The following is a 72089-nucleotide window of genomic DNA, read 5'->3' as shown; positions in this document are numbered from 1 at the left end:
GAGAGTTATAACAACGGAGTTAAGTGTGCTAGTTCATAAGTGTAGAGAGAGTTATAACAACGGAGTTAGACAAAGGAGTGGACAACAGAAATAAGTACTATCAAATTCCAACAATTAAATGCAAACATGCTACACTTTCTAATGTCTGCATTAACCTTTTCCACCCTTCTACTTAAAGTCACAGCTCTTCCTTACACAAACAGCACTCAGAAAATTCATATTTCTCCTTCCCTTCTACCTTCCCCCCTCTACAACACACATGAACTTTATTCCTATCTCACATCCCTCAGCCAGCCATGCTTTACTGATGCTAAACTTAAACACTCACATAAGACACATTCTCTTCTCCTTTCACTCACCATCTTTCTTCTTCTTGCAGTTGGGGATGTCTCGCCTAACCCAGGTCCACCCCAAATGACACCTCATACACCTTGCACACGAAACCCTCTAAACCTCATTAACTGCACCTCTATTACTACACCCCAATTCTCGTGTGCCCTTTGTAATGCACGCTCGGTATGCAATAAGCTTACATCTATTCACAACCTATTTATTTCACGTTCACTTAACCTGTTAGCCCTCACTGAAACTTGGCTCTCCTCCTCTAACACAACTGCTGTAGCCTCTCTGTCCTATGGCGGCCTGCACTTCAGTCACACTCCCAGGCCTGGAGACAAACAAGGAGGAGGAGTAGGAATTCTCCTGTCTCCTCACAGTACCTTTCACTGCATTCCTTCACCCCCCTCTCTTTCCTTCTCATCTTTTGAAGATCACGCTATCCGCCTCTTCTCCTCTATAGCTCTTCGTGTTGCAGTTATCTATCGGCCCCCCGGCCCAGCATCACAATTTCTGGACCACTTTGAAGCCTGGCTTCCACATTTTCTCTCTTCTAATGTCCCTTCTCTCATCTTAGGGGACTTCAACATACCCCTTGATAAGCCTAACACGCCTGCTGCCTCTAAACTTCTATCCCTTACCACCTCTTTAGGCCTGTCCCAGTGGACAACATCTCCAACACACTGTGAAGGCAACTCCATAGACCTGGTCTTCACAAATCTCTGTGCTGTTTCCAACTCTCTTAACTTCCCCTTTCCTCTCTCTGACCACCATCTATTAACATTCTCTCTCACTCTACCTGCTACATCTTTGCAAGCCCCCAAAAAACTGCTACCTCACAGGAATTTAAATGACTTGGATCTCACAGACTTTTCCACTCAACAGAGTCTTCTGCTCTCTGACATTTCATCCCTCTCTTGCCCAACCCTCGTGAGTCTACAGTATAATTCGGCACTAAAATCAACACTTGACAAAACTGCACCCTCCACTCTTCGACGTACATCAATCACTCGACGGCAACCGTGGCACACTAAACAGACCAGATATCTTCAGCGATGCTCACGGGCCACTGAACGGCAGTGGAGGAAATCACGCACCTTTGCTGATTTCCAACATTATAAATTCACCCTTAAGTCCTACAACTCTGCACTCAGCCTGGCAAAACAAGTCTATTTCTCCTCCCTCGTGTCATCTCACGCATCCAACCCCAGAAAACTGTTCTCAACCTTTAACTCCGTTCTATGTCCGCCTGCCCCCCAGCCCACTACCAACCTCACTGCTCAAATTATTGCTGATCACTTCAAAAACCCCGCAAACCCAGCGATCCTACCCACCCCTTCTATTAACAAAAATCTATGCTATTTCCCTCCTGTAACAGAGGAAGAAGTCTCTGCACTCCTATCCTCGGCTCATCTCACAACCTGCCCACTTGACCCTATTCCTTCACGACTTATTCCCCTTCTCTCTGCTTCACTAACCCCTACCCTAACTCATCTCTTTAACCAATCCCTCACTGCTGGCACATTTCCTGACACATTCAAGCATGCGTCAATCATACCAATCCTAAAAAAGCCTTGCTTGACCCCTCCACGCCTTCTAACTATTACTTCCCTTTGCTTCAAAATTATTGGAACGACTAGTCTATAATCGGCTAACTCAATTTCTCACAACTAACTCCTTACTTGATCCACTACAATCTGGTTTCGGCCCTAAACACTCAACAGAAACCTCTCTTGCTAAAGTAACAAATGACCTGTTATCAGCCAAAGCAAAAGGCCATTACTCATTACTAATTCTTCTTGACCTGTCCGCAGCTTTTGACACAGTTGACCATCCTCTCCTCCTAAAAATACTACATTCATTTGGCATCCGAGACACAGCCCTCTCCTGGTTTGCATCATATCTTTCAAACCGCTCGTTTTCAGTTTCCTTTAACAACATATCTTGTGATCCTATGCCTCTCTCAGTTGGAGTACCGCAAGGCTCTGTCTTGGGTCCCTTGCTTTTCTCTCTTTATACATCCTGCCTTGGAAAACTTATAGCCTCCTTTGGATTCCAGTACCACCTATATGCTGATGATACCCAAATCTATCTTTCCTCTCCTGATATCTCTCCCTCTTTACTCAACCAGATTTCTGACTGCCTCTCTGCAATTTTCTCTTGGATGTCTTCACACTACCTCCAACTCAATCTGTCCAAAACTGAGCTGCTTCTTATTCCTCCCTCTTTGAGACATCCGACACCTGACATTTCTCTGATGGTTGGAGACTCTATTCTCAACACTTCACCCCAGGTCCGCTGCCTTGGGGTCACACTAGACTCAGAACTCACATTCAACCCACATATACAAACGCTTACCAAATCCTGCCGGTCACTCCTACGCAACATTTCCAGAATTCATCCCTTCCTTACTCAAAATACTACAAAAATACTTATTCATTCCCTCATCCTGTCACACATTGATTATTGCAATCTACTCTTAAATGGCCTTCCAAAACACCGCCTCTCCTCCCTCCAATCTATTATGAATGCTTCTGCTAGACTCATCCACCTAAGTCGACGATCTACATCAGCTGCTCCGCTCTGCCAGTCTCTACACTGGCTCCCAATACACTCCAGAATACAATTTAAAGTATTAGCCCTAACCTACAAAGCACTCGACAGTCTAACTCCCAACTATATCTCCTCTCTCATTGTGAAATACTCCCCATCCCGTCCTCTTTGATCAAACTCTGACCTACGTCTCTACACTCCTGTTATCTCTACATCCCACTCCCACCTTCAAGACTTCGCACGTGCTGCTCCTGTCCTCTGGAACTCTCTACCCCGCTCCATCAGACTATCTCCAACCTTGTATAGCTTCAGAAGATCCTTGAAAAGCCACCTATTCAGAGAGGCTTACCATCTCTCCTCCATCCCGCATCCGAACCAAGCTAATACATGTACATGAACTGCCTTACTCACTGCTGCAATTACAACCGATGTAACAAGCTACCCCAACCTTATGTCTCTGCACCCTAAACCTATAGACTGTGAGCTCTCCGGAGCAGGGCCCTCTTCATCCTGTGCTAGATTTGTTTAGTCTTGTTATGTTTTGTATTGTATCACAGATCTTTGTCATTGTATACCCCCATCGTTGTACCCAGCGCTACGGAATTTGGCGGCGCTATACAAATAAATGATAATAATAATAATAATAATAATAATAAAGTTATTAACCCCTAAACCGCCGCTCCCGGACCCCGCTGTCACCTACATTAACTACCCCCTAATGTGAGCCCCTTACACCGCCGCCACCTACATTACCTACCCCCTAATGTGAGCCCCTTACACTGCCGCCAGGTATATTAAATTATTAACCCCTAATCTAATCCCCCTACCCCGCCGCCAGCTATGTTAAATTATTAACCTATAATCTAATCCCCCTACCCCGCCGCCATCTATATTAAATTATTAACCCCTAATCTAATCCCCCTACCCTGCCGCCAGCTATATTAAATTATTAACCCCCTAATCTAATCCCCCTACTCCGCCGCCAGCTATATTAAATTATTAACCCCTAATCTAATCCCCCTACCCCGCAGCCAGCTATATTAAATTAATTAACCCCTAAAATACTAAACTATCCCTACCACTAAACCTAAGTCTAACCCTACAAATAGCCCTGAAAAGGGCTTTTTGCGTGGCATTACCCCAAAGTAAACAGCTCTATTGCCAGCCCTTAAAAGGGCTTTTTACGGGGCTTTGACCCAATGTAATCAGCTCTTTTACCAGCCCTTAAAAGCGCTTTTGGTGGGGCATTGTCACAAAGTAATCAGCTCTTTTGCCTATAATTTAAATCCTCTACACCGCCGCCACCTATAATAAATGTATTACCCCCTAATCTAATCCCCCTATACCGCCGCAACCTATAATAAATGTATTACCCACTAATCTAATCCCCCTACACCGCCGCCACCTATATTAACTATATTAACCCTAATTATATTAGGGTTAATATAGTTAATATAGTTATTATATTATATATATATTAACTATATTAACCCCTAATTATATTAGGGTTAATATAGTTATTATATTATATATATATATATATATATATATATATATATATATATATATATATATATATATATTAAGTAATATATATATATATATATATATATATATATATATATATTAAGTATAATAACCCTATCTAACTCTAACACCCCTAACTAAATTCTTATTAAAATAAATCTAATTAATATTAATATTATTAATTAAAATATTCCTATTTAAATCTAAATACTTATCTATAAAATAAACCCTAAGATAGCTACAATATAATTAATAATTGCATTGTAGCTATTTTAGGGTGTATATTTATTTTACAGGTAACTTGGTATTTATTTTAACTAGGTACAATAGCTATTAAATAGTTAATAACTATTTAATAGCTACCTTGTTAAAATAATTACCAATTTACCTGTAAAATAAATCCTAATCTAAGTTACAAATACACCTACACTATAAATAAATTAAATAAACTACAAATATCTCAACTAAAATATAATTAAATACACTAAACTAAATTACAAAAAAAAACCCACTAAATTACAAAAAATAAAAAAAGATTACAAGAATTTTAAGCTAATTACACCTATTCTAAACCCCCTAATAAAATAATAAAGCCCCCCCCAAAATAAAAAAAGATGCCCCTACCCTATTCTAAATTAAAAATTAACCAGCGCTAGTTTACCAGCGCTTAAAAGGGCTTTTTGCGGGGCATGCCCCCAAAGTAAACAGCTCTTTTGCCTGTAAAAAAAAACACCACCCAATACCAACCCCAACATTAAAACCCACCACCCACATACCCCTGCTCTAAACCCACCCAAACCCCACTTAAAAAAACCTAACACTAAGCCCCAGAAGATCTTCCTACCTTGAGTCGTCTTCACCCAGCCGGGCTGAACTCTTCATCCAATCCGGGCGATGTCTTCATCCAGCGGCAAAGAAGAAGTCTTCCATCGGCGATGTCTTCATCCAAGCGGCAAAGAAGAAGTCTTCCATCCGGCGATGTCTTCATCCAAGCGGCAAAAAAAGAAGTCCTCCATCGGGGCAAAGTTTTCCTCCAAGCGGTATCTTCAATCTTCTTTCTTCGGACCTCCGATGCGGAAAATCCAACTGGCCCGACGACTGAAAGACGAATGAAGTTTCCTTTAAATGACGTCATCCAAGATGGCGTCCATCGAATTCCGATTGGCTGATAGGATTCTATCAGCCAATCGGAATTAAGGTAAGAAAATCTGATTGGCTGATTCAAACAGCCAATCAGATTCAAGTTCAATCCGATTGGCTGATCCAATCAGCCAATCAGATTGAGCTTGCATTCTATTGGCTGATCAGATTTTTCCTACCTTAATTCCAATTGGCTGATAGAATCCTATCAGCCAATCGGAATTTGAGGGATGCCATCTTGAATGACATCACTTAAAGGAATATCCATTCGTCGGGTAGGCATCGTTGGAAGAGGATGGCTCAACGTCGGCTCGTTTGAAGAAGGCTCCGCTCCGCTCTGGATGGATGAAGATTGAAGACGCCGGATGGATGAAGACTTCTATCGGATGGAAGACCTCTTGAGCGCCCCTTGGATAATGACTTCGGCCACTGAGGAAGTCCTCTTCTGTTCCATCGGTGGTCGGCTGTCTGAAGACGATTCAAGGTAGGGAGATCTTCAGGGGGTTAGTGTTAGGTTTTTTTAAGGGGGGTTTGGGTGGGTTAGAGTAGGGGTATGTGGGTGGTGGCTTTTAATGTTGGGGGGGTTGTATTTTTTTTTACATGCAAAAGAGCTGATTACTTTGGGGCATGCCCCGCAAAAGGCCCTTTTAAGGGCTGTAATAGAGCTGTTAACTTTTGTAATTTAGAATAGGGTAGTGCATTTTTTTATTTTGGGGGGCTTTGTTATTTTATTAGGGGGCTTAGATTAGGTGTAATTAGCTTAAAAATCTTGTAATATTTCTTTATATTTTGTAACCTAGTTTTTCTTAATTTTTGTAACTTAGTTTTTTTAATTTTTTGTACTTTAGTTAGTTTATTTAATTGTATTTAATTGTAGTTATTTGTAGTTAATTAATTTAATTTATTTAATGATAGTGTAGTGTTAGGTTTAATTGTAACTTAGACAGTGGCGTGAATTGCTTCGTGGTCCTGGATGTCCGACCGCTAACGGCTTCTATATAGCATATGAGGAATATAATGCACTCTCACCTGCTCTTCTTCTGACCGATATAGACACACTACGTTCTGGTCTCACCGTCTCGTAAAACCTCCGGGATCACTGATATTCCACTCTCTCGTGGTTTAGAGATTTCCCTTCGGCGTCTGACGTCACGACACACGTGCTTAGTTTCGGCCAATCAGTGAATGAGTTATCCGAGCTGGCAGCGTTGCTCCTCTCCTATATGTTAAGCCGGTCTTGGCGTGTATTCTGTGCTGACTTACCCGGAGCCCCCTCGGGTGGGCTGGATTGCCCTTTTACAGTACACACCGGCCCTCTTCCAGGTCGGGTATATATGAATTCCAAAACAATGGTACTGTTTACGATAAAAGTTCTCTTTATTAGGACAAGTTAAAACAAAGTTGCTCACGTGCAGTAATATAAAAAATCAAAAAACACTACTTAAAGGCCAGTCTGACATGTTTCGGCTGTCCGCCTTATTCATAGACTCACTAACTATTGGTCGCCTGTGGAGCTTTATACGCTCCCTCGCAGCCTCATTGGTTGCTAATAAGTGTGCTTGTTAACCCTTTCTATACTGGACGGTTAGAGGTAATATTGTTTGTAATGAAGGTTGCGTTTTCTCTCAAATATATGTATAATAACCTCACACATACATTTCTGCTTGGATTAGTACTATATTTTTTAGGGTCCACTTCCAATCTATGTATTAGTTCATCAACAAGTGTCATCTACTCATAGGATTAATAAAGTTTATCCATTTGCGTGCAATTGTCATTATTTACAATGCGTTTATGACACTTATATATGAACTATTTGGAAGTGTTACATTTACCCAATAATAGTTACCATCTCACAACCAAAATGTAACAATTGGGATACTTACAATAATAACACTAATTCTATTCGAAAATTCAACCATACTTTATCAATGGCTAGAATCGTATTTGTCCCTTAGTGGTTACAATTGGTGCAATGTCATTATTTAATACTGTCATATAATTACAACACTCTATCTATAGCTATATCATTGTATCCAAAGTGTTACACTAAAGTATCCTCGGCTCATGATTGATTTATAATATCAATATATTGTTATTTTATATATCTTGATTTAAAGTGTACAGTGGGATAACAACCATATCCCACTGTACACTTTAAATCAAGATATATAAAATAACAATACATTGATATTATAAATCAATCATGAGCCGAGGATACTTTAGTGTAACACTTTGGATACAATGATATAGCTATAGATAGAGTGTTGTAATTATATGACAGTATTAAATAATGACATTGCACCAATTGTAACCACTAAGGGACAAATACGATTCTAGCCATTGATAAAGTATGGTTGAATTTTCGAATAGAATTAGTGTTATTATTGTAAGTATCCCAATTGTTACATTTTGGTTGTGAGATGGTAACTATTATTGGGTAAATGTAACACTTCCAAATAGTTCATATATAAGTGTCATAAACGCATTGTAAATAATGACAATTGCACGCAAATGGATAAACTTTATTAATCCTATGAGTAGATGACACTTGTTGATGAACTAATACATAGATTGGAAGTGGACCCCTAAAAATATAGTACTAATCCAAGCAGAAATGTATGTGTGAGGTTATTATACATATATTTGAGAGAAAACGCAACCTTCATTACAAACAATATTACTCTAACCGTCCAGTATAGAAAGGGTTAACAAGCACACTTATTAGCAACCCAATGAGGCTGCGAGGGAGCGTATAAAGCTCCACAGGCGACCAATAGTTAGTGAGTCTATGAATAAGGCGGACAGCCGAAACATGTCAGACTGGCCTTTAAGTAGTGTTTTTTGATTTTTTATATTACTGCACGTGAGCAACTTTGTTTTAACTTGTCCTAATAAAGAGAACTTTTATCGTAAACAGTACCATTGTTTTGGAATTCATATATACCCGACCTGGAAGAGGGCCGGTGTGTACTGTAAAAGGGCAATCCAGCCCACCCGAGGGGGCTCCGGGTAAGTCAGCACAGAATACACGCCAAGACCGGCTTAACATATAGGAGAGGAGCAACGCTGCCAGCTCGGATAACTCATTCACTGATTGGCCGAAACTAAGCACGTGTGTCGTGACGTCAGACGCCGAAGGGAAATCTCTAAACCACGAGAGAGTGGAATATCAGTGATCCCGGAGGTTTTACGAGACGGTGAGACCAGAACGTAGTGTGTCTATATCGGTCAGAAGAAGAGCAGGTGAGAGTGCATTATATTCCTCATATGCTATATAGAAGCCGTTAGCGGTCGGACATCCAGGACCACGAAGCAATTCACGCCACTGTCTATGAAATTAATCTTCAATCGTTCGTGGCAGGATAACCGGCAAGACCCAGGTAAAAATTATATCAAGTTTATCTTATTGAATATATACTGGGGATTTATATGTGCTGACAATAATAGAGCCTGTAGTGTTGGACTTTGATAGTATAAATTACACAAAGTACGCCTAAGTGAAGCGAAACACAACACCATATTAACGGACAGACATATTTGGAAGCACCAAGGAAAAGTTGTGATTTACACAAATATGGATGACAGACTAACCACGTGCAGTAATTATTATTCCCTAACTAGTCTAGAGGACATAGAGAGGAATAGACCTTCATTGAAGGATACGTTTAATCCTGAGGCTCAGACGAAAGATATATCTGATGTATTTTTAATGATGGAAAGAGCATTGTCTAAAGAATACCAGACATGGTGGGATAAAAGGTCCCTAGAGAAATATATCGATGTAAATATAATACCTAGAGGACTAAGAATCAGAAAATATCCCTCTTTCCAAGTAAGTGAGGATTGGTTCATTAATGAGTGGAATGACATATTAACGGAGTGTTCATTGAGACTAATGAAAGTAATTATAAAATATAAAAATCAGAAATTGGAGGAAACAAGGAAAGTCATAAAAGACATACAAAGAGATTTAAATACTTTTGTTGATCATGAACACTACATACAACTGGACAGTATATTGAAGGCGACAATAGACAACCTCAGAAAGGAGGTAGATAAGTTAAAATATCGTAAGTTCACTAGGGATTCAGAGGACTATGCAAATAATAAAGTTTACCAGTGGAATACATACTTGCCAAGGAGAAATAGGAAACCAAGGAGAAACAACAGAAAAGGCAATACATTGGGAGCGAATAAACAGAACACTGAGCAAGGAAAGAAACAAGTGACATTCTCTGAAACAGACTCTAGTGATGACAATGGTATAAGGGACTTTCTGGACTATGCAACTAGTGGGGGATCATCGGAAGATGAGGGCCCTACCAACACAATTAATGAGAGTACCACGATAGTTCCATTCAGAACTGATGTAGTCCCCCAACACCCACCTACTGTGAATAATATCCAGAACAAAACAATAGGCATATTGAAAAATGGGGGTAGAGGAAAAGGGAACAGATATACACAAGCATCATGCCCACAACCAACTCCCAATATAGCCATTGCTGAAACACAGGTTTTTCGGGAGGAAGAGGCCAGAGGTCAGGGTGGAGGGGCAGTAGGAGGAAGAGGACGAGGAAAGGAACCCACTATCAAACGAGATCAGTACCCTCTCAGGAGAGGGAAACAGAACAAATACAGAGTATGAGGGTTATCAATCTTTCAAAAATCAATTTGAGTACAGAAGAGTTAAGAGTTTTAGAATTAGGACTCAATTTTGTGCCTTCAGCTGACTTTGACGTTTTTGAAACTCTAATGGATGTGAACAGATTTGTACGTGATCTTACCATCAAGAAATTTTATTTTGATGAACACACTGGAGAGAGTTCTCAAACTACAAAGTCAATGAAGAGGGAACCACGTAATGATATTTTTCTAATTAGTGATGCAGTCGACTTTTTAACACTCAGTGAATTGGAAAGGGAGAGTGAGACCGATATGACGAGTAAAACAATGCACACAGGATTTAGCAAACCATCTACTTTTTACCCTACACATTTTAGGGGAGAGATATTGGAGAGTTTCCATAGGAGAGTAGAAGAAGACTTAGTTAAATTAAAAACTAAAAATGACAGACACAGGCAGAACCTTACATACAAGGAAAGACAGGGCCTTAAGAGACTAAAGGAACGTAAAGGTTTGGTCATTAAGAATGCGGACAAGGGAGGCACAATAGTTGTCATGGATGAGTCTGCTTATATAGAGGAGGCCAATAGACAACTAGAAGACAGGGAAGTGTATCAGAGTCTGAAATCTGACCCCACAGTAACATTCCAAAACAGACTCAAAGACCTGTTGGATGATGGACTGGAGGCAGGGGTGATGGACTTGGGCACCTTTGAGTACCTCTTTGTGAAGGAACCAGTGGTACCCATATTTCACCATCTACCCAAGGTGCACAAGTCCATCATCAATGTCAAAGGGAGACCGATAGTCTCAGGAATAGGTTCTGTTTTTGAAAACTTATCAAATTGGATAGAAACACTGCTCCAACCTTTGGTGTGGAAACTACCATCGTTTCTCAAGGACACCAAGCACTTACTTAATATTGCGGAAGAAGTTACCTGGTTGCCAGAATACAACTGGCTAACAGTGGATGTGGTAGGATTATACTCTGCCATTCCACATAGTGAAGGCTTGGTGGCAGTGAGATATATGCTGGATGTGCTGAGTGATTACACCGCGGTGCTTAAAGATTACATTGTACAATCCATAGAGTTTTTACTGAGTCACAATTATTTTGAATTTGGGGGTAAGTACTATCTGCAGAGACGTGGGACGGCCATGGGAGCCAAGTTTGCACCAGCCTATGCAAATCTTTTCATGGGCTGGTGGGAGCTATCCCACGTCTTTGCAGATACGAACCCATATAGAGGACAGATTATAGGATACAAACGTTACATAGACGATTTGCTATTCATATGGTCAGGTAATATGACAGAAAGTGACAAATTTGTTGCATACCTTAATGACAACAAGGTTGGCTTGGAGTTTACATCTGTGTTTAACTCCTCCAAAATTGATTATCTAGATGTTACACTAATGGGTGACCGTGAGAAAAAGAAGGTCACAACTAAACTGTATACTAAGCCAATATCAGCAAATTCGCTGATACATGCAAAGAGTTGTCACCCTCGCCACATGCATTACGGCGTGGCAAAAGGACAATTTATTAGGGCGAAACGTAACTGCTCTAGTGAATCAGATTACCAGGTGGAAAGTGCAGCATTGTTGGAGAAATTGAGAGCAAGGGGTTATCCGGAAGGACCCATAAATAAAGCGTATAAAGAAGTAGGGTACATATCAAGAGAAACATTGTTACAACCAAAGAGAGCTAACACTGATACCAAGGGAGAAGTCACATTTGTAACAACCTACACTAGTCAATACAAAGAGATTTGTAACATAATAAAGAAGAATCTCCCTATTTTACGAGGAGATGATGTATTGAATAAAGTAATAGACAAGGGCTGTAGATTCACGTCTAGAAGAAATGTAACTATTGGGAATATTATCTCGCCTAGTGCTCTTAGAAGACCAGCCAAGCAAAGTAGTTGGCTAAATTGTAAAGGTCACTACAGATGTGGCACAAGAAGCTGCACGGCGTGCAGTTTCACTATGTGCAGAAAGGTGTTTCAGTCAGCACATACGACAAAGGTCTATGATTGTAAACAATGTACAAACTGTAGAACAGAATTTGTCATATATATGGTAGAGTGTTCGATTTGCAGGGTCCAGTACGTGGGTTGTACCTCACGGGAGGCTAGGAGCAGAATCCGTGAGCACTTGAATGATATTGATAAGGAGAAGTCCACCACTGGTGTGGCTAAACATTTCCTATTTGAACATCAAGGTAAAGTTGAATCATTCAGATGGATGATTATAGATGTTATAAATAAGAAACCAAGAGGAGGTGATAGAGTCAAGGAGCTGTTCCATAGAGAGGCTTATTGGATCTTTACTCTTAACACACGAAGACCAATAGGAATGAATATAGAGAACGATATCATTAATTTTTGGGAGAGAAACAAACACTAAGATAACCTGGACACACAAACATAACAACCATATCCCACTGTACACTTTAAATCAAGATATATAAAATAACAATATATTGATATTATAAATCAATCATGAGCCGAGGATACTTTAGTGTAACACTTTGGATACAATGATATAGCTATAGATAGAGTGTTGTAATTATATGACAGTATTAAATAATGACATTGCACCAATTGTAACCACTAAGGGACAAATACGATTCTAGCCATTGATAAAGTATGGTTGAATTTTCGAATAGAATTAGTGTTATTATTGTAAGTATCCCAATTGTTACATTTTGGTTGTGAGATGGTAACTATTATTGGGTAAATGTAACACTTCCAAATAGTTCATATATAAGTGTCATAAACGCATTGTAAATAATGACAATTGCACGCAAATGGATAAACTTTATTAATCCTATGAGTAGATGACACTTGTTGATGAACTAATACATAGATTGGAAGTGGACCCTAAAAAATATAGTACTAATCCAAGCAGAAATGTATGTGTGAGGTTATTATACATATATTTGAGAGAAAACGCAACCTTCATTACAAACAATATTACCTCTAACCGTCCAGTATAGAAAGGGTTAACAAGCACACTTATTAGCAACCAATGAGGCTGCGAGGGAGCGTATAAAGCTCCACAGGCGACCAATAGTTAGTGAGTCTATGAATAAGGCGGACAGCCGAAACATGTCAGACTGGCCTTTAAGTAGTGTTTTTTGATTTTTTATATTACTGCACGTGAGCAACTTTGTTTTAACTTGTCCTAATAAAGAGAACTTTTATCGTAAACAGTACCATTGTTTTGGAATTAATTGTAACTTAGGTTAGGATTTATTTTACAGGTAATTTTTGTATTTCTTTTAGCTAGGTAGTAATTAAATAGTTAACTATATAATAACTATTCTACCTAGTTAAATTAAATACAAAGTTACCTGTAAAATAAATATAAATCCTAAAATAGCTACAATGTAATATTAATTACATTGTAGCTATATTAGGGTTTATTTTACAGGTAAGTATTTAGTTTTAAATAGGAATAATTTAGTTAATGATAGTGTAGTGTTAGGTTCAATTGTAACTTAGGTTAGTTTTTATTTTAAAGGTAAATTTGTCTTTATTTTAACTAGGTAGCTATTAAATAGTTAAAAATAACTATTTAATAACTATTGTACCTAGTTAAAATAAATTGAAATTTGCCTGTAAAATAAAAATAAATCCTAAAATAGCTACAATATAATTATTAGTTAGATTGTAGCTATATTAGGGTTTATTTTAAAGGTAAGTATTTCAGTTTTAACTAGGAATAATTTAGTTATTAATAGTAATTTTATTTAGATTTATTTAATTAATATTTAAGTTAGGGGGGTGTTAGGGTTAGGGTTAGACTTAGGTTTAGGGGTTAATAATTTTATTATAGGTTGCGGCGATATAGGGGGGTAGGATATGGGTTAATTAATTTAATATAGGTTGCGGCGGGTCTGGAAGCGGCGGTTTAGGGGTTAAACAATTTATTTAGTTGCGGCAAGGTCTGGGATCCACAGGATAGGGGTAAATAACTTTATTATGGGTGGCGGCGGTATAGGGGGGGCAGGATAGGGGTTAATTAATTTAATATAGGTTGCAGCGGGGTCTGGAAGCGGCGGTTTAGGAGTTAAACAATTTATTTAGTTGCGGCAAGGTCTGGGATCCACGGGATAGGGTTTAATAACTTTATTATGGGTGGCGGCGGTATAGGGGGGGCAGGATAGGGGTTAATAGGTATAATGTAGGTGGCGGCGGGGTCCAGGAGCGGCAGTTTAGGGGTTAATATATTTATTATAGTTGCGGCGGGGACTAGGAGCGGCGGTTTAGGGGTTAATAACTGTATTTAGTTGTGGGGGGATCCGGGGGTGCCGGTATAGTGGGTAGAATAGTATAGTATAGTGTGAGTGCTTAGTGACAGGGGTATTAATAAAGCTTTCAGAAATTTGTTTCTAATGTGTTCTCAAAGATGTACAATTTCATGTGATAAACATCTTTTGTTGGGCATCTTGTGTAGGGCAAGTAACTATTAATGCTAATGACAGGAACACTAACTAATTCATCTTACGAAAATGTATGAATAGCGATGAATAGTGATGTCGCGAATAGTTCACCGCCGAATAGTTCCCGGCGAACATAGCTTGTATGCGTTTGCCGCGGCGGGCGAACATATGCGATGTTCGATCCGCCTCCTATTCGTCATCATTGAGTAAACTTTGATCCTGTACCTCACAGTCAGCAGACACATTCCAGCCAATCAGCGGCAGACCCTCCCTCCCAGACCCTCCCACCTCCTGGACAGCATCCATTTTAGATTCATTTGGAAGCTGCATTCTTAGTGAGGGGAGGGACAGTGTAGCTGCTGCAGATTTAAAAGGGAAATCGATAGCTAGGCTAGTGTATTCAGTGTCCACTACAGTCCTGAAGGATTTATCTGATCCTTCAGGACAGCACCCCAAAAAGCCCTTTTTAGGGCTAGAACATCAGTCTGCTTTTTTTTTTTCCTGTGTAATCTAATTGCAGTTGCCTGCCTGCCAGCGTGTGTGTCAGGCTCACAGCGTATACTGTGCCCACTTGCCCAGTGCCACCACTCATATCTGGTGTAACAGTAGTGTAGATTTAAAAAAACAACACTTTTTTGACTGTGAAATAATAGCAGTTAGTTTCCTTCACACGTGTGCGTTTCAGTGCCTGCCTGCCAGGGCACAGTGTCACCCCAGTGCAACTCATATCTGGTGTAACAGTAGTGTAGATTTAAAAAAAACAACACTTTTTTGACTGTGAAATAATAGCAGTCAGTTTCCTTCACACGTGTGCGTTTCAGTGCCTGCCTGCCAGGGCACAGTGTCACCCCAGTGCAACTCATATCTGGTGTAACAGTAGTGTAGATTTAAAAAAAAAAAAACACTTTTTTGACTGTGAAATAATAGCAGTCAGTTTCCTTCACACTTGTGCGTTTCAGTGCCTGCCAGGGCACAGTATCACCCCAGTGCAACTCTTATCTGGTGTAACAGTAGTGTAGATTTAAAAAAAACAACACTTTTTTTGACTGTGTTAAATAATAGCAGTCAGTTTCCTTCACACGTGTGCGTTTCAGTGCCTGCCAGGGCACAGTGTCACCCCAGTGCAACTCATATCTGGTGTAACAGTAGTGTACATTTAAAAAAAAAAAACACTTTTTTGACTGTGAAATAATAGCAGTCAGTTTCCTTCACACATGTGCGTTTCAGTGCCTGCCAGGGCACAGTGTCACCCTAGTGCAACTCATATCTGGTGTAACAGTAGTGTACATTACACTTTTTTGACTGTGAAATAATAGCAGTCAGTTTCCTTCACACGTGTGTGTTTCAGTGCCTGCCTGCCTGCCAGGGCACAATGTCACTCCAGTGCAACTCATATCTGGTGTAACAGTAGTGTATGTAAGATTTTAATGTGTATAAATGTAGTATTACTGTAGTTATAGAAAGATGGTATTATTACAGTTATAAAGAGGTTAATATGTTCTGTTTACTATTTTAAAACATCAGGCATGGAGCAATGCTGAGGTAGCCAGTTTATGTATACCAAGAGTTAAGATCATGTATGGGTAGAGAAGATTGCTGTGGGTAGCAAGAGCTTACAATAATGTAGAGCACCGTATTTGGAATAGAGCCAAAAGTCTATGGTCAGCATTCTTAAAGGGTATAAAAGTTAGGAGAAAGGAGAATGAGCTAGAGTTCATCTTTGGAAGGGAAACACCAATGATATAAGCTTTAACCAGGATTCCCACAAGAAACAAACGGGGTAATATTCATTTATGTATTATTTCTCTGTTAAATTGTTTTTATGTGTTTAACCTTGTAAACAATAACATGTAATCTTGTTGTTTATCTGTTCTTTAATAAATGTGTGATGGTTTAAATAGTTGAAGGTAGTATAGTTGTCTGTTTCTGGAAGGTTTAATAGATATACAGTACGGTATATGAAATTCGTTTGCACACGGTCCATTATCCCCTTAAGGACCAGCGACGTACCCTGTATGTCGCTGGCCTTTTTTTGGGACTTGATTGTTTTATAGTGCGGTCTTGCCACCAGCGTTGAGACTGCTCTATTCCACAAAGCCTGCTGGAGGGAGGGAATTAATAGCGTGTTCTTGCTAGACTTGTGCTATTATGTCCTGAAAAAACCCTTAACGACCAGTGACATATAGGGTACATTGTGGTCATTAAGGGGTTATTGATATATGTATATATTAATTTTGCGATTTGAACAGCTTTTAACATAAGATCCATTGGTTATTTAAGAGTAATTTCTTACATTTTGGCGAGCCAGGTAGGAGAATTGTTAAGATTCGTGTTCACAACAGATAGCTTTATTTTTAGGTTTTGTTAAAGAGAGATAGATTACTTGTGCTGAAGAATTAGCTAGCATTCTTTAGATGAGTAGTTGTAACATTCACAAGGTTAAAAGGTTATGGAGCTGTTTTTGGGAAAAATCGCTTCAGTTAAAAAACAGAATGAAATTTTAAACTATAGTGAAGGGGTTTTTAATCCATGGTCTAATGTTCAAGAGTATGTTAATAAATCTATTGACAATAAGATATTTTCCAAGTCTGAGGGAAAGAAAGCATTAATGTTTGGTGCATACAAAATAGCAGAGAATGATTCTAAAGTAATTGGAGAATTGCAGGATTTACAAAGACAGTTAACTGAGGTGAAATGTTGGAATGAATCTTTAACTCTAGCAAATACTTCAGCTGTTTCTTTTAGTCAAGAAACTAGAGAAGCTTTGTTGACAAATAGAGAATTGAGTGCAGAGGATGTGTCTTTACAACAAATGTTACTTGATGCTCAGGGAGCAATACAAGTTTTAAAACAGTCAGGGCAAGTGTGTGTACCTGAGGATCATTCTAAATGTCATGAAATTTTTAATGATTTACAAATAAAACTGGGTCAAAGAAATGCATTAATCGCTGCATGCAAAATACCAGTTAATTTTGTAGAGTCAGAGTGTGTTGAAGATGTGAGTGACAAAAAGAATGTGGAGAATGTAAAGATGGCACCAATTCTATTTAAGGAACAGTTAGATGAAGAGGGAGATATAATTTCACCTACTAAAATTAACCAGCCTTTGACTAGCACAGAAATTGCTACATTAAGTAAAGAACTAGGACAGTTTAAATTAGGCGATGATCCCTTAGATGTTATGATTAGGTTATCACAATTTGAAAGAATACACAAAGAATTGCAAACAAATTATATATTTGATATAATTGTAACAAGTATGGATGATGCATTAAAAGCAAGCATGCCTTTAGATGTTTTTCTTAGACCAAGAGTTAAATAACAGTAAGTACATGTAAGGATTCCAGTCCTGCTTTTACTTTTTGCCTCAACTCACCTTCCTCACCTGTACTTAAGGCATCACCCCGCCCCAAACAAGTGCTTAGTTGTTGAGTATTGTTTGCTGAAACTAGTGCTCTGTTTCTTATAAGCTATATACTTATCAAAAGAAGATTTACTTCTACTACTTTAACATTTGGAATTACAAATACCAGCTGCAGTTTGGTCTCACAAAGGGACTAATAACAACTAGTCTCATTCATCCTGAAGATTGCTATTCCAAGAAGTATTAAGTTATTTCAACTCCACATCTCTGCAGGAACTGCTATCTAATTTCCAACAGGAGGAATCTACCAACTACCACTACGGTATTTGTATCAAATCTAATTTACCTTGGATGCCTTAAGTAACGGCTAATTACAAATTTCATGTTTCCTTTTGAACTTATGTAAATTGACTTTGTCTCTCAGAAATTACTTTGATTGCAACGTATGTTTTATTTAATTCTATGAACTTCCTTTGATACATTCTCATACCGGACAGTAACGGACTTTATGTGACGTCACACAGCTTCATACATCTCAGCGTGCCATACAGCTCCTTACAACTCAGCGTGTCTCACAGCACCAATTGCAATCACTAGTCTGTGTTCAGATATCCACGCTGCAAGCATTACTCTGTGTGCTGTGTCTCGCAGCAGGTCACGCCCCTGTCAGCAGCTGCAGTCTGTGTGTCTCACATCTCTCATGCCCCAGAGCTTATTACAATGAACACTATCTCTCACATTTGGGTTTGAGCACAATTAATGTCAAAAGTTGTTATTAATAATAATACTTATTTTCTGCCTCTAAATATTTATATGGTATAACGATATTATATAACCATATAAAGACTTACTGCCATTACTTATAAAAATCACTCTGAATAAAACAGTCTATGCTGATACAATAGCCTGTACTTCAGTTGTGAAACAAATATATTTTATTTAGACTCTGCAGTTGTGATTCAAATAACCAAGGAACCTGATATAACAACTAAGCCATAAAATATGGATCCAGCAGAGCTTCCTCAAATTGTTTATAATTTAACACAAAGAGTTGACCAACTTAGTCAAGCCTTTAGAGAGTTACAATTAGAAAATGAAACTTTAAGAAAAGTAATAAAAGACACTGTCTCTATTAAACAGAGCCTTCCTGACAATCTGTCAGAACCATTTATTGCACCTCCAGATTTTTTCAATGGAGATAGGAATTTATACCGTCAATTCAAAAATGCTTGTCTGCTTAATTTCACCCTTAAACCTAAAACATACCCAAATGATAGGGTTAAAGTCCTTACAATGATAAGCTATTTAAGAGGTGAACCTCGCATTTGGGCAGACACTCTCTTTGAGACAAATAATGCTGTTCTTTCATCTTTTTCATCTTTCCTGGATATCATGGATGAATTATACTATGATTCTAACCTACAGTATACTGCTGAGAAAAAGATGAGGAACTTAAAACAAGGTACCAAACCTGTTGAATGTTACATAACAGAATTCAAGCAATATTCTATTGACTCTCAGTGGAACGCCATTGCTTTAAAAAACCAGTTCAGGCTTGGACTCTCTGACGCAGTAAAAGATGAATTAGCCCGAACTGAGTTACCTGAAACATTGGAAGGCCTTATGAAGCTCAGCAGGCAAATTGATAGGAGATTACGTGAAAGAAGATTTGAACGTCAATACCCTGAAATTGTTTATAAGAAGGATAAGGTTCTAAACCATCCCACTTCTAACAGTCCTCATACTGGTTCAACTGGTGCTGAAGCAATGGATATAAGTTTTTTTAGAGGACCTCTAACTCCTGAAGAACGTATCAGAAGGAAGACTAGAGGCCTCTGCATGTATTGCGCATCCTCATCTCATACTTTAAAGGATTGCCCATCTTTGCCACAGAACAAGAAGAGTAAGTACCATACCAATCTTTCTCTCCAGTCAAAGCATAACAACCCTCTTCATTGTTCTTTACTTCTTTCTCTACAGTGGGCAAATAAGCAACTGACCATTCCAGCCATCTTGGATACAGGAGCACAAGGAAACTACATTGACAGTTCTCTGGTTTCTAAAAATAAAATACCATTGATAAAAAAGTTATCTCCTATTTTCCTTCGTGTGGTTGATGGCTCTGAGATCTCATCAGGGCCAATTACACATCACACCATTCCGCTCTCTGTCACTACATTAAAAACACATCATGAACATCTCACTTTTGATGTAATCACTTCTTCATTATTCCCAATAGTACTTGGCCTAGCTTGGTTACAGCTACACGAACCTGATATTAATTGGAAATCCTTAAATGTTCAATTAAATTCTGATTTCTGTCAACAGACTTGCCATAGAACCTTTCTTCACAGTTTATCCTCCACATCAGAAACTCTGATACCAGAAATGTACAAGCAGTTCTCTGAAGTCTTCAGTAAGAAGGAAGCAGATACCCTTCCCCCACACAGAATCTACGACTGCCCTATTGAACTGAAACCTGGAACCACGCCACCTATTGGACATTTATACCCACTTTGTCAACCAGAACTGGATCATCTAAAAACTTACCTAGATGAAAATCTAAAGAAAGGGTTTATCCGTCCTTCGGTTTCTCCTGCTGGTGCAGGAATGTTCTTTGTGCGGAACAAAGACCAATCTCTTCGACCTATTATTGACTTCAGACAATTGAACAAAATAACCATAAAAAAACGATACCCTCTCCCCCTCATTCCTGAACTCATAGAAAGACTCAGGCATGCTCAGATTTTTACTAAATTAGATTTGAGAGGGGCGTACAATTTAGTGCGTATCCGTGAGGGGGATGAGTGGCTTACTGCTTTTAGAACTAGGTATGGGTTGTTTGAATATCTAGTTATGCCTTTCGGCTTAACTAACGCACCCGCAACTTTCCAGTTCTTTATTAATGACATTTTCCATGATCTCCTTGACACATGTGTTGTTGTCTACCTAGATGACATTTTAATCTATTCCACAAATCTAGAAGAACATATCAAACATGTTAGTTGGGTTTTAGCAAGACTCCAAGTCCATCGGCTATACGCCAAATTGGAAAAATGTATTTTCCACACCAACAAAATAGAGTTCCTGGGTTACTCCATCAGCCCAAATGGGATTCAAATGCAAGATAACAAAGTGGAAGCAGTAAAATCATGGCCCACACCTTCAACACGGAAAGAACTACAAAAGTTTCTTGGTTTCAGTAACTATTACAGAAAGTTCATTCGCAATTTTTCTAAAATTGCAAAACCTCTGACTAAATTAACTAGTGCTAATTGCTCTTTCCAGTGGACTAAAGAACAGGATGATGCGTTCAGCTTCCTAAAGAATTCCTTTTCATCTGCCCCCATTCTGAAATATCCTGATCCAAACCTTCAATATACCCTAGAGGTGGATTCTTCAGATTATGCTCTTGGCGCTGTCCTCTCCCAAAGACAGTCTCCTACAGAACCACTACACCCAGTTGGGTTCTATTCAAAAATTATGACTCCAGCAGAGATCAATTATTCCATTGGGGACAAGGAACTTCTAGCCATTAAAAGAGCCTTTGAATTCTGGAGACATCTCCTTGAAGGTACCTCCCTACCTATAGTGATTTATACGGATCACCGGAATTTGGAATATCTACAAAATAATAAAACTTTATCTGGACGTCAAGTGAGATGGAGTCTCTACTTTAGTCGTTTCAATTTCCAAATCATGTACAGGCCGGGTTCAAAAAATGGGAAGGCAGATGCACTCTCTCGACGAGATCCAAGACCTATACAAGAAGACTCTCCTACTAGCATTCTTCCCCCTACTCGATTCCTTGCTATCCTATCTCAACAGGATAAGGAATACCAATCTGATCTTTCTTCAGAAGACCAAACCCTACTAGATAGCCTAACCCTTCAGGATGGGTTTTACTTCCATGGTTCTAAACTCTATATTCCAGAACATTTCAGACAGAAAATAATCAAAGATCATCATGACCCTCCACTAATTGGTCATCCAGGAATCAAACGTACACATGAGCTCATCTCCAGAAGTTACTGGTGGCCATCGATGAAAACCAGTATAAAGGAATATATACAACATTGTACAACCTGTACAGTATCAAAACCAGAAAGGAGACCTCCCTATGGCTATTTAATTCCCTTGGAAGTACCGGAATCTCCTTGGTATCATTTGGGAATGGATTTTATAGTTGATTTACCACCTAGTTCTGGACAAACCACCATTTTAGTTGTTACCGATCATTTTACTAAAATGGCACATTTTATTCCTTTTCACAAGTTACCCACTTCCATTGAAACAGCATATTTATTTCTAAACCACATTGTACGATACCACGGGTTACCATCCATTTTAACTACTGATAGAGGAACCCAATTCACCTCACGCTTCTGGAAAGCACTCACTAAAGCACTCCAAATCGATCAAAGGTTAAGCACAGCCTTCCACCCTCAGACTAATGGCCAAACTGAGAGACTCAATCAGTGGCTTGAGCAATATCTACGTTGCTATTGCTCATATCATCAAAATAAATGGACTTCCTTTCTCTCCATGGCTGAATTTGCCTATAACAATACCATTAACAGCACTACAAATTACTCTCCCTTTTTCGCCAATTATGGTTTTAATCCAAGATTCACTATCCAAACGACTTCTACACATGACTCACCATCTGTTGATGTGCTAACACAAAACATAGCTGAAAATTTTCTACATTTACGAGATAACATCAAACAAGCTCAGGCTTCTCAGAAGAAATTTTATGATTTACGTCGTAGAGCTTCTCCGAAATATTCTATAGGGGACTATGTTTGGTTATCTTCCAAAAACATTAAAATGCACTTACCAAGTAAAAAATTGGCTGGGTTGTTCCTTGGCCCATTCAGAATTCTACACATCATCAATGAAAATGCCGTCAGGCTTGATCTACCTGATTCTTTACCCATCCACCCAACTTTCCATGTATCATTATTGAAACCCTACTTGGGAGATAAGCCTGATGTACCTCTTCTACCCCCTTCTCCTATTCAATTGGGCACTGATGTCTATGAAGTTTATGATCTTTTGGACTCAAGATTTTATAATGGGGAATTACAGTATCTGGTCCGATGGAAAGGGTTCGCCCCAGAGGATGATACTTGGGAACCTCATGCACACATTAATGCTCCAAAACTTATTGCTCGTTTCCATAGACGATATCCAAACAGACCTAAATTCCAACCCATGGTCGGCTTGCTTGAGGGGGGGGATCTGTAAGGATTCCAGTCCTGCTTTTACTTTTTGCCTCAACTCACCTTCCTCACCTGTACTTAAGGCATCACCCCACCCCAAACAAGTGCTTAGTTGTTGAGTATTGTTTGCTGAAACTAGTGCTCTGTTTCTTATAAGCTATATACTTATCAAAAGAAGATTTACTTCTACTACTTTAACATTTGGAATTACAAATACCAGCTGCAGTTTGGTCTCACAAAGGGACTAATAACAACTAGTCTCATTCATCCTGAAGATTGCTATTCCAAGAAGTATTAAGTTATTTCAACTCCACATCTCTGCAGGAACTGCTATCTAATTTCCAACAGGAGGATTCTACCAACTACCACTACGGTATTTGTATCAAATCTAATTTACCTTGGATGCCTTAAGTAACGGCTAATTACAAATTTCATGTTTCCTTTTGAACTTATGTAAATTGACTTTGTCTCTCAGAAATTACTTTGATTGCAACGTATGTTTTATTTAATTCTATGAACTTCCTTTGATACATTCTCATACCGGACAGTAACGGACTTTATGTGACGTCACACAGCTTCATACATCTCAGCGTGCCATACAGCTCCTTACAACTCAGCGTGTCTCACAGCACCAATTGCAAACACTAGTCTGTGTTCAGATATCCACGCTGCAAGCATTACTCTGTGTGCTGTGTCTCGCAGCAGGTCACGCCCCTGTCAGCAGCTGCAGTCTGTGTGTCTCACATCTCTCATGCCCCAGAGCTTATTACAATGAACACTATCTCTCACATTTGGGTTTGAGCACAATTAATGTCAAAAGTTGTTATTAATAATAATACTTATTTTCTGCCTCTAAATATTTATATGGTATAACGATATTATATAACCATATAAAGACTTACTGCCATTACTTATAAAAATCACTCTGAATAAAACAGTCTATGCTGATACAATAGCCTGTACTTCAGTTGTGAAACAAATATATTTTATTTAGACTCTGCAGTTGTGATTCAAATAACCAAGGAACCTGATAGTACATGAGTTACTAAAAACATTAGGAATTGATGAAATGGATGCTCATTCATCATATGGAAATTGCAAGCAGAGAAAGAATGAATCAGTGCAAGGATTTGCTGATAGACTGTTTGAAATTTATAAACTAACTTTGCCTTAAAATACTGAGGCAGATTATAACAATGAAATGTATAAATGTGGGTTACTAAACCGCATTAATCCAAAAATTAGAAAATTGGTTGGTTTGACTGTGTTTTCAAGTAACACTTTTACCAAAATAATTGAATGTCTAAAAAGAGCAGAGTTGTGTAATGAAACTAACAAGAGAATAAAACAGAGAATGTCTGCAGTTGGAAAGCCATTCCCAGATAACAGAGAATGTACTAAAATCATTTCTAACAAGAAAATATTGGTAAAATTGAAGTATTATCTTTGTAAAAAAATGGAGACATATTAATGCCCAATTTGTACAAAGACATAATACTGTTGTAGCAACATCTGCTGAACAATTTGAAACTAGATATAAATTGGAAAATCTAAAAAAGGAACTGGAAAGAGTTAAATTGATTCAAATTACAAATAAAATTACCAGTTCTGAAAATGGGTAAAAAGGGATAATTGCCTCCAAATCATGTCTGGAGTGAGGTTCAGACGTTATGTACTGTATAGAGTTGCCCAGTTTTTAAAGGAGTCGTGAATGGGGGCTCATGATGGAATTTATTTTTAATAAATACTGGTGTACCTATATTCATTATTTATACCTCACAAAACCTCAATCTAATCCATTGTTTGTAGGGGGAAAAACAAATTGTGTTGCAAGTTTTTCAAGGTTCATATAAATATGTTATAAAGCTAAAAATGATATGAATTTAATTGATAATGGTATTTTGAATTAGAAGAATATTTAGTGAATTTGTCTGATGAAATGTCAATTTTGGGTTATAAATTTCTCACAAAATATAATGTTTTACTTTATTATGCTAATGGTAAAATATAGTTGAATACAGATGATAAACATTATGTTATTTCTGTTTCACATTATGTTTATAGTCTAAAGAAACATGACAAGTTAAGTTTACTTGTACATACAAATGCTAAGGTTACAAATATTTTGCAGCAGTTTGCACATGCATTTGCTGAATATAAATATGATTTGGGAAATTGCAAGAGGAGGAGTTTATCACAGGAAATGTACATTTAGCTATAAAAGCAATATCCTTATTATTATTATTATTATTATTATTATTATTATTATTATATTATTAAGGAAAGTGAGCCATATGTACAGCAAATTATGTATTATTTTACATGAACAAGGAGTATTGAGAAAATGTAAATCTGTTACTAATTTTACTGTTTAGTTTGTACAGAAACCTGATGGAAATGGGCGTTTAACAATTGATTAAGGTAAATTACATCCAGTGACATCTGCCTAGGCATCAAAATGTCAGAGAGGTTCCTACTTTTTCCTTTATCCCTACAAATACAAAGTTTTATTTAAGCCTTGATATAGCAAACAGTTATTGGTTTGTATCTCTGCACCTAAAGTCACAATACAAGTTTGTCTTCAAGTGGAAAGAAGATCACATTATGTTTATGTCTTCCTGTGGTCCTGAACAATTCAGCAACAATTTTCCATAAAAAGATGGCTGCTATTCTATCAAGATTGTCAAGACTATTAGCACTTATGCAATATGTTGATGATTTGGTATGTACTACAGAAACAGAAAAAGAACATTTTAAATTATTTACAAAATTGTTGAAATTATTGGCAAATGCTGGACTAAAAGTGAATATAAAGAAATGCCAATTTTTACAGGCAACAGTGAACTTTACAGGAGTGACAATTTCATCTAAAAGAAAAGACTCTAGATCAACAAAAGTGGATGTCATAAAAAGACTAAACATACCTGTGTCAAAGACTGTTTTAAGATCATTTTGGGATTGTTCCAATACCAAAGAGACTTTATTCCAAAGTTTAAAGATTTGGCTGGACCCTTGTATGACTTGCTAAAGAAAAAAAACGTTTGAGAACTTAAAAAAGGATGTAATCAATACGATGGCGTTGCTTCCACAGACCCCAGAAAAATGTTTAACTTGGAAGTTGCTACTTTAAAAAAAAAAAAAAAAAGACTTTATCTGCAGTGCTATGTAAAGAGAAGTTTGGAAAACTGAGACCAGTGACCTATGCATCACAACCTTTAGAAATATCTGAAGAAAAGTATTCCTGTGTGAGGAACAGTTGTTGTCAGTATTCTGGACATAAGAACATTTTAAATAACATGATTTCAAAAAGTGTTATTGCAAAGTTCACATTTTCCTTTGAACTTATTGGTGAAACTAAGAAACAGTATAATTTCATCTGCAAGATTTTAAAAGTGGGTGCTGATGCTAATGAAAAGAAATATAGACATTATATTAAAGGAAACAACTTTGTTGCCAGCATGTTTGCTATATGAAGGTCAACCACATAGTCACTTTTTTGTGTTCTCCTTTTCCTCTCAATCCAAGTTTATATATTTTGGTGCAAAGTACAGATGTTTACTGTGATGGTTCTATTTATAATAAGGATGGTAAAAGATATACAGGTTTTTCAATAATTTTACCTGATAAAATAGATATGCATTTATGTGAGATACATTATTCTCAATATGCTAAATTGGCTAATGTTTGTTGTACATTGGAACACTAAGCAGATATGGCTATTGTCATTTATAATAATAGTGCATATGTGGTTAATACACTGACAATGCTTCCTTTGTATGTATATAATGGTTTTAAGTCATGTGATGAAAAACCATTGGTACATATAAATCTGTTGAAGTGTATTTCATATTTGCTAAATAAATGTAAATTGCCATATACAGTAATTAAAGTAAAAAGCTCACACTAAAAGTGATGAACATAATGAACAAAATAACTTAGCTGATGCTTGTGCTAAAAAGGCTGCAAAACAAGTAAAATTATGGGAGTTCCATGAGGAACCTGAGATTTCTGCAATTGCATTAGAAAAATAAAATTAAAAAGATAAAATAAAAATAAAGCAAATTTGGTGTCATTGCAGAATTCTTATATTTCTTATGTAATGTTAAAATAAAGTCATTTAGCAGGGAAACCTTTATCACTGCCAGTATCATGGGCAAATGACAAATTTATAAAATATGAAGAAAATGGAACTTTAATGTGTTTAAATAAGTAAAATATGTTGTTTGTATTTCCAGTTGTTGTATTCCTTAAAGGGACAGTGAACACCAGAATTTTGTTGTTTTAAAAGATAGATAATCTCTTAATTACCAATTTTCCAGTTTTGCATAACCAACACAATTCTAATTATACAAGTTTACCTCTGTAATTAATTTGTATCTAAGCCTCAGAAGACTGCTCCCTTATTTCAGTTCTTTTGATAGACTTGTAGTTTAGCCAATCAGAGCTGTCTCCATTGTAAATTCATGTGCATGAGTTCAATATTATTTATATGGAACACGTGAACTAATGCCCTCTAGTGGTGAAAAAATATAAAAATGCATTTAGATTACAGGTGGTCTTCAAGGTCTAAGAAATTTGCATATAAACCTCCTAGGTTTAGCTTTCAACTAAGAACACCAAAAGAACAAAGCAAAATTGGTGAAGCAAGTGAATTGGAAAGTTGTTTAAAATTACATGCCCTATTTTAAACATGAAAGTTTATTTTCCCTTTAAGAATGTGTAGATTAATTTTCAAAAATATAATTTGCTTCCTATAGGCGGACATTATTCTGCAGATAGAACATGTGACAAAAATACAGAGAAGTTTGTAAGAGTGGCCACCAATGAAAGATAATATTTTTTGTTTTTTTCCAATATGTTCTAGAAATTTGCTTTGTCTGCAGTTTAATTCTTTAGTCAATATGAATCAATAATTATTAAGATTTTTACTTTTCCCCATGACAAACCTTGGTTACAAATATAAATAGATATTATTTTGTTTTGTTGGGTTTTACCTAGAATACTAGAAGAATACATGTATAGTTTAGTGGTAATAGATGTATTCACAAAATGGATTGAGGTTTTTTCCAAAAACAAATCAAGTAGTTTTTATAGTTGCATAGGTTATTTATTTGAGCTTTTCTCTAGATGAGAATGCCATTTGTAGTAGAAAGTAATAATGAGCCTGCATTTAGTGGGAAAATATTTCAAGGAAATTAATTAATCATTGGGAATTAAGCATAAATTATATATTGCTTATAGACTGCAATCATCAGGAGCAGTAGAAAGGGGTAATAAATACTATAAATAATTATAAACTAAAATTTGTAGTATTAAACTTTCAACATGAAAAAAAAATGTTACCTTTATGTTCAATGACCATAAGATCTATCCTACATTCTACTACAGGTGTCACACCATATCAAGTAATAACTTGTAGATTGAATAAAACATTTGGAAGGACTTTACTTTCAATTGCTACATCAAATTTACAAGGGGCAATAATACAAATTTGGATAAAAATATAAATTATGCTTACCTGATAATTTTCTTTCTATTTATGAAGAAAATGAGTATCACAGCATATTGACAATGTAAATATGTTGGTAGCTCAAAATATTGTAAGGAGTAAAGCTCAAATAAAAACATATTTTAACAAAATATTAGATCTTTTGAATGTAATAGTTTTAGTAATAATAATGAGATTTTATGTCTAAAAAAAGTTTCTCATTTGTTCCTAAAATGAATTGTTCTTTTTGTATTTTGGATAAAGATAATCTTATTGTTTTATTTCTTTGAAATAACGAATAAGAAAACAAAAAACTATTTTAAATGATATATTAAACAATTTTAAAAATATATGAATTAACAGATACTGCATTTGATTTTTCTTAGAAAGAATCTGAAGAAATACCAAAAAGATGACAACCTATCTTCAAGTTGGGAAAATCCATGTCCTAGTAATGTTATGAGTAATGTTATGACTGATTATGGAGGGTTTTGCTGGACGAAATTCTTTTGCATTTTCAGAGGACTACATGGGTACTTTGGATTGTCTAAGACAACTTCAAGATGGAAATCATGATTGTGGTATCAAAATCAATGTAATTGAACTAGTTTTGGAAGATGATCAACAACATCAAAATAAACATTATGATCCTGAATGTATTAACATAGCATTGGGCAAAGGATCCAGTCTAATGTTACAAAGTTATACAGAATGGGTTAAATGTGGCAAAGAAACATCTATTTGTAAGTTTGTTTTTGCAAAATATAAAAGTCAAGGACAACGACATTATTTTGGGAACAAAAGAACGTTACAACATCCGATTGTACGATTTTACTTTAAAAATGTTAATTGTTGTTAAATGTATAATTATTTTGTTTATGTTCATTTTGTATAAAGAGAATAGTTTATAGAGTAATGTGCTAAACCTTACCGTTACACTATAAGGCCTAGCAAAGGGGTGGACTGTAAGATTTTAATGTGTATAAATGTAGTATTACTGTAGTTATAGAAAGATGGTATTATTACAGTTATAAAGAGGTTAATATGTTCTTCTTACTATTTTAAACATCAGGCATGGAGCAATGCTGAGGTAGCCAGTTTACGTATACCAAGAGTTAAGATCATATATGGGTAGAGAAGATTGCTGTGGGTAGCAAGAGCTTACAATAATGTAGAGCACCTTATTTGGAATAGAGCCAAAAGTCTATGGTCAGCATTCTTAAAGGGTATAAAAGTTAGGAGAAAGGAGAATGAGCTAAAGTTCATCTTTGGAAGGGAAACACCAATGATATAAGCTGTAACCAGGACTCACACAAGAAACAAACGGGGTAATATTCATTTTTTGTATTATTTCTCTGTTAAATTGTTTTTATGTGTTTAACCTTGTAAACAATAACATGTAATCTTGTTGTTTATCTGTTCTTTAATAAATGTGTGATGGTTTAAATAGTTGAAGGTAGTATAGTTGTCTGTTTCTGGAGGGTTTAATAGATATACAGTACGGTATATGAAATTCGTTTGCACAGGGCCCATTATTGATATATGTATATATTAATTTTGCGACGTGAACAGCTTTTAACATAAGATCCTTTGGTTATTTAAGATTAATTTCTTACATGTACATTTAAAAAAACAAAACACTTTTTTGACTGTGAAATAATAGCAGTCAGATTTCTTCAAATGTGTGCATTTCAGTGCCTGCCAGGGCACAGTGTCACTCCAGTGCAACTCATATCTGGTGTAACAGTAGTGTAGATTTAAAAATAACAACACTTTTTTGACTGTTAAATAATAGCAGTCAGATTCCTTCACACGTGTGTGTTTCAGTGCATGCCAGGGCACAGTGTCACCCCAGTGCAACTCATATCTGGTGTAACAGTAGTGTACATTACACTTTTTTGACTGTGAAATAATAGCAGTCAGTTTCCTTCACACGTGTGCATTTCAGTGCCTGCCAGGGCACAGTGTCACCCCAGTGCAACTCATATCTGGTGTAACAGTAGTGTAGATTTAAAAAAAAAAAACACTTTTTTGAGTGCTAAATAATAGCAGTCAGTTTCCTTCACACGTGTGCGTTTCAGTGCCTGCCTGCCAGGGCACAGTGTCACCCCAGTGCAACTCATATCTGGTGTAACAGTAGTGTAGATTTAAAAAAAACAACACTTTTTTGACTGTGAAATAATAGCAGTCAGTTTCCTTCACACGTGTGCGTTTCAGTGCCTGCCAGGGCACAGTGTCACCCCAGTGCAACTCATATCTGGTGTAACAGTAGTGTACATTTAAAAAAAACAACACTTTTTTGACTGTGAAATAATAGCAGTCAGTTTCCTTCACACGTGTGCGTTTCAGTGCCTGCCAGGGCACAGTGTCACCCCAGTGCAACTCATATCTGGTGTAACAGTAGTGTACATTTAAAAAAAACAACACTTTTTTGACTGTGAAATAATAGCAGTCAGTTTCCTTCACACGTGTGCGTTTCAGTGCCTGCGAAGGCACAGTTTCACCCCAGTGCAACTAATATCTGGTGTAACAGTAGTGTACATTACACTTTTTTGACTGTGAAATAATAGCAGTCAGTTTCCTTCACATGTGTGCGTTTCAGTGCCTGCCTGCCAGGGCACAGTGTCACCCCAGTGCAACTAATATCTGGTGTAACAGTAGTGTACATTACACTTTTTTGACTGTGAAATAATAGCAGTCAGATTCCTTCACACGTGTGCATTTCAGTGCCTGCCAGGGCACAGTGTCACCCCAGTGCAACTCATATCTGGTGTAACAGTAGTGTACATTTAAAAAAAACAACACTTTTTTGACTGTGAAATAATAGCAGTCAGTTTCCTTCACACGTGTGCGTTTCAGTGCCTGCCAGGGCACAGTGTCACCCCAGTGCAACTCATATCTGGTGTAACAGTAGTGTACATTTAAAAAAACAACACTTTTTTGACTGTGAAATAATAGCAGTCAGTTTCCTTCACACGTGTGCGTTTCAGTGCCTGCCAGGGCACAGTGTCACCCCAGTGCAACTCATATCTGGTGTAACAGTAGTGTATATTTAAAAAAAAAAAACACTTTTTTGACTGTGAAATAATAGCAGTCAGTTTCTTTCACACGTGTGCGTTTCAGTGCCTGCCAGGGCACAGTGTCACCCCAGTGCAACTCATATCTGGTGTAACAGTAGTGTACATTTAAAAAAACAACACTTTTTTGACTGTGAAATAATAGCAGTCAGTTTCCTTCACACGTGTGCGTTTCAGTGCCTGCCAGGGCACAGTGTCACCCCAGTGCAACTCATATCTGGTGTAACAGTAGTGTATATTTAAAAAAAAAAACACTTTTTTGACTGTGAAATAATAGCAGTCAGTTTCCTTCACACGTGTGCGTTTCAGTGCCTGCCTGCCAGGGCTCAGTGTCACCCCAGTGCAACTCATATCTGGTGTAACAGTAGTGTACATTAAAAAAACAAACACTTTTTTGACTGTGAAATAATAGCAGTCAGTTTCCTTCACATGTGTGCGTTTCAGTGCCTGCCAGGGCACAGTGTCACCCCAGTGCAACTCATATCTGGTGTAACAGTAGTGTACATTTAAAAAAAACAACACTTTTTTGACTGTGAAATAATAGCAGTCAGTTTCCTTCACACATGTGCGTTTCAGTGCCTGCCAGGGCACAGTGTCACCCCAGTGCAACTCATATCTGGTGTAACAGTAGTGTACATTTAAAAATACAACACTTTTTTGACTGTGAAATAATAGCAGTCAGTTTCCTTCACACGTGTGTGTTTCAGTGCCTGCCAGGGCACAGTGTCACCCCAGTGCAACTCATATCTAGTGTAACAGTAGTGTATATTTAAAAAAAAAAACACTTTTTTGACTGTGAAATAATAGCAGTCAGTTTCCTTCACACGTGTGCGTTTCAGTGCCTGCCTGCCAGGGCTCAGTGTCACCCCAGTGCAACTCATATCTGGTGTAACAGTAGTGTACATTAAAAAAACAAACACTTTTTTGACTGTGAAATAATAGCAGTCAGTTTCCTTCACATGTGTGCGTTTCAGTGCCTGCCAGGGCACAGTGTCACCCCAGTGCAACACATATCTGGTGTAACAGTAGTGTACATTTTAAAAAAACAACACTTTTTTGAATGTGAAATAATAGCAGTTTCCTTCACACGTGTGCGTTTCAGTGCCTGCCAGGGCACAGTGTCACCCCTGTGCCACCACTCATATCTGTTGTAACAGTATTGTACATTTTAAAAAAAATACAATTTTGACTGTAATAGATTGAATAGCAGTTAGTTGTCTGCAAGCGTGTGTGTCAGGCCTACAGCGTCTACTCTGCCAACTTCTGCCAGTGCACAGTGCGACTCATATCTGTTGTCACAGTAGCTTGCACGCATAGTACCACTAATCGAAAAAAAATTACAGGTAGAGGCAGGCCACCCCGCAGGGGCCATTGTGGTGCTGTGATTCCCTTTGGCCCTAGAATAATGCCCAGTTTTCAGAGGCCACGTACCCCAAACTCGAACAGTTCTGAGGACATAGTTGACTGGCTAACACAAGACACCCGATCTTCTACAGCTTCCGCTCGGAACCTTGACGCACCATCCTCCTCCAGCTTAGCTACGGGCACCTCTCAAGTTACCACTCGCCTGCCTGCTGCCACCACCAACACTAGCACCACAGCTGCTTCACTTGATCTGTCAGAGGAGTTATTTACACATCAGTTGGAAGAAATGAGTGATAGTGATGCACAACCATTATTGCCAGAGGATGTAGATAACAGGGATATGTCTCAGTCAGGCAGCATTACACACATGGACATACAGTGTGATGATGATCATGTTGTACCCACTGCTGCTACCTTTGCTGAGTGAAGCGGTTGATGATGACGATGCGTCCATGGATGTAAAGTGGGTGCCCGCTAGAAGAAAAGAAGAAGAGGGGGAAAGTTCAGATGGGGAGACAGAGAGGAGGAGGAGGAGACGAATTGGAAGCAGGGGGAGGTCGTCGCAAGGAGCTAGTGGCACAGTCAGACAGCATGCATCGGCACCCGGGGTCAGCCAGACAGCATGCCAATCAACGCATGCTGTTGCCACCACCAGAATGCCGTCATTGCAGAGCTCAGCAGTGTGGCATTTATTTTGTGTGTCTGCCTCTGACAACAGCGATGCCATTTGCAACCTGTGCCAAAAGAAACGGAGTTGTGGGAAGTCCAACACCCACCTAGGTACAACTGCGTTGCGAAGGCACATGATCGCACATCACAAACGCCTATGGGATCAACACATGAGTACAAGCAGCACACAAACTCAAAGCCGCCATCCTCCTCCTGGTCCAGCATCTTCAGCCACGTCAACCACTGCTGTCCTCCTTGCCCCCTCTCAACCATCCGCCACTCCGTGTCTCGCCTTGAGCAGTTCCTGCTCATCTGCCCACAGTCAGGTGTCTGTCAAGGACATGTTTGAGCGTAAGAAGCCAATGTCACAAAGTCACCCCCTTGCCCGGCATCTGACAGCTGGCTTGTCTGAACTCTTAGCCCGCCAGCTTTTACCATACAAGCTGGTGGAGTCTGAGGCGTTCCAAAAATTTGTAGCTATTGGGACACTGCAGTGGAAGGTACCCGGCCGAAATTTCTTTGCACAAAAGGCAATCCCCAACCTGTACTTGATTGTGCAAAAGGAAGTAATGGCATGTCTGGCACACAGTGTTGGGGCAAGGGTCCATCTGACTACTGATACCTGGTCTGCAAAGCATGGTCAGGGCAGGTATATCACCTACACTGCACATTGGGCAAACCTGCTGACGGCTGCCAAGCATGGAATGCGTGGCTCTGCAGAGGAGTTGGTGACAATGCCACGACTTGCAGACAGGCCTGCTGCCACCTCCTCTACTCCTCCTACTCCATCCTCTTCCATAACCTCCTCGGCTGATTCCTCTTCTGCTGTTGCGTCTTGCTCCACATCAACGGCACCCCCCCCCCCAGTTCCCCAGGTACTATCCACATCCCGGATACGGCAGTGTCACGCCGTCTTGGGGTTGACTTGCCTGAAAGCAGAGAGTCACACCGGACCAGCACTCCTGTCCGCCCTGAACGCACAGGTGGATCAGTGGCTGACTCTGCACCAACTGGAGATCGGCAAAGTGGTTTGTGACAACGGAAGACATTTGTTGGCGGCATTGAATTTGGGCAAGTTTACACATGTGCCGTGCATGGCACATGTGTGTAATCTGATCGTACAATGCTTTGTGCATAAGTGTGCACAGTGGGTAAGCGCGGTGTAGCGGCGTCCGGAACCGGAACCGGTAATAGAAGGTAAAATACTCCAATGAAAATGTCTGGCAGAGTGCCGTAGCCAGCGATCAACTCAAAATCGCTTATGGATACAGGAACAAGAGAGCAAATGGCAGGTACTCCAATAACCAGATAGGCGCAACTGTATTCAGTAAAAAATTCAAAACTTTAATGAAAAAATGTTTAAAAAATTGTATATAAAATACACAATCAAGCTGGACACAAAGACAGGGGGTGAAAAAGACAGGCCTGACTTTTTCACCCCCTGTCTTTGTGTCCAGCTTGATTGTGTATTTTATATACAATTTTTTAAACATTTTTTCATTAAAGTTTTTAATTTTTTACTGAATACAGTTGCGCCTATCTGGTTATTGGAGTACCTGCCATTTGCTCTCTTGTTCCTTTGTGCATAAGTACCCAGGCTTACAGGACGCCCTGAAGCAGGCAAGGAAGGTGTGTGGCCATTTCAGGCGTTCCTACACGGCCATGGTGCACTTGTCAGATATCCAGCGGCGAAACAACATGCCAGTGAGGCACTTGATTTGCGACAGCCCGACACATTGGAATTCAACACTCCTAATGTTCGACTGCCTGCTCCAACAAGAAAAAGCTGTTAACGACTATTTCTATGACCGGGGTGCTAGGACAACCTCTGCGGAGCTGGGATTTTTTTTGCCACATTACAGGACGCTCATGCACAATGCCTGTAGGCTCATGCATCCTTTTGAGGAGGTGACAAACCTAGTCAGTCGCACCAAAGGCACCATCAGCAACATCATACCATTTGTTTTCTTCCTGGAGCGTGCCCTGCAAAGAGTGCTGGATCAGGCCGTAGATGAGTGTGAAGAGGAAGAGTTGTGGTCACCATCACCACCAGAAACAGCCTTATCAGAATTGCTTGCTGGACCTGCGGCAGCGCTGTAAGAGGATTGTGAGGAAGAGGAGTCAGAGGAGGAATGTGGCTTTGAGGAGGAGGAGGAAGACCAACCACAACAGACATCCCAGGGTGCTCGCTGTCACCTATCTGGTACCCGTGGTGTTGTACGTGGCTGGGGGGAAGAACATACCTTCAGTGAGATCACTGAGAATGAGGAACGGGACATGAGTAGCTCGGCATCCAACCTTGTGCAAATGGGGTCTTTCATGCTGTCGTGCCTGTTGAGGGACCCTTGTATAAAAAGGCTGAAGGAGAACGACCTGTACTGGGTGTCCATGCTACTAGACCCCCGGTATAAGCATAAAGTGCCTGAAATGTTACCGATTTACCACAAGTCGGAAAGGATGCAGCAGTTCCAAAAGAAATTAAAAAGTATGTTTTACACAGCGTATAAGAGTGATGTCACAGCACAACGGGAATCTAACAGAGGAAGAGGTGAAAGTAATCCTCCTCCTCCTCCCACGACCACGGTAGCAAGGACAGGACGCTTTACAGATGTGTTGTTGATGGAGCACATGCGGAGCTTTTTAAGTCCTACGCATCGCCACAGCCCTTTGGGGTCCAACCTCAGAGAACGACTCGACAGACAGGTAGCTGACTACCTCGCCTTAACTGTAGATATCGACACTCTGAGATGCGATAAACCCCTTGACTACTGGCTGTGCAGGCTTGACCTGTGGCCTGAGCTATCCCAATTTGCGATAGAACTTCTGGCCTGCCCCGCTTCAAGTGTCCTGTCAGAAAGGACCTTCAGTGCAGCAGGAGATATTGTCACTGAGAAGAGAAGTTGTCTAGGTCAAAAAAGTCTAGATTACCTCACCTTTATTAAGATGAATGAGGGATGGATCCCGAAGGGACTGACAGTGGGCGATACATTCAACTAAAAAAGACCTGATGAGATGAGCTGCCTTGGGCTAAAAATGGTCCACACGCTGCTGTATTTTATCTCTGAATGCCTGATGACTTGCGTTACTTATCCGCCACCAACTAGGGTTCAAGCCACAATGTTTTAGGGTACTTTCTGCCTGGGAAACAAACATAAATTTTTCTGGCCGCTGCTACAGCAACGGCTGCAACAATACCTAATTTTTCAGGCATGTGTACATGCCTAATTTTTCTGGCCTCTGGTGCTGCACTGTGGCTTCAAAAACCAAACAAAAAAAAGGCATAACAGGGATTAAACTGATAGGAATAGTACTACTTAACACACCACTCCTATCTGGTGGCACATTAGATTGCACACGCAGTGCCCCAAATTTGAAGTAGAAGGTCCGACCAAGCATCTTTTTCCATCTCCAGATTCCTAAAATTGATGCCATATACACATCCCCTGATAGGGGATGTAACAGGGATTAAACTGATAAGAATAGAACTGCTTAACACACCACTCCTATCTGGTGGCACATTAGATTGCACGCGCAGTGCCCCAAATTTGAAGTAGGAGGACCGACCAAGCATCTTTTTCCATCTCCCGGTTCCTAAAATCGATGCCATATACATGTCCCCTAATAGGGGATGTAACAGGCATTAAACTGATAGGAATAGTACTACTTAACACACATTATAATACACAGAGAGAGGCAACGCAGACAGAGGAGTCTGAAGAAGAGGAGTCAGAGGAGGAAGGTGGCTTTGAGGAGGTGGAAGACCAAACACAGCAGGCGTCCCAGGGGGCTTGTTGTCACCTTTTGAGGACCCTTGGTGTTGTACGTGGCTGGGTGGAGGAAGAGACCTTCAATGACATCAGTGAGGACAAGGAACGGGACATGGCTAGCTTGGAAACCAACCTTGTGCAAATGGGGAGTTTGCGGTTGTGCAAATGGACTGTTTGCGGTTGTTTGTGGGGAGTTTGGTCTGTCACTGTGAAGCGGGCGTAACCCTTACACTACCTGATCGATACAACATCATACCTGATGTTTTAAAGCATGTTATTCCAAACAATTTAGGAATGTTAGGTGATTTATGCCCTTTATGGATTAAAACCAGACTCTGCATCAACTATGTAATTTTCCATGGGAGTTTTGCCATGGATCCCCCTCCGGCATGCCACAGTCCAGGTGTTAGTTCCCTTGAAACAACTTTTCCATCACTATTGTGGCCAGAAAGAGTCCCTGTGGGTTTTAAAATTCGCCTGCCTATTTAAGTCTATGGCGGTTCGCCCGGTTCGCCCGTTCGCAAACATTTGTGGAAATTCGCGTTCGCCTTTTGCGAACGCAAAATTTTATGTTCGCGACTTCACTAGCGATGAACAATTCATTTCACACATTATTTCATCTTCGCAGTCAAGCAACATCACTAGCATCTCTGAATCTAGCCCAGTGAGTAACTGGACCTCATGTATGCATTATAAACACCAGTGACAAGTCAAAACCTCTCCAGATCAGATGTGGTTTTTCACACTGACTCTTGCAGGGGCTGCCATTGTACAATTATTATAAAAAAAGGGGCAGTTCCTGCGAGTGACGAGATGGTTCCTATATAAAGTAATAAAGCTTGCTGGAAAAGGACACTGCACTCCATAGAGCGAAGTTAGCAGTAAACAGGTGGTTGGGGACTTTATCTAAAAATTAAATCCTGCAGCCAATAAAATCACATTACGCTGCTTTCTGCATATAGCATCTTACAATCGCTTGAATTTTCGTGTGCATGTGTTTTTTAATTGGGTTATAAAGTATTTTGAGTGTTTTGAGAAAAGTTTGTCACTTTCTAACTGATGAGAAAAAACTGTGAGATCTGCAGTGCAAAAATCTTTACAGAATGCCGCTGGGATTTGAGAGACAATTTCATATACACCCCAAGAAATCGCGTTTTCTAAAGAATCTGCCTACCAGGAAAAAATCCAAAAATTGCCCCCCAATACCCACAAATTCTAAAGTACAACATTGGACATGATAACAACAATAGACTTGTTAAAAGCACTAGACATGTTAACAGCACTAGACATGTTAAAGGGACACTGTACCCAAATTTTTTCTTTCATGATTCAGATAGAGCATGCAATTTTAAGCATCTTTCTAATTTACTCCTATTGTCAAATTTTCTTTATTCTCTTCGTATCTATATTTGAAAAGCAAGAATTTAAGTTTAGATGCCGGCCCATTTTTGGTGAACAACCTGGGTTGTCCTTGCTGATTGGATAGCACCAATAAACAAGTGCTGTCCATAGTCTGAACCACAAATTGGCTGGCTCCTTAGCTTAGATGTCTTCTTTTTCAAATAAAGAAAGCAAGAGAACGAAGAAAGAAAAATTGATAATAGGAGTAAATTAGAAAGTTGCTTAAAATTGCTTGTCCTATATGAATCACAAAAGAAAAAATATGGGTTCAGTGTCCCTTTAACAGCACTAGACATAATAGACAACACTAGACATGTTAACAGCACTAGACATGTTAAAAGCACTAGATATGTTAACAGCACTAACAACACTAGACATGTTAACAGCACTAGACATGTTAAAAGCACTAGATATGTTAACAGCACTAAACAACACTAGACATGTTAATAGCACTAAACAGAACTAGACATGTTAACAGCACTAAACAGAACTAGACGTGTTAACAGCACTAAACAACACTAGACATGTTAATAGCACTAAACAGAACTAGACATGTTAATAGCACTAAACAGAACTAGACATGTTAATAGCACTAAACAGAACTAGACATGTTAACAGCACTAAACAGAACTAGATATGTTAACAGCACTAAACAGAACTAGACGTGTTAACAGCACTAAACAACACTAGACATGTTAATAGCACTAAACAGAACTAGACATGTTAACAGCACTAAACAACACTAGACATGTTAATAGCACTAAACAGAACTAGACATGTTAACAGCACTAAACAGAACTAGACATGTTAACAGCACTAAACAACACTAGACATGTTAATAGCACTAAACAGAACTAGACATGTTAACAGCACTAAACAGAACTAGACGTGTTAACAGCACTAAACAACACTAGACATGTTAATAGCACTAAACAGAACTAGACATGTTAATAGCACTAAACAGAACTAGACATGTTAATAGCACTAAACAGAACTAGACATGTTAACAGCACTAAACAGAACTAGATATGTTAACAGCACTAAACAACACTAGACATGTTAACAGCACTAAACAACACTAGACATGTTAATAGCACTAAACAACACTAGACATGTTAACAGCACTAAGCAACACTAGACATGTTAACAGCACTAAACAACACTAGACATGTTAATAGCACTAAACAACACTAGACATGTTAACAGCACTAAACAACACTAGACATGTTAACAGCACTAAACAGAACTAGACGTGTTAACAGCACTAAACAACACTAGACATGTTAATAGCACTAAACAGAACTAGACATGTTAACAGCACTAACAATACTAGACATGTTAACAGCACTAAACAGAACTAGACATGTTAACAGCACTAAACAACACTAGACATGTTAATAGCACTAAACAGAACTAGACATGTTAACAGCACTAAACAACACTAGACATGTTAATAGCACTAAACAGAACTAGACATGTTAACAGCACTAAACAACACTAGACATGTTAACAGCACTAAACAACACTAGACATGTTAACAGCACTAAACAACACTAGACATGTTAACAGCACTAGATATGTTAATAGCACTAAACAGAACTAGACATGTTAACAGCACTAAACAACACTAGACATGTTAACAGCACTAAACAGAACTAGACATGTTAACAGCACTAAACAACACTAGACATGTTAATAGCACTAAACAGAACTAGACATGTTAACAGCACTAAACAACACTAGACATGTTAACAGCACTAAACAGAACTAGACATGTTAACAGCACTAAGCAACACTAGACATGTTAACAGCACTAAACAGAACTAGACGGGTTAACAGCACTAAACAACACTAGACATGTTAATAGCACTAAACAGAACTAGACATGTTAACAGCACTAAACAGAACTAGACATGTTAACAGCACTAAACAACACTAGACATGTTAATAGCACTAAACAGAACTAGACATGTTAACAGCACTAAACAACACTAGACATGTTAATAGCACTAAACAGAACTAGACATGTTAACAGCACTAAACAGAACTAGACATGTTAACAGCACTAAACAACACTAGACATGTTAATAGCACTAAACAGAACTAGATATGTTAACAGCACTAAACAGAACTAGACATGTTAATAGCACTAAACAGAACTAGACATGTTAACAGCACTAAACAGAACTAGACATGTTAACAGCACTAAACAGAACTAGACATGTTAACAGCACTAAACAACACTAGACATGTTAACAGCACTAAACAGAACTAGACATGTTAACAGCACTAAGCAACACTAGACATGTTAACAGCACTAAACAGAACTAGACGTGTTAACAGCACTAAACAACACTAGACATGTTAATAGCACTAAACAGAACTAGACATGTTAACAGCACTAAACAGAACTAGACATGTTAACAGCACTAAACAGAACTAGACATGTTAACAGCACTAAACAACACTAGACATGTTAATAGCACTAAACAACACTAGACATGTTAACAGCACTAAACAACACTAGACATGTTAATAGCACTAAACAGAACTAGACATGTTAACAGCACTAAACAGAACTAGACATGTTAACAGCACTAAACAACACTAGACATGTTAATAGCACTAAACAGAACTAGATATGTTAACAGCACTAAACAGAACTAGACATGTTAATAGCACTAAACAGAACTAGACGTGTTAACAGCACTAAACAACACTAGACATGTTAATAGCACTAAACAGAACTAGACATGTTAACAGCACTAAACAGAACTAGACATGTTAACAGCACTAAACAACACTAGACATGTTAATAGCACTAAACAGAACTAGATATGTTAACAGCACTAAACAGAACTAGATATGTTAACAGCACTAAACAGAACTAGACATGTTAACAGCACTAAACAGAACTAGACGTGTTAACAGCACTAAACAACACTAGAAACATAGAAACATAGATATTGACGGCAGATAAGAGCCATAGGCCCAGCAAGTCTGCCCGACCTTACCTAACAGTATAAACTTATCTAGTTCGTAGGATAGCCCTATGCTTGTCCCATGCATTTTTAAAGTCCCCCACAGTGTTTGTTGCTACTACCTCTTGAGGAAGTTTATTCCATAAATCAATCACTCTTTCTGTAAAGAAGTGCTTCCTCAAATTACTTCTGAATCTACTACCCTTTAGCTTGAGCTCATGACCCCTTGTTCTTGAATTTTCCATTTTATGTAAAATACCCACAGCCTCAGTTTTACTAAACCCTTTAATGTACTTGAAAGTTGCTATCATATCACCTCTTTCCCTTCTCTCCTCTAAGCTATACATATTTAGGTCATTGAGCCTATCCTGGTAAGTTTTATTTTTTAGACCATGTACCATTTTGGTAGCCCTCCTTTGCACAGATTCAAGTTTGTTAATATCCTTCTGAAGATATGGTCTCCAGAACTGCACACAATACTCAAGATGAGGCCTAACTAATGATCTATAAAGTGGCATAAGAACCTTACTATTTCTGCTGCAAATACCTCTACCAATACATCCAAGCATTCTGCTAGCCTTACTCGCTGCATTACTACATTGTTTACTAAGTTTTAAATCATCTGAAATAATAATTCCCAAGTCCTGTTCCTCGTCTGTAACAGTCAGTAAAGTGTCATTGAGTCTGTAATTAACATTTGGATTTATCTTCCCTAAATGCATTATTTTACACTTTGCTGTGTTAAACTTTAGACCCCAGTCATTTGTCCAATCCTCCAATTGTTGTACATCACTTCTCATTTTGTCTACCCCCCCTGGAACATCCACTCTGTTGCAAATTTTTGTATCATCTGCAAAGAGACATACTTTCCCCTGTAGCCCTTTGCTGATATCGCAGATAAATATGTTAAACAAAACAGGCCCCAGAATTGACCCCTGAGGAACACCACTAGTAACAGCCCCCTCTGCTGAATGAACTCCATTTACTAAGACACTTTGTTTTCTGTCCTTAAGCCAGCATTCCACCCAGTTCACAATTTTTGAATCTAGACCAAGGAGATATAGTTTGTGAATAAGTTTATTGTGTGGGACGGTGTCAAATGCTTTGCTGAAATCTAGATATGCTACATCAACTGCTCCTCCCTTGTCTAATACTTTTGTTACATAATCAAAGAAGTCAATTAGATTAGTCTGACATGATCTCCCTGAAGTAAAACCATGCTGATTTTGGTCCTCTAAATTGTTTGTCTTTATGTAAGTCATAATTCTTTCTTTTAAGAGGCTTTCCATTAATTTCCCTACTACTGAAGTTAAACTAACTGGCCTGTAGTTGCCAGATTCTTCTCTACTGCCCTTTTTTTGAAGGGGTATTACATTTGCTATTCTCCAATCATCTGGGACAGCTCCTGTTAATAGTGACTGATTAAACAGATCAGTTAATGGGACAGTTAGCACTGATCGAAGTTCTTTTAAAACCCTTGGATGAATATTATCAGGACCCACTGCCTTTGTAACATTTATTTTTGATAATGCTAACAAAACCTCATCCTCTGTAAAAAGATTACTGTTAAGCTTGTTTCTATTTTGTGTTGCATCCCTTAATGTAGACATTGTATCTTCACAATCTTTAGTGAAAACAGAACAGAAGTAATCATTGAGACAGTCTGCAATCTGCTTATCTCCTTCTATTATTCTACCATCAACTGATTTCAATTTTACTATTCCTACCTTATTTTTTTCTTCTTTCACTGATATATCTAAAGAATGTTTTGTCCCCACTAGACATGTTAATAGCACTAAACAGAACTAGACATGTTAACAGCACTAACAACACTAGACATGTTAACAGCACTAAACAGAACTAGACATGTTAACAGCACTAAACAGAACTAGACATGTTAATAGCACTAAACATAACTAGACATGTTAACAGCACTAACAACACTAGACATGTTAACAGCACTAAACAGAACTAGACATGTTAACAGCACTAAACAGAACTAGACATGTTAACAGCACTAAACAGAACTAGACATGTTAACAGCACTAAACAACACTAGACATGTTAATAGCACTAAACAGAACTAGACATGTTAACAGCACTAAACAACACTAGACATGTTAATAGCACTAAACAGAACTAGACATGTTAACAGCACTAAACAACACTAGACATGTTAACAGCACTAAACAGAACTAGACATGTTAACAGCACTAAGCAACACTAGACATGTTAACAGCACTAAACAGAACTAGACGGGTTAACAGCACTAAACAACACTAGACATGTTAATAGCACTAAACAGAACTAGACATGTTAACAGCACTAAACAGAACTAGACATGTTAACAGCACTAAACAACACTAGACATGTTAATAGCACTAAACAGAACTAGACATGTTAACAGCACTAAACAACACTAGACATGTTAATAGCACTAAACAGAACTAGACATGTTAACAGCACTAAACAGAACTAGACATGTTAACAGCACTAAACAACACTAGACATGTTAATAGCACTAAACAGAACTAGATATGTTAACAGCACTAAACAGAACTAGACATGTTAATAGCACTAAACAGAACTAGACATGTTAACAGCACTAAACAGAACTAGACATGTTAACAGCACTAAACAGAACTAGACATGTTAACAGCACTAAACAACACTAGACATGTTAACAGCACTAAACAGAACTAGACATGTTAACAGCACTAAGCAACACTAGACATGTTAACAGCACTAAACAGAACTAGACGTGTTAACAGCACTAAACAACACTAGACATGTTAATAGCACTAAACAGAACTAGACATGTTAACAGCACTAAACAGAACTAGACATGTTAACAGCACTAAACAGAACTAGACATGTTAACAGCACTAAACAACACTAGACATGTTAATAGCACTAAACAGAACTAGACATGTTAACAGCACTAAACAACACTAGACATGTTAATAGCACTAAACAGAACTAGACATGTTAACAGCACTAAACAGAACTAGACATGTTAACAGCACTAAACAACACTAGACATGTTAATAGCACTAAACAGAACTAGACATGTTAATAGCACTAAACAGAACTAGACGTGTTAACAGCACTAAACAACACTAGACATGTTAATAGCACTAAACAGAACTAGACATGTTAACAGCACTAAACAGAACTAGACATGTTAACAGCACTAAACAACACTAGACATGTTAATAGCACTAAACAGAACTAGATATGTTAACAGCACTAAACAGAACTAGATATGTTAACAGCACTAAACAGAACTAGACATGTTAACAGCACTAAACAGAACTAGACGTGTTAACAGCACTAAACAACACTAGAAACATAGAAACATAGATATTGACGGCAGATAAGAGCCATAGGCCCAGCAAGTCTGCCCGACCTTACCTAACAGTATAAACTTATCTAGTTCGTAGGATAGCCCTATGCTTGTCCCATGCATTTTTAAAGTCCCCCACAGTGTTTGTTGCTACTACCTCTTGAGGAAGTTTATTCCATAAATCAATCACTCTTTCTGTAAAGAAGTGCTTCCTCAAATTACTTCTGAATCTACTACCCTTTAGCTTGAGCTCATGACCCCTTGTTCTTGAATTTTCCATTTTATGTAAAATACCCACAGCCTCAGTTTTACTAAACCCTTTAATGTACTTGAAAGTTGCTATCATATCACCTCTTTCCCTTCTCTCCTCTAAGCTATACATATTTAGGTCATTGAGCCTATCCTGGTAAGTTTTATTTTTTAGACCATGTACCATTTTGGTAGCCCTCCTTTGCACAGATTCAAGTTTGTTAATATCCTTCTGAAGATATGGTCTCCAGAACTGCACACAATACTCAAGATGAGGCCTAACTAATGATCTATAAAGTGGCATAAGAACCTTACTATTTCTGCTGCAAATACCTCTACCAATACATCCAAGCATTCTGCTAGCCTTACTCGCTGCATTACTACATTGTTTACTAAGTTTTAAATCATCTGAAATAATAATTCCCAAGTCCTGTTCCTCGTCTGTAACAGTCAGTAAAGTGTCATTGAGTCTGTAATTAACATTTGGATTTATCTTCCCTAAATGCATTATTTTACACTTTGCTGTGTTAAACTTTAGACCCCAGTCATTTGTCCAATCCTCCAATTGTTGTACATCACTTCTCATTTTGTCTACCCCCCCTGGAACATCCACTCTGTTGCAAATTTTTGTATCATCTGCAAAGAGACATACTTTCCCCTGTAGCCCTTTGCTGATATCGCAGATAAATATGTTAAACAAAACAGGCCCCAGAATTGACCCCTGAGGAACACCACTAGTAACAGCCCCCTCTGCTGAATGAACTCCATTTACTAAGACACTTTGTTTTCTGTCCTTAAGCCAGCATTCCACCCAGTTCACAATTTTTGAATCTAGACCAAGGAGATATAGTTTGTGAATAAGTTTATTGTGTGGGACGGTGTCAAATGCTTTGCTGAAATCTAGATATGCTACATCAACTGCTCCTCCCTTGTCTAATACTTTTGTTACATAATCAAAGAAGTCAATTAGATTAGTCTGACATGATCTCCCTGAAGTAAAACCATGCTGATTTTGGTCCTCTAAATTGTTTGTCTTTATGTAAGTCATAATTCTTTCTTTTAAGAGGCTTTCCATTAATTTCCCTACTACTGAAGTTAAACTAACTGGCCTGTAGTTGCCAGATTCTTCTCTACTGCCCTTTTTTTGAAGGGGTATTACATTTGCTATTCTCCAATCATCTGGGACAGCTCCTGTTAATAGTGACTGATTAAACAGATCAGTTAATGGGACAGTTAGCACTGATCGAAGTTCTTTTAAAACCCTTGGATGAATATTATCAGGACCCACTGCCTTTGTAACATTTATTTTTGATAATGCTAACAAAACCTCATCCTCTGTAAAAAGATTACTGTTAAGCTTGTTTCTATTTTGTGTTGCATCCCTTAATGTAGACATTGTATCTTCACAATCTTTAGTGAAAACAGAACAGAAGTAATCATTGAGACAGTCTGCAATCTGCTTATCTCCTTCTATTATTCTACCATCAACTGATTTCAATTTTACTATTCCTACCTTATTTTTTTCTTCTTTCACTGATATATCTAAAGAATGTTTTGTCCCCACTAGACATGTTAATAGCACTAAACAGAACTAGACATGTTAACAGCACTAACAACACTAGACATGTTAACAGCACTAAACAGAACTAGACATGTTAACAGCACTAAACAGAACTAGACATGTTAATAGCACTAAACATAACTAGACATGTTAACAGCACTAACAACACTAGACATGTTAACAGCACTAAACAGAACTAGACATGTTAACAGCACTAAACAGAACTAGACATGTTAACAGCACTAAACAGAACTAGACATGTTAACAGCACTAAACAACACTAGACATGTTAATAGCACTAAACAGAACTAGACATGTTAACAGCACTAAACAGAACTAGACATGTTAACAGCACTAAACAACACTAGACATGTTAACAGCACTAAACAACACTAGACATGTTAATAGCACTAAACAGAACTAGACATGTTAACAGCACTAAACAGAACTAGACATGTTAACAGCACTAAACAACACTAGACATGTTAACAGCACTAAACAACACTAGACATGTTAACAGCACTAAACAACACTAGACATGTTAATAGCACTAAACAGAACTAGACATGTTAACAGCACTAAACAGAACTAGACATGTTAACAGCACTAAACAACACTAGACATGTTAACAGCACTAAACAACACTAGACATGTTAACAGCACTAAGGGGAATGAAAGGTAGCAGAGTCTCCTGTAATGGAGTTAAGGGATGAGCTGACAGGCTAGTGAAAAATCCCAGTGCAGTGTAGTAGCAACAATGTTGCAAAGTAAGGGGAGGTCTTAGGCTTACCTCATATAAGGCAAGTTCTGGAACAATCTGGCCTCTTCCACCTGGGATTTTGCAAGGAGAAAGTTTCCCTCCCTCCCAACCCTATTGTTAATTGGTTAATAAGTAGTTGCTAAATGCAACATCCATGGCGTCATTCAGGCCAATGGCTTCCCGATGGGTTGCTGGTACTTTAGTTGCGAAAGGCAGGGATGTGGTTAGTTGACCTAGTCTTGGTAAGACCTTAGCTGTAATTTATTTGCTTCCTGGATGAGCTTTGATGCAGGGCTTTGCCATACCAGTGCCTTAGAGGCTGAAGCGCATCATAACATCCATGTATCTCCTAATGGCGGGAGGTCGTAGCCATCAACAATTGAGGGTGGAGTCTGCAGAGGTGACAGTCGGGCTAATGGGCGGGGGTGATGTCCTCAGGTCGTGACCTGGGGGGCCCCGCCCCGCGGGTCTGCTGGCTGAAGATCCTTTAGGACGTCCGCGCCTATTAGACGGAATGGGGTGAGGCCACATTTGCGGCCCACCCTTGGCATTTGCAATTCCACAACATCTGGCTGTGACCTCTTGTCATATGGAGCTAATAGTATTATTTTACTAGGCCTCGAATGCCGCCACAGGTTAAATATTTGAATGACTTCCGTTGAAGTCAAGTTAATATTTGTTAATAAATATGACCATCGTTATGGTCTTTAAATCCCAGCTAACTGTGTTGTGTCTTTATTTATAGGTTAAGTAGTTATGTTAAGAGGTTTTGTAAGGGGTTGGAACTACCAGTTACAGCATCAGCCCTTAACAACACTAGACATGTTAATAGCACTAAACAGAACTAGACATGTTAACAGCACTAACAACACTAGACATGTTAACAGCACTAAACAGAACTAGACATGTTAACAGCACTAAACAGAACTAGACATGTTAACAGCACTAACAACACTAGACATGTTAACAGCACTAAACAGAACTAGACATGTTAACAGCACTAACAACACTAGACATGTTAACAGCACTAACAACACTAGACATGTTAACAGCACTAATAACACTAGACATGTTAACAGCACTAAACAGAACTAGACATGTTAACAGCACTAAACAGAACTAGACATGTTAACAGCACTAAACAGAACTAGACATGTTAACAGCACTAAACATAACTAGACTTGTTAACAGCACTAACAACACTAGACATGTTAACAGCACTAAACATTACAACACTAGACATGTTAACAGCACTAAACAGAACTAGACATGTTAACACCACTAACAACACTAGACATGTTAACAACACTAACAACAATAGACATGTTAACAGCACTAAACAGAACTAGACATGTTAACAGCACTAAACAACACTAGACATGTTAATAGCACTAAACAGAACTAGACATGTTAACAGCACTAAACAACACTAGACATGTTAATAGCACTAAACAGAACTAGACATGTTAACAGCACTAAACAGAACTAGACATGTTAACAGCACTAAACAACACTAGACATGTTAATAGCACTAAACAGAACTAGACATGTTAACAGCACTAAACAGAACTAGACATGTTAACAGCACTAAACAACACTAGACATGTTAACAGCACTAAACAGAACTAGACGTGTTAACAGCACTAAACAACACTAGACATGTTAATAGCACTAAACAGAACTAGACATGTTAACAGCACTAACAACACTAGACATGTTAACAGCACTAAACAGAACTAGACATGTTAACAGCACTAAACAGAACTAGACATGTTAACAGCACTAAACAACACTAGACATGTTAACAGCACTAAACAACACTAGACATGTTAATAGCACTAAACAGAACTAGACATGTTAACAGCACTAAACAGAACTAGACATGTTAACAGCACTAAACAGAACTAGACATGTTAACAGCACTAAACAACACTAGACATGTTAATAGCACTAAACAGAACTAGACATGTTAACAGCACTAAACAACACTAGACATGTTAATAGCACTAAACAGAACTAGACATGTTAACAGCACTAAACAGAACTAGACATGTTAACAGCACTAAACAACACTAGACATGTTAATAGCACTAAACAGAACTAGACATGTTAATAGCACTAAACAGAACTAGACGTGTTAACAGCACTAAACAACACTAGACATGTTAATAGCACTAAACAGAACTAGACATGTTAACAGCACTAAACAGAACTAGACATGTTAACAGCACTAAACAACACTAGACATGTTAATAGCACTAAACAGAACTAGATATGTTAACAGCACTAAACAGAACTAGATATGTTAACAGCACTAAACAGAACTAGACATGTTAACAGCACTAAACAGAACTAGACGTGTTAACAGCACTAAACAACACTAGAAACATAGAAACATAGATATTGACGGCAGATAAGAGCCATAGGCCCAGCAAGTCTGCCCGACCTTACCTAACAGTATAAACTTATCTAGTTCGTAGGATAGCCCTATGCTTGTCCCATGCATTTTTAAAGTCCCCCACAGTGTTTGTTGCTACTACCTCTTGAGGAAGTTTATTCCATAAATCAATCACTCTTTCTGTAAAGAAGTGCTTCCTCAAATTACTTCTGAATCTACTACCCTTTAGCTTGAGCTCATGACCCCTTGTTCTTGAATTTTCCATTTTATGTAAAATACCCACAGCCTCAGTTTTACTAAACCCTTTAATGTACTTGAAAGTTGCTATCATATCACCTCTTTCCCTTCTCTCCTCTAAGCTATACATATTTAGGTCATTGAGCCTATCCTGGTAAGTTTTATTTTTTAGACCATGTACCATTTTGGTAGCCCTCCTTTGCACAGATTCAAGTTTGTTAATATCCTTCTGAAGATATGGTCTCCAGAACTGCACACAATACTCAAGATGAGGCCTAACTAATGATCTATAAAGTGGCATAAGAACCTTACTATTTCTGCTGCAAATACCTCTACCAATACATCCAAGCATTCTGCTAGCCTTACTCGCTGCATTACTACATTGTTTACTAAGTTTTAAATCATCTGAAATAATAATTCCCAAGTCCTGTTCCTCGTCTGTAACAGTCAGTAAAGTGTCATTGAGTCTGTAATTAACATTTGGATTTATCTTCCCTAAATGCATTATTTTACACTTTGCTGTGTTAAACTTTAGACCCCAGTCATTTGTCCAATCCTCCAATTGTTGTACATCACTTCTCATTTTGTCTACCCCCCCTGGAACATCCACTCTGTTGCAAATTTTTGTATCATCTGCAAAGAGACATACTTTCCCCTGTAGCCCTTTGCTGATATCGCAGATAAATATGTTAAACAAAACAGGCCCCAGAATTGACCCCTGAGGAACACCACTAGTAACAGCCCCCTCTGCTGAATGAACTCCATTTACTAAGACACTTTGTTTTCTGTCCTTAAGCCAGCATTCCACCCAGTTCACAATTTTTGAATCTAGACCAAGGAGATATAGTTTGTGAATAAGTTTATTGTGTGGGACGGTGTCAAATGCTTTGCTGAAATCTAGATATGCTACATCAACTGCTCCTCCCTTGTCTAATACTTTTGTTACATAATCAAAGAAGTCAATTAGATTAGTCTGACATGATCTCCCTGAAGTAAAACCATGCTGATTTTGGTCCTCTAAATTGTTTGTCTTTATGTAAGTCATAATTCTTTCTTTTAAGAGGCTTTCCATTAATTTCCCTACTACTGAAGTTAAACTAACTGGCCTGTAGTTGCCAGATTCTTCTCTACTGCCCTTTTTTTGAAGGGGTATTACATTTGCTATTCTCCAATCATCTGGGACAGCTCCTGTTAATAGTGACTGATTAAACAGATCAGTTAATGGGACAGTTAGCACTGATCGAAGTTCTTTTAAAACCCTTGGATGAATATTATCAGGACCCACTGCCTTTGTAACATTTATTTTTGATAATGCTAACAAAACCTCATCCTCTGTAAAAAGATTACTGTTAAGCTTGTTTCTATTTTGTGTTGCATCCCTTAATGTAGACATTGTATCTTCACAATCTTTAGTGAAAACAGAACAGAAGTAATCATTGAGACAGTCTGCAATCTGCTTATCTCCTTCTATTATTCTACCATCAACTGATTTCAATTTTACTATTCCTACCTTATTTTTTTCTTCTTTCACTGATATATCTAAAGAATGTTTTGTCCCCACTAGACATGTTAATAGCACTAAACAGAACTAGACATGTTAACAGCACTAACAACACTAGACATGTTAACAGCACTAAACAGAACTAGACATGTTAACAGCACTAAACAGAACTAGACATGTTAATAGCACTAAACATAACTAGACATGTTAACAGCACTAACAACACTAGACATGTTAACAGCACTAAACAGAACTAGACATGTTAACAGCACTAAACAGAACTAGACATGTTAACAGCACTAAACAGAACTAGACATGTTAACAGCACTAAACAACACTAGACATGTTAATAGCACTAAACAGAACTAGACATGTTAACAGCACTAAACAGAACTAGACATGTTAACAGCACTAAACAACACTAGACATGTTAACAGCACTAAACAACACTAGACATGTTAATAGCACTAAACAGAACTAGACATGTTAACAGCACTAAACAGAACTAGACATGTTAACAGCACTAAACAACACTAGACATGTTAACAGCACTAAACAACACTAGACATGTTAACAGCACTAAACAACACTAGACATGTTAATAGCACTAAACAGAACTAGACATGTTAACAGCACTAAACAGAACTAGACATGTTAACAGCACTAAACAACACTAGACATGTTAACAGCACTAAACAACACTAGACATGTTAACAGCACTAAGGGGAATGAAAGGTAGCAGAGTCTCCTGTAATGGAGTTAAGGGATGAGCTGACAGGCTAGTGAAAAATCCCAGTGCAGTGTAGTAGCAACAATGTTGCAAAGTAAGGGGAGGTCTTAGGCTTACCTCATATAAGGCAAGTTCTGGAACAATCTGGCCTCTTCCACCTGGGATTTTGCAAGGAGAAAGTTTCCCTCCCTCCCAACCCTATTGTTAATTGGTTAATAAGTAGTTGCTAAATGCAACATCCATGGCGTCATTCAGGCCAATGGCTTCCCGATGGGTTGCTGGTACTTTAGTTGCGAAAGGCAGGGATGTGGTTAGTTGACCTAGTCTTGGTAAGACCTTAGCTGTAATTTATTTGCTTCCTGGATGAGCTTTGATGCAGGGCTTTGCCATACCAGTGCCTTAGAGGCTGAAGCGCATCATAACATCCATGTATCTCCTAATGGCGGGAGGTCGTAGCCATCAACAATTGAGGGTGGAGTCTGCAGAGGTGACAGTCGGGCTAATGGGCGGGGGTGATGTCCTCAGGTCGTGACCTGGGGGGCCCCGCCCCGCGGGTCTGCTGGCTGAAGATCCTTTAGGACGTCCGCGCCTATTAGACGGAATGGGGTGAGGCCACATTTGCGGCCCACCCTTGGCATTTGCAATTCCACAACATCTGGCTGTGACCTCTTGTCATATGGAGCTAATAGTATTATTTTACTAGGCCTCGAATGCCGCCACAGGTTAAATATTTGAATGACTTCCGTTGAAGTCAAGTTAATATTTGTTAATAAATATGACCATCGTTATGGTCTTTAAATCCCAGCTAACTGTGTTGTGTCTTTATTTATAGGTTAAGTAGTTATGTTAAGAGGTTTTGTAAGGGGTTGGAACTACCAGTTACAGCATCAGCCCTTAACAACACTAGACATGTTAATAGCACTAAACAGAACTAGACATGTTAACAGCACTAACAACACTAGACATGTTAACAGCACTAAACAGAACTAGACATGTTAACAGCACTAAACAGAACTAGACATGTTAACAGCACTAACAACACTAGACATGTTAACAGCACTAAACAGAACTAGACATGTTAACAGCACTAACAACACTAGACATGTTAACAGCACTAACAACACTAGACATGTTAACAGCACTAATAACACTAGACATGTTAACAGCACTAAACAGAACTAGACATGTTAACAGCACTAAACAGAACTAGACATGTTAACAGCACTAAACAGAACTAGACATGTTAACAGCACTAAACATAACTAGACTTGTTAACAGCACTAACAACACTAGACATGTTAACAGCACTAAACATTACAACACTAGACATGTTAACAGCACTAAACAGAACTAGACATGTTAACACCACTAACAACACTAGACATGTTAACAACACTAACAACAATAGACATGTTAACAGCACTAAACAGAACTAGACATGTTAACAGCACTAAACAACACTAGACATGTTAATAGCACTAAACAGAACTAGACATGTTAACAGCACTAAACAACACTAGACATGTTAATAGCACTAAACAGAACTAGACATGTTAACAGCACTAAACAGAACTAGACATGTTAACAGCACTAAACAACACTAGACATGTTAATAGCACTAAACAGAACTAGACATGTTAACAGCACTAAACAGAACTAGACATGTTAACAGCACTAAACAACACTAGACATGTTAACAGCACTAAACAGAACTAGACGTGTTAACAGCACTAAACAACACTAGACATGTTAATAGCACTAAACAGAACTAGACATGTTAACAGCACTAACAACACTAGACATGTTAACAGCACTAAACAGAACTAGACATGTTAACAGCACTAAACAGAACTAGACATGTTAACAGCACTAAACAACACTAGACATGTTAACAGCACTAAACAGAACTAGACATGTTAATAGCACTAAACAGAACTAGACATGTTAACAGCACTAAACAGAACTAGACATGTTAACAGCACTAAACAACACTAGACATGTTAACAGCACTAAACAACACACGACATGTTAACAGCACTAAGGGGAATGAAAGGTAGCAGAGTCTCCTGTAATGGAGTTAAGGGATGAGCTGACAGGCTAGTGAAAAATCCCAGTGCAGTGTAGTAGCAACAATGTTGCAAAGTAAGGGGAGGTCTTAGGCTTACCTCATAGAAGGCAAGTTCTGGAACAATCTGGCCTCTTCCACCTGGGATTTTGCAAGGAGAAAGTTTCCCTCCCTCCCAACCCTATTGTTAATTGGTTAATAAGTAGTTGCTAAATGCAACATCCATGGCGTCATTCAGGCCAATGGCTTCCCGATGGGTTGCTGCTACTTTAGTTGCGAAAGGCAGGGATGGGGTTAGTTGACCTAGTCTTGGTAAGACCTTAGCTGTAATTTATTTGCTTCCTGGATGAGCTTTGCTGCAGGGCTTTGCCATACCAGTGCCTTAGAGGCTGAAGCGCATCATAACATCCATGTATCTCCTAATGGCGGGAGGTCGTAGCCATCAACAATTGAGGGCGGAGTCTGCAGAGGTGACAGTCGGGCTAATGGGCGGGGGTGATGTCCTCAGGTCGTGACCTGGGGGGCCCCGCCCCACGGGTCTGCTGGCTGAAGATCCTTTAGGACGTCCGCGCCTATTAGACGGAATGGGGTGAGGCCACATTTGCGGCCCACCCTTGGCATTTGCAATTCCACAACATCTGGCTGCGACCTCTTGTCATATGGAGCTAATAGTATTATTTTACTAGGCCTCGAATGCCGCCACAGGTTAAATATTTGAATGACTTCCGTTGAAGTCAAGTTAATATTTGTTAATAAATATGACCATCGTTATGGTCTTTAAATCCCAGCTAACTGTGTTGTGTCTTTATTTATAGGTTAAGTAGTTATGTTAAGAGGTTTTGTAAGGGGTTGGAACTACCAGTTACAGCATCAGCCCTTAACAACACTAGACATGTTAATAGCACTAAACAGAACTAGACATGTTAACAGCACTAACAACACTAGACATGTTAACAGCACTAAACAGAACTAGACATGTTAACAGCACTAACAACACTAGACATGTTAACAGCACTAAACAGAACTAGACATGTTAACAGCACTAAACAGAACTAGACATGTTAACAGCACTAACAACACTAGACATGTTAACAGCACTAAACAGAACTAGACATGTTAACAGCACTAACAACACTAGACATGTTAATAGAAATAAACAGAACTAGACATGTTAACAGCACTAAACAACACTAGACATGTTAACAGCACTAAACATAACTAGACTTGTTAACAGCACTAAACAGAACTAGATATGTTAACAGCACTAAACAGAACTAGACATGTTAACAGCACTAAACAACACTAGACATGTTAACAGCACTAAACATAACTAGACTTGTTAACAGCACTAACAACACTAGACATGTTAACAGCACTAAACATTACAACACTAGACATGTTAACAGCACTAAACAGAACTAGACTTGTTAACAGCACTAAACAGAACTAGACATGTTAACAGCACTAAACAACACTAGACATGTTAACAGCACTAAACATAACTAGACTTGTTAACAGCACTAAACAGAACTAGATATGTTAACAGCACTAAACAGAACTAGACATGTTAACAGCACTAAACAACACTAGACATGTTAACAGCACTAAACATAACTAGACTTGTTAACAGCACTAACAACACTAGACATGTTAACAGCACTAAACATTACAACACTAGACATGTTAACAGCACTAAACAGAACTAGACATGTTAACACCACTAACAACACTAGACATGTTAACAACACTAACAACAATAGACATGTTAACAGCACTAAACATAACTAGACTCGTTAACAGCACTAACAACACTAGACATGTTAACAACATTAAACAGAACTAGACTCGTTAACAGCACTAACAACACTAGACATGTTAACAGCACTAACAACACTAGACACGTTAACAGCACTAGACATAACTAGACTTGTTAACAGCACTAACAACACTAGACATGTTAACAACACTAACAACACTAGACACGTTAACAGCACTAGACATGTTAACAGCACTAGACAACACTAGACATGTTAACAAAACTAGACATTGCAAGCACTAAAATAAATATTTTAACCACTAATCTGCTGAACTGGACATCGCCGCCACTATAATAAATATATTAACCCCTAAACCGCCAAACTCCTGCATCACAAACACTAGTTAAATTTTATTAATCCCTAATCTGCCGTCCCTAACATCGCCGCCACCTACCTACATTTATTAACCCCTAATCTGCCGCCCCCAATGTTACTGCCACTATTATAAAGTTATTAACCCCTAAACCTAAGTCTAACCCTAACCCCACCTAACAAATATAATTTAAATAAATCTAAATAAAATTACTACAATTAACTAAATAATTCCTATTTAAAACTAAAGACTTACCTATAAAATAAACCCTAAGCTAGCTACAATATAACTAATAGTTACATTGTAGCTAGCTTAGGGTTTATTTTTATTTTACAGGCAACTTTGTATTTATTTTAACTAGGTACAATAGTTATTAAATAGTTATTAACTATTTAATAACTACCTAGTTAAAATAAAGACAAATTTACCTGTAAAATAAAACCTAACCTAAGTTACAATAACACCTAAAACTACACTACAATTAAATTAATTACCTAAATTAAATACAATTAATTACAATTAAAAAAAATTATCTAAAGTACAAAAAACAAACAAACACTAAATTACAGAAAATACAAGATTTTTAAACTAATTACACCTAATCTAATCCCCCTAACAAAATAAAAAGCCCCCCAAAATAAAAAAGCCCTACCCTACACTAAATTACAAATAGCCCCAAAATAATCAGCTCTTTTACCTGAAAAAAAATGACAACCCCCCCCAACATTAAAACCCACCACCCACACAACCAACCCTACTCTAAAACCCATCCAATCCCCCCTTAAAAAAACCTAACACTAACCCCCTGAAGATCACCTTACCGGGAGACGTCTTCACCCAACCGGTACGAAGTCCTCAACGAAGCTGGGAGAAGTCTTCATCCAAGCCGGGTGAAGTGGTCCTCCAGACGAGCAGAAGTCTTCATCCAGATGGCATCTTCTATCTTCATCCATCCAGCGCGGAGCGGGTCCAACTTCAAGACATCCGACGTGGAGCATCCTCTTCTTCCGACGGCTAAACACAGAATGAAGGTTCTTTTAAATGACATCATCCAAGATGGCGTCACTTCAATTCCATTTGGCTGATAGAATTCTATCAGCAAATCGGAATTAAGTTAGAAAAAATCCTATTGGCTGATGCAATCAGCCAATAGGATTGAAGTTCAATCCTATTGGCTGATCCAATCAGCCAATAGGATTGGCTGTTCCAATCAGCCAATAGAATGCCAGTTCAATCCTATTGGCTGATTGCATCAATTCCCCCCCAACATTAATACGCTCGCCTAAGCTCGCCTCACATCACCGCCGCGGACCTGAATACATTCGCCAAAGTTATCAAAAAAGCTGTCCAAAAGTCACGCACCAAGTACGGGGCGATGAGCAGCGGACTGTGATAGTTATCACTCATCCGATCTCGCTGCTCTTCGGCTTTTCTACAGCTTTATTGATAAGCTGTCACTAAGCACCCACACTATACTATACTGTTCTACCCCCTATACCGCCGCCCCCGGAGCCCCCCGCAACTAAATAAAGTTATTAACCCCTAAACCGCTGCTCCTAGACCCCGCCGCAACTATAATAAATATATTAACCCCTAAACCGCTGCTCCCGGACCCCGCTGCAACTATAATAAATGTATTAACCCCTAAACCGCCGCTCCCGGACCCTGCAGCAACTATAATAAATGTATTAACCCCTAAACTGCCGCTCCCGGACCCCTCCGCCACCTACATAATACCTATTAACCCCTATCCTGCACCCCCTATACCGCCGCCACCTATAATACATTTATTAACCCCTATCCTGCGGATCCCGTACCCCGCCACAACTAAATAAATTGTTTAACCTCTAAACCGCCGCCACCTATATTAAACTTATTAACCCCTAATCTGCCCCCCACACCGTCGCCACCTATAATAAATGTATTAACCCCTATCCTGTCTAACACTAACCCTAACACCCCCTAACTTAAATATTATTTTAAAAAATCTAAATAAAAATTACTCTTATTAAATAAATTATTCCTATTTAAAACTAAATACTTACCCATAAAATAAACCCTAATATAACTACAATATAACTAATAATTATATTGTAGCTATTTTAGGATTTATTTTTATTTTACAGGCAAATTTAAATTTATTTTAACTAGGCACAATAGCTATTAAATAGTTATTAACTATTTAATAGCTACCTAGATAAAATAAAGACAAATTTACCTGTAAAATAAAACTAACCTAAGTTACAATTACACCTAACACTACACTATCATTAAATAAATTATTCCTATTTAAAACTAAATACTTACCTGTAAAATGAACCCTAACGCCTAGATTTAGAGTTCTGCATTAGCCGTCAAAACCAGCGTTAGGGGGTCCTAACGCTGGTTTTGGCCGCCCGCTGGTATTTAGAGTCAGTCAGGAAAGGGTCTAACGCTCACTTTCCAGCCGCGACTTTTCCATACCGCAGATCCCCTTACGCCATTTGCGTATCCTATCTTTTCAATGGGATCTTTCTAAGGCCGGTATTTAGAGTCTTGGCTGAAGTGAGTGTTAGAAATCTAACGACAAAACTCCAGCCGCAGAACAAAGTCAGTAGTTAAGAGCTTTCTGGGCTAACGCCGGTTCATAAAGCTCTTAACTACTGTACTCTAAAGTACACTAACACCCATAAACTACCTATGTACCCCTAAACCGAGGCCCCCCCACATCGCCGCCACTCTATTAAATTTTATTTTATTTTTTGTAATTTAGTTTAGTTGATTTAATTGTAGATAATTGTAGATAGTTTATTTAATTAATTTATTGATAGTGTAGTGTTAGGTTTAATTTATTTATTAGGTTTTAACTTAGGCTAGGATTTATTTTACAGGTAATTTTACAGGTAATTTTGTAATTATTTTAACTAGGTAACTATTAAATAGTTATTAACTATTTAATAGCTATTGTACCTGGTTAAAATAAATACAAAGTTGCCTGTAAAATAAATATTAATCCTAAAATAGCTACAATATAATTCTTAGTTATATTGTAGCTATATTAGGGTTTATTTTACAGGTAAGTATTTAGATTTAAATAGGAATAATTTATTTAATAAGATTTATTTTATTTTGTTAGAATAAAATTATATTTAACTTAGGGGGGTGTTAGGGTTAGACTTAGCTTTAGGGGTTAATACATTTATTAGAGTAGCGGCGAGGTCCGGTCGGCAGATTAGGGGTTAATACTATTTATTATAGGGTTTTTGAGTTGGGAGTGAGGCGGATTAGGGGTTAATACATTTATTATAGTAGCGGTGAGGTCTGGTCGGCAGATTAGGGGTTAATAAGTGTAGGTAGGTAGCGGCGACGTTGGGGGCGGCAGATTAGGGGTTAATAAATATAATATAGGGGTCAGCGGTGTTAGGGGCAGCAGATTAGGGGTACATAGGGATAATGTAGGTTGCGACGGTGTACGGAGCGGCAGATTAGGGGTTAAAAAATATGCAGGGGTCAGCGATAGCGGGGACGGTAGATTAGGGGTTAATAAGTGTAAGGTTAGAGGTGTTTAGACTCAGGGTACATGTTAGGGTGTTAGGTGCAGCAGTGACGTGCAGTGAGGTCAGAGGCTGGTGAGGCACTAGATATTATACGTGGGAGAAACACATGTACAGAGGGCCGCAAGTATCCCCAACAGGGCAGGTTTAAATGATAGCTGAACCAGTGCACAGGTGACATAATCAGGGGATGGGTGAGAGCAAGTTAGTAACCACTGAGTTACTGATCAGCTGATTACTTCACCTGTGCACTGATTCAGCTATAATGAAAACCTGGCCTGTTGGGGGTACTTGAGGACCATTGTTGAGAAACACTGCACTAAAGCACCAGCTCATCGGAAATGTATTGATTACCTGGAGAATAAAGCACACATACTCTGCTCACTGACACCCACACACACTCTGCTCACATACACACTCACACAATTCTGTGGCACAGTGCCAGTTACTAAGCAATTAGAATGATACACAATCTCATACTCACTACTGTATTGTAAAAATAGAAATAATTTACCATACAAGTTTTACACAAAGGATAAGTTATCAATACTGCCAACACAGCTGCTACAATATGGTGCTCAAGAAACGCACGTGCACATCCCACTTAGGTATGCTCTTCAACAAAGGACACCAAAGGATACCAAAAGAATGAAGTACATAATAATAAAAGTAAAATAGAGAGTTTATTTTTTTTTGTGCAATTTCTATCTGAATGATGGAAATGTAATTATGACTTTCATGTTCCTTTCAAAAACTAATTTGATTTGCTGACATGGGCCAGTAACATTTGATGCTAATTCTCAAAATATAAATAACTAGAAAAGTCTATTAAAATAGCATGCTCTACCTCAATCATGAAAGTTTAATTTTAAATTTCTCCCTTTGACTATGTGTTTAACCAGTTACTTTACTGTGGCATTATTTCTAAAAACATTTAACTGCAATAAGTACATATATTTTTTAAATGACTCATTATCTCCTTTTAATTAATATAAACTTGTATAAAAGCAGCACATATTAAAACACAATGCAACAGCTTTCAATTGATTTGTGAATTACAAGTTAACAGCAGTCTTTAAATAAATGGAGAAAAATAAAAATAGATACTGCATCCTCTGACTGAACAGACATAACATATATGGATATGGAGCTTGTACCAAATTAAATCAAATAACCATATTCAATGTCAAAATTTTTATTTAAATAATGTGGACACTGCACACTTAACTTCAAACTCTGGGTTTTAAATCATGGATTTAAATTTGAATTGACCCTTTGACTTCCTGTCAGTATTGGGTTATGCTCACTTACTGTCCCCCCCTGTTAATGAGCTGTATCTGAACACAATTTGTGAATCACAAGAGATGTAGAATACTACTTTACTCTTCTGCTTGGGTTATACTCACTTACTGTCCCCCTGTTAATGAGCTGTATCTGAACACAATTTGTGAATCACAAGAGATGTAGAATACTACTTTACTCTTCTGCTTGGGTTATGCTCACTTACTGTCCCCCCCTGTTAATGAGCTGTATCTGAACACAATTTGTGAATCACAAGAGATTTAGAATACTACTTTACTCTTCTGCTTGGGTTATGCTCACTTACTGTCCCCCCCTGTTAATGAGCTGTAACTGAACACAATGTGTGAATCACAAGAGATGTAGAATACTACTTTACTCTTCTGCTTGGGTTATGCTCACTTACTGTCCCCCCCTGTTAATGAGCTGTATCTGAACACAATGTGTGAATCACAAGAGATGTAGAATACTACTTTACTCTTCTGCTTGGGTTATGCTCACTTACTGTCCCCCCCTGTTAATGAGCTGTATCTGAACACAATTTGTGAATCACAAGAGATGTAGAATACTACTTTACTCTTCTGCTTGGGTTATGCTCACTTACTGCCCCCCTGTTAATGAGCTGTATCTGAACACAATTTGTGAATCACAAGAGATGTAGACTACTACTTTACTCTTCTGCTTGGGTTATGCTCACTTACTGTCCCCCCCTGTTAATGAGCTGTATCTGAACACAATGTGTGAATCACAAGAGATGTAGAATACTACTTTACTCTTCTGCTTGGGTTATGCTCACTTACTGTCCCCCTGTTAATGAGCTGTATCTGAACACAATTTGTGAATCACAAGAGATGTAGAATACTACTTTACTCTTCTGCTTGGGTTATGCTCACTTACTGTCCCCCTGTTAATGAGCTGTATCTGAACACAATGTGTGAATCACAAGAGATGTAGAATACTACTTTACTCTTCTGCTTGGGTTATGCTCACTTACTGCCCCCCTGTTAATGAGCTGTATCTGAACACAATGTGTGAATCACAAGAGATGTAGAATACTACTTTACTCTTCTGCTTGGGTTATGCTCACTTACTGTCCCCCTGTTAATGAGCTGTATCTGAACACAATTTGTGAATCACAAGAGATGTAGAATACTACTTTACTCTTCTGCTTGGGTTATGCTCACTTACTGTCCCCCCTGTTAATGAGCTGTATCTGAACACAATGTGTGAATCACAAGAGATGTAGAATACTACTTTACTCTTCTGCTTGGGTTATGCTCACTTACTGTCCCCCTGTTAATGAGCTGTATCTGAACACAATGTGTGAATCACAAGAGATGTAGAATACTACTTTACTCTTCTGCTTGGGTTATGCTCACTTACTGCCCCCCCTGTTAATGAGCTGTAACTGAACACAATATGTTAATCACAAGAGATGTAGAATACTACTTTAATCTTCTGCTTGGGTTATGCTCACTTACTGTCCCCCCCTGTTAATGAGCTGTATCTGAACACAATGTGTGAATCACAAGAGATGTAGAATACTACTTTAATCTTCTGCTTGGGTTATGCTCACTTACTGTCCCCCCCTGTTAATGAGCTGTATCTGAACACAATGTGTGAATCACAAGAGATGTAGAATACTACTTTACTCTTCTGCTTGGGTTATGCTCACTTACTGTCCCCCTGTTAATGAGCTGTATCTGAACACAATGTGTAAATCACAAGAGATGTAGAATACTACTTTACTCTTCTGCTTGGGTTATGATCACTTACTGTCCTCCCCTGTTAATGAGCTGTATCTGAACACAATTTGTGAATCCCAAGAGATGTAGAATACTACTTTACTCTTCTGCTTGGGTTATGCTCACTTACTGTCCCCCCCTGTTAATGAGCTGTATCTGAACACAATGTGTGAATCACAAGAGATGTAGAATACTACTTTACTCTTCTGCTTGGGTTATGCTCACTTACTGTCCCCCCCTGTTAATGAGCTGTATCTGAACACAATGTGTGAATCACAAGAGATGTAGAATACTACTTTACTCTTCTGCTTGGGTTATGCTCACTTACTGTCCCCCTGTTAATGAGCTGTAACTGAACACAATTTGTGAATCACAAGAGATGTAGAATACTACTTTACTCTTCTGCTTGGGTTATGCTCACTTACTGTCCCCCCCTGTTAATGAGCTGTATCTGAACACAATTTGTGAATCACAAGAGATGTAGAATACTACTTTACTCTTCTGCTTGGGTTATGCTCACTTACTGTCCCCCCTGTTAATGAGCTGTATCTGAACACAATTTGTGAATCACAAGAGATGTAGAATACTACTTTACTCTTCTGCTTGGGTTATGCTCACTTACTGTCCCCCTGTTAATGAGCTGTAACTGAACACAATTTGTGAATCACAAGAGATTTAGAATACTAGTTTACTCTTCTGCTTGGGTTATGCTTACTTACTGTCCCCCCCTGTTAATGAGCTGTATCTGAACACAATGTGTGAATCACAAGAGATTTAGAATACTACTTTACTCTTCTGCTTGGGTTATGCTCACTTACTGTCCCCCCTGTTAATGAGCTGTATCTGAACACAATGTGTGAATCACAAGAGATGTAGAATACTACTTTACTCTTCTGCTTGGGTTATGCTCACTTACTGTCCCCCTGTTAATGAGCTGTATCTGAACACAATTTGTGAATCACAAGAGATGTAGAATACTACTTTACTCTTCTGCTTGGGTTATGCTCACTTACTGTCCCCCTGTTAATGAGCTGTAACTGAACACAATTTGTGAATCACAAGAGATTTAGAATACTAGTTTACTCTTCTGCTTGGGTTATGCTTACTTACTGTCCCCCCCCTGTTAATGAGCTGTATCTGAACACAATGTGTGAATCACAAGAGATTTAGAATACTAGTTTACTCTTCTGCTTGGGTTATGCTCACTTACTGTCCCCCCTGTTAATGAGCTGTATCTGAACACAATGTGTGAATCACAAGAGATTTAGAATACTAGTTTACTCTTCTGCTTGGGTTATGCTCACTTACTGTCCCCCTGTTAATGAGCTGTATCTGAACACAATGTGTGACTCACAAGAGATGTAGAATACTACTTTACTCTTCTGCTTGGGTTATGCTCACTTACTGTACCCTGTTAATGAGCTGTATCTGAACACAATTTGTGAATCACAAGAGATGTAGAATACTACTTTACTCTTCTGCTTGGGTTATGCTCACTTACTGTCCCCCCTGTTAAAGCTGTATCTGAACACAATGTGTGAATCACAAGAGATGTAGAATACTACTTTACTCTTCTGCTTGGGTTATGCTCACTTACTGTCCCCCCTGTTAATGAGCTGTATCTGAACACAATGTGTGAATCACAAGAGATGTAGAATACTACTTTACTCTTCTGCTTGGGTTATGCTAACTTACTGCCCCCATGTTAATGAGCTGTATCCGAACACAATGTGTTAATCACAAGAGATGTAGAATACTACTTTAATCTTCTGCTTGGGTTATGCTCACTTACTGTCCCCCCTGTTAATGAGCTGTATCTGAACACAATGTGTGAATCACAAGAGATGTAGAATACTAGTTTACTCTTCTGCTTGGGTTATGCTCACTTACTGTCCCCCCTCCTGTTAATGAGCAGTATCTGAACACAATTTGTGAATCACAAGAGATGTAGAATACTACTTTACTCTTCTGCTTGGGTTATGCTAACTTACTGCCCCCCCTGTTAATGAGCTGTATCTGAACACAATTTGTGAATCACAAGAGATGTAGACTACTACTTTACTCTTCTGCTTGGGTTATGCTCACTTACTGTCCCCCCTGTTAATGAGCTGTATCTGAACACAATGTGTGAATCACAAGAGATGTAGAATACTACTTTACTCTTCTGCTTGGGTTATGCTCACTTACTGTCCCCCTGTTAATGAGCTGTATCTGAACACAATTTGTGAATCACAAGAGATGTAGAATACTACTTTACTCTTCTGCTTGGGTTATGCTCACTTACTGTCCCCCCCTGTTAATGAGCTGTATCTGAACACAATGTGTGAATCACAAGAGATGTAGAATACTACTTTACTCTTCTGCTTGGGTTATGCTCACTTACTGTCCCCCCCTGTTAATGAGCTGAATCTGAACACAATTTGTGAATCACAAGAGATGTAGAATACTACTTTACTCTTCTGCTTGGGTTATGCTCACTTACTGTCCCCCCCTGTTAATGAGCTGTATCTGAACACAATGTGTGAATCACAAGAGATGTAGAATACTACTTTACTCTTCTGCTTGGGTTATGCTCACTTACTGTCCCCCCTCCTGTTAATGAGCTGTATCTGAACACAATGTGTGAATCACAAGAGATGTAGAATACTACTTTACTCTTCTGCTTGGGTTATGCTCACTTACTGTCCCCCCTGTTAATGAGCTGTATCTGAACACAATTTGTGAATCACAAGAGATGTAGAATACTACTTTACTCTTCTGCTTGGTGTCATCTTTTCTTAGGTTACCTCAGCTTCCAGTTGTGTCACATGACCCTGCTTACTGCATCCTCCTTCTGATTAATCTATATATCCTTCACTTGCTAGGAGGCATCAAGAGGGGTGCCTCCTATTGGTACCAATTTTTGCTGCTAATATATTGACAGAACACAGGTGGCGCTGCAGCACAGCTTTTCCTTTGACCCATGTACTGCAATGGAGAGAAGCGTTCCTGTTCCTGCCTCTCTATAACATTATATGGGGGGGAAATATTTTTTTTGGACTTTTTTTTTGTTTTAATTAAAATTTTATTAAGCTTTGGCCACATATGTCAGGGTAGGCACTGCCTCCCCTGCCTCCTATAAGTGCACGTCCCTGAGGTGCAGACTTAGGAAGTGTTTCCCCATAGGAAACAATGGGGCTGCGTTAGGAGCTGAACGCTGCTTTTTTGCAGGTGTTAGGTTTTTTTTTAGCTCAAACTGGCCCATTGTTTCCTATGGGGGAATCGTGCACGAGCACGTTTTTGAAGCTGGCCGTGTCCGTAAGCACCGCTGGTATTGAGAGTTGCAGTGGCGGTAAATATGCTCTACGCTCCCTTTTTGGGCCTAACGCAGCCCTTCTGAGAACTCTCAATACCAGCGTTGTTTAAAAGGTGCGGGGGGGGGAAAAGCACGCGCAGCTAACGCACCCCTTTGGCCGCAGAACTCTAAATCTAGGCGTAAGATAGCTACAATGTAATTAATAATTACATTGTAGCTATTTTCGGATTTATATTTATTTTACAGGTAACTTTGTATTTATTTTAACTAGGTACAATAGTTATTAAATAGTTATTAACTATTTAATAACTACCTAGCTAAAAGAAATACAAAATTACCTGTAAAATAAATCCTAACCTAAGTTACAATTAAACCTAACACTACACTATCATTAAATTAATTAAATAAATTACTAGCCAATACCTACAATTAAATACAATTAAATAAACTACACTAAATTACAAAAAAAACCCCCACTAAATTACAGAAAATAAAACAATATTACAAGAATTTTAATCTAATTACACCTAATCTAAGCCCCCTAATAAAATAATAATAAAAAAAAATAATAAAAGTCCCTACCCTATTCTACATTGCAAAGTAATCAGCTCTTTTACCAGCCCTTAAAAGTGCTTTTTGGGGGGCATGCCCCAAAGTAATCAGCTCTTTTGCCTGTAAAAAAAAATACAACCCCCCCACAACTTTAAAACCCACCACCCACATACCCCTACTCTAACAACCCAAACCCCCATTAAATAAACCTAACGCTACCCCCCTGAAGATCTCCCTAACTTGATTCGTGTTAACCCAGCCGGGCCGAAGTCATCATCCAAGGGGCGCTGAAGAGGTCTTCCATCTGATAGAAGTCTTCATCCAAGGGGCGCTGAAGAGGTCCTTCATCCGGGAGAAGTCTTCATCCAGGCGGTGTCTTCAATCTTCATCCATCCGGAGCGGAGCGGAGTCATATTCAAACGAGCCAACGCGGAGCCATCCTCTTCAACCGACGACTACCCGACGAATTAATATTCCTTTAAGTGACATCATCCAAGATGGCATCCCTCGATTCCGATTGGCTGATTGGCTGATTCAAGTTCAATCCGATTGGCTGATCCAATCAGCCAATCAGATTTAGCTTGCATTCTAATGGCTGATCGGAATATTGTAGCTATCTTAGGGTTTATTTTATAGGTAAGTATTTAGTTTTAAATAGGAATAATTTATCTAATTATAGGAATATTTGTTTAGATTCATTTAAATAATATTTAAGTTAAGTGGGTGTTAGGGTTAGACTTAGGTTTAGGGGTTAATAGATATAATGTAGGTGGCGGCGGTGTAGGGGGGCAGGATAGGGGTTAATATATATAATGTAGGTGGCGGTGGGCTCCGGGAGCGGCGGTTTAGGGGTTAAACATTTTATTTATTTGAGGCTGGGTCCGAGATCGGCAGGATAGGGGTTAATAACTTTATGTAGGTGGTGGTGGTATAGGGGCGGCAGATTAGGGGTCAATAGGTATAATGAAGGTGGCGGAAGGGTCCAGGAGCGGCGGTTTAGGGGTTAATATATTTTATTAGAGTTGCGGCGGGGTCCGGGAGCGGCGGTTTAGGGGTTAATAAGTTTATTTAGTTGTGGGGGGCTCCAGGAGCGGTGGTATAGGGGGTAAAACAGTTTAGTATAGTGTGGGTGCTTAGTGACAGGCTAGCAAGAAAGCTGCGAATAAGCCGATGAGCAGCGAGATCGATGACTGTTAGTTAACAACAGTCCGCTGCTCATTGCACCGTACTTGGTGCGCGGCTTTTTGACAGCTTTCTTGATAAATTTGGCGAACTTGATAACTAGAGGCCACGGTGTTTGATGCCCCCGGCTATCCATTTAATGGGCCAGCGGTTACGACACTGGCTTCAGTATTCATTGTTGTGGTGTTGGATTGCTGAGCCTTTGATCTTTCTGCAGAACACAGCACTCCCTGTAAAAGAGATAATAACTTGCGAGCACTGTGTACATTGGATGTGGCTGGGTTATCAATAGTAAACAGGGAGGCATTGGCATTCTCTCCATACACAAAATTCACAGCATCTGTGGTATTATTAATGTGGGAATGAGGAGTATGATTTCCCTGACTCACAGCATGCACACCTGCACCATGCGTACCTCGTACCTGCATTCACAGTAATGGAGGATGAATCATGTAATTCAGGGCTTTCATTCACAATCACATCCCTATTAGACATTTGGGAGTTAATGACAGAAGCAATTTGCTTTGAGCCCGTTTGACTCAGTAATGAACTATCTCTATTCCCCCCACATACAAATTCAAGTGGCCACTTGGCCCTGGTTATATTTGATGCTTGACGAACGCCCCTTCCCTTTCTAGTGTATGCCTGTTTCGCATTTGCAGCTCTAAATTGCGAGCATCCACTTTGTGGCCCTTGCATCCGATTTACACTTTTTGATGCTCGCTTGCGCTGTTCGCCTGCTGCGCTAAAGACCCCTGCTTCTCCGCTCACTATTGCCCCATCCACGGCCAAGGACGACTCATGGTGCTCACCTGCATCGCGTGAACCACTTCCGGTGACATCATCGAACGAGCCTCGATGCCAGAAGTAGGCCCCGGACCACGCGGGTGATGGCTGCTAAGACCACTAGGCCCGGGTATAGCAACCGTAGGCCTAGTGGTCAATTGAGGGCCTAAATTGGTGGTGAGTGGTGTGGCGGTAGCGCGAGCGGGTGTCAAGGACCGACCTTGCCGAGGTTGAGTACTGCAAGACGCCATAGGCACATGAAGGCCCAGATTGATGAGTGGTGTGGCGGTAGTTCAAGTGGTGGCAACATTTTGGGCCTGTATGGCTTGCCCTAAAGGTGATGCGGGCACATAGGGGGTTATAGACACGGGTGGTGTGCCGGTGTGAAGCCCATGGTGGGCAATAGAAATGGGTGGTGTGGTGGTATGAGGCCCAATATGAACCAGAGGGCCTGAGGTAGTACTAACACCCAAACCTGTGCCATGAGGGATAGGGACAGATGCAGCCATTGCTGCAACAATACTGTTTAAAAGATTAGAAACTGCAGAGGGAGGCACAGCATTGAAAAAAGATGCCATTTGGCTAGCTGGCAGAGTGTTCACAGGTAAATTTACATTCTGGACCTGCTCAGATTCCACAGGTTGAGGCAAAAGGGGTTCCTGTGCAATTTCTGTACTAACAGAGTCCTGCTCTTCTAAAGTATGGATTTGTGCTATAACTACATTGGTGTACTGAGTGGGGGGTATAATATCTATATCCTCCATATTATCTGATTGAACACTTATCTGTTTGCTTTGCACTGCAGATCCAGATGGTCCCTGATCATCCTGATAAGTCTTGAAGGAAGGATTGAATGCCTGGAATGATGCATAGCTGCACTGCCAAATTGGAAAAAAATGCCTCAGCCAGGATCCGATGGAGAAGAGGAAGTTGCTTGGGAGGAATCAGCTTTTCTACTGGTAAGGAGGGGCCTTCCCTGATCTGCAACAATGTTGCACCCCAATACCAACCCTCTCTCTTCTAACCCACTCTCCTACAGCCTTAACCCTTAGTCTGCTCCAGGCTCATGCTGGGCCCCACACTGTTTTTCTCTCTGTCTCTCTCTATCCCTCTGTCTATTAATTTCACACTCTCTCCTGATCTCTTTCTTCTCTCTGTCTCTCTCTATCCCTCTGTCTATTAATTTCACTCTCTCTCCTCATCTCTCTCTGTCTCTCTCTATACCTCTGTCTATAAATGTCACTCTCTCCTGATTTCTCTCTGTCTCTTGCTGTCCCTTTGTCTATTAATTTCACTCTCTCCTGATCTCTCTCTGTCTCTATCTCTCTGTCTATTAATTTTACTCTCTCTCCTGATCCCTTTCTGTCTCTATGGGGGGGATATTTATCAAAGGTCTGGCGGACCTGTTCTGACAGTGCGGATCAGGTCCGCCAGACCTTGCTGAATGCAGAGATCAATACGCTCTCCGTATTCAGCATTGAACTGCTGGTGCAACGTCGCCCCCTGCAGACTCGCGGCCAATCGGCCGCCAGCAGGGGGTGTCAATCAACCCGATCGTACTCGATCGGGTTCAATTGCGGCGATGTCTGTCCACCTGCTCAGAGCAGACAGACAGGGTTATGGAGCAGCAGTCTTTAGACCATCTGGAGCTTGATAAATGGGCCATATCTCTCTGTCTATTAATTACACTCTCTTTCTCCTGGTCTCTCTCTTTTCTCTTTGTCTATAAATGTCATTCTCTCTCCTGATCTTTCTCTTCTCTCTTTCTCTCTCTATCCCTCTGTCTATAAATGTCATTCTCTCTCCTGATCTTTCTCTTCTCTCTTTCTCTCTCTATCCCTCTGTCTATAAATGTCATTCTCTCTCCTGATCTCTCTCTTTTATCTGTCTCTCTCTATCCCTCTGTCTATAAATGTCATTCTCTCTCCTGATCTCTCTCTTTTATCTGTCTCTCTCTATCCCTCTGTCTATAAATGTCATTCTCTCTCCTGATCTCTCTCTTTTATCTGTCTCTCTCTATCCCTCTGTCTATAAATATCATTCTCTCTCCTGATCTCTCTCTTTTATCTGTCTCTCTCTATCCCTCTGTCTATAAATGTCATTCTCTCTCCTGATCTCTCTCTTTTATCTGTCTCTCTCTATCCCTCTGTCTATAAAGTTCACTCTCTCACCTGGTCTCACTCTTTAATCTGTCTCTCTCTATCCCTCTGTCTATTAATGTCACTCTCTCTCCTGGTCTCACTCTTTAATCTGTCTCTCTCTATCCCTCTGTCTATAAAGTTCACTCTCTCTCCTGGTCTCTCTCTTTTATCTGTCTCTCTCTATCCCTCTGTCTATAAATGTCATTCTCTCTCCTGATCTCTCTCTTTTATCTGTCTCTCTCTATCCCTCTGTCTATAAAGTTCACTCTCTCTCCTGGTCTCTCTCTTTTATCTGTCTCTCTCTATCCCTCTGTCTATAAAGTTCACTCTCTCTCCTGGTCTATCTCTTTAATCTGTCTCTCTCTATCCCTCTGTCTATAAAGTTCACTCTCTCTCCTGGTCTCACTCTTTAATCTGTCTCTCTCTATCCCTCTGTCTATAAAGTTCACTCTCTCTCCTGGTCTCACTCTTTAATCTGTCTCTCTCTATCCCTCTGTCTATAAATGTCACTCTCTCTCCTGGTCTCTCTCTTTTATCTGTCTCTCTCTATCCCTCTGTCTATTAATGTCATTCTCTCTCCTGATCTCTCTCTTCTCTCTTTCTC

The sequence above is a fragment of the Bombina bombina genome, chromosome 3 (assembly GCF_027579735.1).
Source record: "Bombina bombina isolate aBomBom1 chromosome 3, aBomBom1.pri, whole genome shotgun sequence".
Taxonomy (NCBI): Eukaryota; Metazoa; Chordata; class Amphibia; order Anura; family Bombinatoridae; genus Bombina; species Bombina bombina.
Note: the sequence above shows the minus strand (reverse complement) of the source record.